We start from the raw sequence: 72089 nt of genomic DNA, 5'->3' as shown, positions 1-72089 counted from the left end.
CTATGGTGAGCCAACATTCTTCAAAATAAAGTTTTATTGGAAAACATTGAAAATGAAAAACCAGTCTTCTGAAGTCAGAAAAGATAATTTCATATACATGATTAGGGCCTACATTTTGATTATAACCTTAAAGTCCTTCATGGCATGGGACCAGGTCACTTGAGGAACCATCTTGTCCCATTTACATTGACCCATCCTACCCAGGCAGGCAGGGAGGCAGGTATGTTATGGACCCTATTGGTTAAAGAATTTTGACTGACAAGAGTCTAGAAAGAGACCTGGTTGTGCCAACTAACAGGAAGATTGAAAAGCAGCATGTAAAACCTGGGGTTGGTTGGTGGCTTGAGGGCACTCCCTCTGCCTTCCAATTTGCATTTTTAACTTATTTTATTCTTCACTTTGTTTTAATTCTACTTTAAATTATACCTCTTTTTATGATGTTGTGGTTTATATCTGTAAACCGCTCAGACTCCCTTGAAGCATCCTGTCATGCCCTTGATGCAGACTGACTATGAGAAAGAGCAAGAATAGTCAACAGGGAATGGAAGTTGTGGCTCCGGAGGTGGTGGAGGAGGCTGGGGAAGGGCAGAGGCCAGCTGAGCAGTCAGAGGACTCAGGCCCATGCCCTCTCCATCCTAGGGCACGTAGGAAGGAGAGGATCAGGGTAAAACATGGTCTACTCGGGAGGAGAGGGCCATGATCCTCTTCATGGGTTGCAGGTGTGAGATTTGCATAAGAGTTTGGAGCTGCGTGCTAACAGACGCTGGAGACAAATTAGTGTTTTATTCCTAAAGAAGGTTTATCTTGGTTGGCATTCTTCCAACGGACTGTACCTGGTTATCTTCCTGAAGTTGGCAATTATCTATCCTGGTCTGTCGTGGAACTTTATTCAGTGTGGCTTGTTTTCGGTTTTTGCTTCGTTATTGGCTCTTTGAATTTGAACTGTTTTTTCCCTTTGAAATGTTATTTTGAAAATAGTTTACTCCTACACTGTGAACAATTAAACAATGAAGCCAAGTTGAAGGCATTAAAGGATTTTTAGTTATGTTTTGGGTTTTGTTATATTTCTGATATACTCTGGGTCATCACACATCCCTTGGGCATGTTTAAATTTGATAAATGGTTTTCTTTTGCAGTTTATTAGTATAATTTTTGTTGCAGATGTGAAGAAACAGTCAGCATGTCCCCCTTTTCTTCCTATTTGTCCTCCGTGTGGTTGTGTATAGATACATGTCATCTATGATGTTTATTCTTATGAATATGCAATCACCTTGGGAGACCATTTTAATTAACTCTATTTGTGTTTACAGACCTTCTCCTTTTAAACGTGAAGTAGGTCTGAGCAACTTATTTGGGGGAGCGGGGGGTTAAGGAAGTTTGAGTAAAATATTTACTCCCGTTTGCTATTTTTAATTGATTAACTTAGTTTCAGCTTGACTGGAGAAATAGAATTAAGTGACCAGAAGATTTATTTCTATCATGAGAATGTGTTGGGAAACACCCAGTCTGGCAGGAGGTAAGCCTCAAGAGCGGAATTAGTCTTGTGTCTTTGCACAGTTACAAGAGGACCGGAACTGACACACCCACACACCCTGATGCCTTAAGCTCTATCTATACATCCTTATCTATCTGTTTCCTGGCTAAGGCTGGTGCTCTGGGGAGATTTCTGCATAATAAGCAGAATATAATAATGAATAATGAATTGAATCTTCTACATTAGGTCTGGTTACTTGTGTCTAACAGAAAGTTCTAGAAGGCTTTCCAGTGTCAGCTGCTTTGAGACATTCTTTGCTTATTCAGAGAGACTTACAAAAGGGTGTGAGGAACTAATCACAACTGGCTTATTTTCTAGGATAAAATTTTGTAACTTTTAGAGCAGTGGCCCCCAACCTTTTTTGTGCCACGGCCCGGTACCGGCATCACAAAATGATCCGCGGCCCTGGGTTGCAAGGCTTCGGCGGCAGCAGGAATCCGCTTCTCTGCGGGTCCCTGCTGCGCTCGCCGTTGAGGTACCCCCGATCCAACTGGATTTGGGGGTTGTCGCTGCCCTGAAGGGGCAGCGGAAGACAGAGGAGATCCGGGCAGGGGTCTGGGGATATCGCACCCCCCTTCCCCAGCCGGCTAGACTCCTTTTTCCTGAGACGGTGGAGCGGCTGTCAGTATGGCAGCCACAAAGAAATCTTCAACTGGATAAGATTGTGCAGGAGGAAGAGCCAGAAGGAGAAGTTTTCTTGGCTGAACCAGGACATTATGTTACTTTTTAAAACACCCTGGAAACCTGACTTTGGATTGATACATTTGTTTCCAAAAGAATTTGTTACATCAGCGAAAGTGCTCAAGGAAAGCTTACTCCCCCTCCTCACGGAGAAAGCAAAGGAGCACAGAAAACCCTGCTTTTTAAAGGTAAAAATAAGCTCTTTGTTATAAGTGGGAAGGAGAGGACTAAAAAAAATTTTTTTTAAACTTTGTTGGAGGAGACGCCTTGAAGATTACAAGACCATTAATTAATGGTGATATGGCTTTTAAAATACATTTGGGATTTTGCCTCTGGAGGAAAAACTGTAAAGAGAAGAAGAGGAAATAATTTTTGTTTGTTTGGATTGTTTGATAACTCTGACATTTGGAAATTACTTTAAGATTGAAAGCATCTGGGTTGTTTTTAAAAACCTATAATGGTACCATCTGTTGATGAACTGAAAATGGAATATGAAAAATTAAAAGAAAGACAACAAAGTGGCAAGGACTCCTTGGGAGCTGCCTTTCATTTTTTAGAAATGGTGGTTTCTACATACCAGCAAATACTGGAGGAAGGAGAAGGAGAAGAAGAAGAAAAGGAAGAAGCCATCTTTAATGGACTAAAAAGTTTGACTAAGAAAGAAAATAGGAAGAGAGGAAGGAAAAATGAGAATTTAAGATTTAATAAAACAACCAAGAAAAAGAAAAAGAGGGTGAAAAGAGGGTACAATGTTAGAAAGCAATTGAAAAGAGAATTACAACAGAGAGGGAAACTTAAAAAGGGGGAGAGGAGAGTGGGGGGCAAAAAGACCAGATTGGAGAAGAAAGGGAGGGAAAAAGAAAAAAAAAGCCACGGGCTAGAACAAGATTTTAAAAAGAAAGTTTTTTTTAGAGACGAAGGATGATGGATAGTGTATAATTAAAGAAGATTCTGCAAGAGTGCATAAGATAGTATTGTAGTATTTGCATTTGAAATAGTTTATTGGAATATTTAATAAAATATTAATGTTTAATAATGATAGATGTTGATATTTAATAAAATATTAGGAGAATGTGCTAAATGATTAATGCTTAGTTAAAGTTTAATTTGTTACTGTTTTAATGTTATTATAACCTTAGTATTTTATTATTTTTTATTCTAAAACAATGTACTTATCAGAATTAGAATTAGAATAGAAATTATACATTTAACTATACTATAAGTTTACTATTCTTTTATTTTAAGATTTAATATGTAGAATGTACTAAGCAGAATCAGGATGGAAATTATGTATTATTTTAAGCTTTATTTTAGGAGAAGGCGTCATACTTCAAAAGTGATTACAGGGGAAAATTTTGGTTAAAGAGAAGAGATAAATAGATGTTTGGTAAAGAACGGACAAAAGATATAAGTATAATGACTTTGAAATAAGATGAAATAAATAAAATATAATTAAGAGAGTGAAAAGATGGGAGAAGTTATATAGAAAATACAAAGTGGTTAATAAGATATGAAGGGTATATAAGGTGGACATGAATTTGATTTAGGTCTGTCAAAAAAGATGTAACCTGGGGCCAAGTCACTTTTCAAAAGAAGTTTTATGTTTTATGTTTTGTGTGTGGATTATTTATGTTTGATTGTAAATTAATAAAATCTTGGAGAAATGAAATCAAAGGGAGAGAAATTGGGAAAAGACATGTATAAATGATAACTAAGGAGGGGTTTTTTTGTTGTTGTTTTGCTTTAGGTTATGTATTTTGTGTGCTTATGACTGATTGAGAATTACTAAAACTTTGATAGAAAGAAATATAATTGAATAAAAGTGAAGGGAGAAATAATGAGAAATTTGGAAAAGATATATATGTGTAAATGGAAATGTGATAATGTGGAACTATGTTTTAAAAAAATAATGCTTTATTTGCCTTGTTAAAATTTATAAGTAATTCTTAGAAAGGAGGTTTTATACTTTGATGTGTTATGTTTTGTTTGTCTTCAAAATCAATAAAACTTGTTCTTAAAAAAAAAAAAAGATCCACGGCCTGGTACCAGCACGCATGACAACGCAAGGCGAGCTGAGCGACCGGCCAGCCAGTCGTCCCCCGCTTCTCCCCGCCACCTTCAACTCCTCCTTTGTACCTTTGTCGATGGGCCTTGCTTCGGGACGGCTTCGGGACGGTCTCTCAGCTCGCCTTGCCTTGGGTGCTGAAAGAATCCTCGTGCCTTAGTTTTGTTCGAAGCCCCCCCCTTCGATGAAACTAAGGCGCGAGGATTCCTTCAGGACCCAAACGCCGCTTTCCAACTGGAAAAGCTCACCCGGAAGCATTTTCTCGTCAAACAAGATGGCGGCGCCCAGCAAACCGGCGGCCTGTTAGGAAATGTTCCACGGCCCAGTACCGGTCCATGGCCTGGTGGTTGGGGGCCCCTGTTTTAGAGGACAATCTCCCAATCAAATTGCTGAGCATACGTGAATTTCAGCTTCATTGATAGCTCCTTGGTCCTAGAATTTTAAGAGAAGGGGGGGGGAATCCTGTCTACCAGCTGTAGGTAGCACACCCCTTGGTCACATTCCCCCTGTCCCCATGCTAGTCTAAAACAGTTTTAAGCTCTGCAGCTGTAAGATGTATGGACTTCAATTCCCAATTCTAGGAACTGAAGTCCACACATCTTAAGGATGGCAACGCTGAAAATTCTGGTTTAAAGCATCCCAAACAGTTTACTTTTTCTTCTAAGAAAGCTGCTTGCCTTCATGATTATGCTAGCATTATTGAGCATTTTCTGTTATATCCAAAATGGTACAACTATACACCATACTGTACTTTTTGTATAAGGGCTTTACTATGTTGGCGTTTTAATTTTCAATTTCTTTTCTAATGGTAAGATGGAATTCTTTTTCACTGCTGCCTTATGAATAGTGGAATAATCCACCATGAACCCTCATTCTTTTTCCAGCTCAGACCACAACAGCAAAGACATGGTGCTGGAATTTTGCTCACACTGCTTCTTATCATTGTTGTTGAAGTTCATTCCTTCAGTTACTTCCAACTTTTTCTCACCAGAACAACATTGTTTTTGCTAGGATTATCAGTAGATGGCACTGTGTAACTACTGATCTCAAATCAGACAGCACATGCAAGTAAATTAAGACTTTAAACACAAGAGATTATTATAATTTAAGTATACTGAAATAAATGGGATTTAATTATTACATATTAAATATATTAAAATAAATTGGCCTAGACTGCTCTATGATAGAGTTCACACTTGTTGCTAATTCCTTAATTATGATTTGTTGAATAAATTGTAATTGGCTGAATTCATAGAAGAAACTAGCCAAAACAACAAAATACAGCTTATTGCAATGTGTAAAAGAAATCATACAATGGCTGCCACAAACACTGAATTAGCAAATACTGAAATCTCAGCTGGGAATATCTGCATTGCGTGACTCAATTTTTTATCACTCTTCCATATGCATGATTGAGTGTGAAAGCATCATGAGTACTGACTTTATGGTAATAAATAAATATTAGCTAATAAGTGAATTTACAAATACAGAATCTGCAAATAGCAAGAATTAACTGTAACTTGGTTTGTGTGAATCTGTACTTATAAAATACACATTCTTTCTAAGCATATCCATACTCTGCATGAAGAACTGATAAAGGCTTCATTTCTTATCTAAATCAGGCATATTTATAGATTTTTCCAATTTTGCATAATATAATCTGCATTTCTTACTGTTGGCATTTTTTCCTGCCTCTCTTATAACAAGCAAGAATGGTATCATGTCACTGGATCTGTACTGGAGCATTTAGGACAGTGTTTCTCAACTTTAGTAACTTTAAGGTATGTGGACTACAACTCCCCAAATCCCCCAGCTAGCATATCTTAAAAGTTGTCAAGGTAGAGAAACACTGATTTAGGGGAATGAGCTGATGAGAAGGCGAGGTAGGAATTCTCAAAACTCTCCAGCAACAAAGTTCATTTTTGACAAACTGTATCATTTGGCTGAGTCTTTATGTCTAAAAATGGATTGTCAAAAGACAAAAATTAATGCAAAAGAAGTAACACATGAGTGGAGACACAAAGAAACCCAATAGTTCGCACCCCATAAAACTGTTGCAGTTAAGACACAGGTTGCACCTAAAGACAGCAGTGTCATGCTCTGCCCACAGCATTCTAGGATATAGGAGCTGCAGACCAAATGAAAAAAGCAGGAAACTACAGGTAGTGTTTGCTGTTCTTCTTAGGTGGATGTTGGCCAAAAAAAGAAATCTTTTCCATTTTGAGTGTGGTGAGAGAATAAAATCTATTCAATGTCAGGATTTAGCAGTTTTTCCAAGCAGTTGGAAGACTATATAACATCAACCCTTCTCACAATACAGGTGATGATTTCCTAATTTCAAGAAGGGGTGGACTTGAAAAACAAGCAGAGGTGTAGAATTTCCCTCCTTCCAAACCTGAAATTTCCTCCCAATTACAGAGATGAGAAGAAAATCTGATATATCTTATTACCCTTTGTGGCAGGAGCCACAGAATTATGCCCTTAAGAGGAACTTCTGGCAGCAGCCAAAACAAAGTTGAAAGTCAGCACTGACTGGTTCAAACTGCAACTAACACAGGCTGAACCAGTTGTGTTTGTTGAGTAAATCATTACAGAACAGAATTGTGGCTATATTTTGTTTAGTCAGCTATGTGAAAGATAGAGTGGGCCATCTTACAATTGCAAGGTAGATGCCTAACTAATCAATCATGGGGCAGACTGAGGAAATAGCATGTGGATAAGTGAAGAGATTAAAGAATTCAGGAGCAAAATATTAATTATAATTAATTATGACATTATTTTAAAATTTTAAATATTGTCATCTATACACTATAAAAAATTATATTTTTTGAAATTTTTGTTGCTTCTTCATCTTCTTTGCAGATCAACTTACTTATTTAGCCAAATACCACCAAGCTTTGTTGCTTCAGAGCAAACGAAGGGTAGACTTGGTCCGCCAGTTGAAAACTGCTCTTGCAAATTGGTTTTTCCCCTCTATCCAGTGATCCACGCTATTAGAACCATTTGCTTGCTTTAAAAGATCTTAGTAACATCATAATCATGCCAGTTCCATTCAAGATTTGTTAACAAGAACTCTGTGTGTATGTGACACACATAGAAACACACATAGAAACACACATGAATTGCGTGCACATGAGTTTTCTACAATTCCTTGCTGGAGTTCCAATGTGATCAGCATACCTACAGATCACTTCTTTGCTTGCAAATGCTCCCTTCTTGTCCAGGAAAAAAAAGCTGAAATGGTAGATTAGCATGCTGAAAGGCCACAGGGGGCAATAACAGTTTTTTTTTCATGGTTAATGTGTAATGTCATTCTGTGATAGCACATATCATATGCTCTCAGAATTGCAAATGTGTCCAAAGATTGGAGATGCTTGGACTCAAGTAAAAAGAAAGGGGAAAACAATCTACAGTAGAAGAAATCTCTTTGTCCTATAGCGAAATGGGTTTCAGACTGACATTTTTTTTCTTTATATATTAAAATTCCCTCTTGCAGATTTGAGAGCAACTGCACTGATTGAAACATCTTGGTTAGAGAGGTAAAGTAAATTACTCTTTACTTGACAGGAACAAAAAAAAGAGAGAGAGAGAAGAAAAAAGGAGTGCCTGTAAAGTCATTAAAATGACAAAATGTATCAGAAATGCGGGGGGGGGATTTTTGGAGTTTTAAAATTTGTATTGGCGTTTTTCTTAAAATAAAATTAAAATTAAACTAAAGACAATAGGAAAATGGGGAAGGAGAAAGGGGGGAAGAGAAAGGGGGGAAGCAGTGGCTTCCTTTTTTGATGTCATAAATTACATAGTAAACTTACAATCTCTACTTTTTACTTTTATATAATTAGTAAGTACTAGAAATCCATTTTCTTGTTAAAACTATATGAGTTTCATACTGTAGTTTCCAAATCTGCTACTCTGCTAATATTCTTCCTAAAATCTAGGCAAGAATCCTTGTCTGAACGATTTAGTAGGTTTTTTATTATTTTAATTACAAAATTACACTTGCCCCATACAGCTGGAGTTTAAACACTAATGTTTCAGAGTTTTTCAAATTCATATCAATAATGTTCAGGAAATATTGGAAATCTAGCAAAATATGTGAACTATTTAGAAACACAAAACTGGGGGTTTGCAAAAGGCCAGAGTCTGCCTTTGAGGTGTTTTTTTTTTTAAACATATTTAATGTGGTCAGCATCCTTTTCTCCTGTGTCCCTGGAATGTAATTTTCATCTTGTCCTTATCTCTGAAGAAGGCAAACTTATTAGTGATAAAGCAGAACACAACAGAGCTATACTGATGATCTTCCAGAATTGTGCAATAGGGCATGATTGCTCAGTCATCAGTCAAGTAAGTGCTTTCAGTTGATGGATTGCCTCTGATTTAGGACAAGGGTGAAAGCGTAACAGTGAAAATGTGGGTTCTCACCCCACCCCATCCCACCCCAATTGTCTCCCTCATACAACCTGGAGGAATCTGGATGCATTCCTTGTCACTACAAAGAAGAGGAGAAAAATTCTAAATAAAAGTAATGCTTGTAGTGGCACCAGCAAAATTCATTCTGGCGTATTTTTCTGCTGACTCAAGGAGGGGTGTGTTGGGTATATGGATACACCAACTAGGTTTGGGTGACTAAATATATAAACTTAGGTTTAAGTGTTTGTAGCTTTAAGCACCAAACTGCAATGTAATTAGATAATTAAGGGTGCGGTTGCAAGCTGCAATAAAAAGGCAGTGAGAGTAACGTAACACTTCCTGGTTACTGATCCTGGTTACTGGTCACTGGTCTCTCTGCTGCCTGCTGTTTACTCCTGTTTGAGACATCTGTTTGTCAATGCTTGTTGGCTACTGTGCTTGATACCGTTTCTACTGAACAAAAGGACTGTTTACTTGGTGAGCTGATATCCTGTGTATACTCAGCGTTGTCTTCGAGAGAAAGGTATCGGAAGGAGAAGATAAAGACATTGTACTGACTAGTTAATGGACTAGGTTACTGGATGGATATATTGGATAATGACATATGGACTGAATGACACTGCTTAAATTCTAAATGAATTAAATAACTATTTAAAACTACAAACAGTGTTTTTGTCTCCAGTGTGTGTATACTCTTGGGCCCAGCCTCTCTCTCATTTGGCTGCCTGGCTTGACTGCTGCTGTGCACTCTGCTTGGGGGTTTATCCCCAAACACTAACAGGGTGGATGTCACTTTAAGTCAGCAGTAGGGGGAGGCCCTTTCTCTTTCAGCTGCACCAGTCTTAAGTATTCATTCAAGAAACCAATTAGTTCCTTCAAGCTGTGCCTGCTTCTTATATTGTAACAGTAGACATACAGTTACGAAAGCTCAGCTAACATTGACTCAATTCCACTATACCACCAGCACAAAGCAAACTACTATTTCAGGGATAGCCCAAAACATTGTCAACAAGGTCTGGTTTTCATTGTCAGAAATGTTTATGTGGGAATGGGAGTTTCACTGAGGGTCACCCATTCCTGAGTCAGCAAAAACTATTGATTAAGTGCCAGGAACTCCTGATAATGATATGTACCGGTACATAGATTTTTTCCTCCAAGATTATTTGTCTCTTAGCTTATCCTTCAGATCCTCCATCAATGTACCCATTGCCTCTATAATTGCAACTGTAACCTTGCTGCTGGTTGTCCTCTTCTCTTTCCTTTCCCCTGGCTTAGACTTCCTCAGGCAGCTAGTTCTTGGTGCTCTGCGAGCTCAGTTATTTTCTTGCACATTTCATTACCAAACAAGGTAACATCATACCTAGTTTGGTAATGAAATGGCTGCAAAAAACAACAACAGCCAAGCTCAGAAAGTACCAAGGATCCCACAGTTCAACCTTGAGCTACATATTTGCTTCCATTGGTAGTTAGTTCTTTGCATGATTTGTCCAAAGTATGATAAATTGAGCATGATTATTTAAGATGTAAATGGATTGTTTAAGATGTATTTGATTACCCCTTTGTTAATTTTTTTTGAGGGGGGTTACCCATGATATTCTCAAAAATCTCCTCCAACACTATAGTTCAAAAGTGTCAATACTCTGTTCTATCTTGTTTCTTTAAAGCATATTTTTAAAGTCTATATTTCCAAAAATGTTACAGGGCATTATTATTCTGATCTTCTTAGGTATAAACAAATCACAGCACCTGAATGTATCTTCTAAGCCTATCACTGCTACTCAAGTACTAATCTACATGTCTTGGCTCCTGATTCTTCTTGTTGATTGATCCCAAAAAGCAAAAACTATCCACCCCTTCAGTATTTTCATTGTTTATTCTTAACTGCTTAGTTAGTTACTTAGTTTACTTTATTGTTATTGCACCTCGTACAACAAAATCAAACACCATCTTCAGTGCACATCATGACCGTGAAAATAAACACAAACACACATCCTTCACCCTTCACACATTGAACCAGAAACCCCCAACACCACACCAACACTGCACTATACAGCAGAATTCAAAAGAGCTACTGCCCTGGCATAGAAGCTGTTTTTCAGCCTATTTGTCCTTGTTTTTATTATTATTAGTCTGCCTGTTATTAGTTTGGTATTCTTTATATTTAATCTTAGACCCATTTTTTTCACTGTGCTCCTTGAATTTCAGGGTTAAAATCTGCAAAGCATTTGCATTTTCAGCAACAAGAGTGGTGTCATCAACACAGCACAGCATTTGAGATTTCTTCCTCCAGTTTTAAAGTCACACTCATCTTCTTTCAGTCTAATTTCCTTCAATATACATTCCATACAGAGTCTGAATAAATAAGAGAGTTCACAGCCTTGCCTTACTTCTTTGCTGATCTAAGCCAGGCTGTTTCATCATCTTCTGTTCATACTATGGTTTCCCAGATTGTATATAGAACAATGAGATGTTCAGGGATTGATATATTTCACATTCTGAGGCCTTTCTAGAATTAATGAAATACATATTGACATCTTGGGCATCCTTTGGCTTTTTAAATTATCCACTGTGAGTCAGCATTAATGACTCTTGTTGCTCAGCCTTTTCTAAAGTCATCTTGAACATCTAGTATTCCCTTTCCCATGTGGGGTTCTAATCTATGTTGGATGATCCTAAGTATTATTTTGATAGCAGGTAAAATTCTGGATATTCTCTAATAGTTGCACATGCTGATATATCTCCTTTTCTGGGTATATATTGATACATACTATAAATGTATCTTCCAATCTGTTTGCCACTATGTCACTCTACAGATTTGCTGGCTTAGTGAGACCCTTCACTGATTCTTCTTTGTTGCTTGACATATTTCTGTGAATGTGGCATCAATTCCTGTAGCCTTTTAACTTGGGAATGACCAGAGTGCTATTCTATCTTCATCTTTTCATACTAGAAACTTTTGTAAAGTAGGGAATATATTGTGAGATATCTTAGATGTTGATATCTTTACCGTCCAGAGCATCTCTATACTTCTTCCATTTTTTATTTTTTTTTAAAAAACCCAGTTATGATCTGTTTATTGATATGCTCTAGCAGACCTATTTAAAGTTAGATCCTCCTTTTTAGTTTGGGGGCTTTGGGGGGAAGATTTTCTTTGTTTTTCCATGCCTGTTTCTATCTTCAATACCTTCAGAGAGATTGCAATACTTGTACTGCCCAGCCAGTGTATGAGAATTGGATAGTCAGGTAGCAATTGTGAGCTGTTCCCTTAAGGGAATGCATTATGGTAAATGTAGTTAAGGTAGCCTGGCAAATGTAGTCCATGTCATGTGACATCTCTAATCCTAATTGGTCACTAAATTGACCCTCGATGGCTTGGGGGAGTTTTCCTCACTCTTGGCTGAACTCATGGACTCATGGTAACTGTTCTACTTCTATCGTTACAAGATGGGAGAAAAAGGATAGGAGATAAACTATCTTTTAACCTACAAGACAGATATGCAAAGGATTGGTCATTAAAGAAGAACTTTGTCACAAATGTGAGTTATGAGGATACCTGATGAACCAATAAAAGTACTTTGTTATGGATGTCTTGTTGAGTTTATCTATCTGCATCTGTACAGGATACAGAACAGTAAAAAGATGGTTAATTTGAAGTCCATCAGTTTAAAGACAATTAATTTGGATTTGTGATAAAGCAAAGTAATGTTGAAGCCAGGAGTGAATGTGGAATGCTAAGCTCTGTGCCTCAGTTTGAATTGCAGGGAGGGGCAAGAATCCCCCCCTTCCCCTTTTATGTAAGAGACTTTTTAAATATCCTATGCTCTGGCTTTCAAAGGCAATCAAATTTGCCTCCTTCAATCCTTTTTTTCCCCTCTTCCTTTACTGAGGCAGGATTCCTTTGTCTTCATATCAAGCCAGGAAGGGGCAAATTCCCCCTCCTTTTCTCTTCAGTGAAAGAAGTGCTGTGTCTCAAATTACAACTCCTAACTCAGAAAGAACCAATTTGTAAAAGAAAGGGAGGGGCCAAGTATCTCTCATCCATCCCTGTATTCATCCAATTACAAACCCTTTCCAAATGCAATGAGAAAGTTTCAGAAATCTTGCTGGCATTTCTAGAAAGGAAAACTAACTTTTCCCTGCTCATTCCAGCTGAAAGGTTGCATTTTTCCAGCTCAGAGGCAATAAAAGAAGCCTCTCCAGCTATTTTTACAACTACTCTGGCTGTTTTATTGGGGGTCATAATTCATTACTGACAGACCATCTTCAAAGCAAAGAAGGCTAAACATAGCGACGTTTTAAAAAGGAACAATTTCTCTTTCTGTTCAAAACCTTAAAATTTCTTCATGTTCCTCTATTTTTATTAAACAATTAAAAAAACATATAACACTGCAAACAAACCTTTGGAGTGTTGCATTTGATTGATTGGTTTTTCTTCCAGCAAGGAAACAATAAATTCCTCTGGGATTTACCCACCCCCCTACAAATTCAAGCAAAGCATCCCACATCACCATCTGGTGGCCAAGGAGTAATTTCCCAGAGTTTACCAATATGTGCTTGCAATGATAATCCCTTTTGTGCAATTATTGTGGACAATTTAATCAATTTAATTCAAGGTCCCAAGTGTAACTGCAACCTAGCATGGGTGTAGCAACAGCGTCTTCCAGGCATATTTCTGCATTTAGCCCTCAAGTCTTCAGACTTTGCTACGCATATTTCTGTGTTTAGCCCTCCAAGTCTTCAGACTTCACTATGCAACCTCTACTGCCACCTTGTGGAGCAAGCAACACTAACAGGCATATTCCTGCGTTCAGCCCTCAAGTCTTCAGACTTCGCTATACAACCTCTAGTGCCCCCTTGTGTTGCAAGCTCACAATGCACCCTAGAAACAGCCATACTGCGTGCTGTGCTAGCATCACCCAGACTCTGCAGCACCACCTACTTGCTCAACTGTTAAATCCAGCAGCAATTCTACTTTCTGCTTGCAGAAAGCACCCTAGTACAAAAAAGGGAACTGCACGGAAAATCCCTATTTTTTTCCAAAGTCACCTTTTACCAATTTGAAACATGACAACTGCTTCAGCCATGACGGATGTCCCTGAAGTACCAGAGGACTTACTCCACCCACCCTTGATGTAAACATGGAGTCTGGTTCCCGAAACCCAGTTTCAGATGTCCAAATCTCTACAGAATTGACAATACCTCCGAAAGCCTATGACCTCAGAAAGAGTAAGAAGCTTACTGAACCCATGGAAGAACACTTGAGGAACGATTGGAAGAAGCAATATCGCTGCTATGCAGACTCATGGGTGGAGCTTGAGAAGATCTGTGATGCCCCAAAACACAAGCTGCCCCCCGAGAAACTCCGTACATTGCTAGTTGATCTAGATGCCCTTCTTGCACGGTTGAGATGCAGCGAAGGCAACCTCAAGTCCATCCAGTCAAGACTGGATGACCCCAAACTCCTAACGCACATCCAATGCTTCGAGGAGTTTCACAAGGAATACAAAGACTGTGTTGAGGCAAGCAAAACAGTCCTCCAGGCAGCGCTCCTTCAGCAGGAAGTAGCGTCAAGGGAGCAGGCCACATCCAACATGGCTCCTCGATCGCATGTGTCTTCTTTCCACCATTCTAAGAAACCCTCCTCCCTCCATCTCAAACTGGCTAGATCGCAAGCAGGTTCCAGTGTCTCACGCCAATTCTCTGTTGCCAGCTCTTACCATCCTTCCAGAGCATCCTCCCATTGTAGCGATGCATCTAAGGCCTCCAAAGTGGCAAGTTATGCCAAATGGGCTGCAGAAGCTGAAGTAGAAGCTGCAGTAGCAGATGCAGAACTACGCACCACAGAGGAGGTAACATGGCAGAAGGCAGCAATAGCAGCTCAACAGGCTCAAATAGCGGCTCAATAGGCTCAAATAGCGGCTCAACAGGCCAAAGCCCAGGCCAGTCAACAGGCAGAAATGGCCAAAGTGCAGGCCAAATCAGAGTTGGCTGAACAGCAAAGAGACGCCGCAACAAAGATGGCACGTGCCACAGCATGGCAGAAAATGGCCGACAACACCTCCCTCCAATTAAACTTTGGAGTCTCTCTCCAAACTCTTTGGAGTTGGGAGAAGAGACCCCAGATACATGGGTCAAGGCCTATGTGGACAAGTAGCACTCACTATAAAACGAGCAGATGGAACCACCTCAGTTGCCTAGCAGTCTCCCACAACCAGGGAAGCACAGGGATGAATCTCAACCACAGACTTTACACATCAGTCATGCAACTGACATTGTATGACCTAAAGTATGAGATTCATTTCCCACAAACAGCAAACCTTCCCCAACTGATGTTGTATGTACTAAGGTCCGAGATTCTCTTCCCGACACTAGCATCCCTACTCCAACATCTCATGGCCTACCAGGTGAGAAAATTAGCCCACCAGTGCTCACAACAACTTCTCAACAAGTTGACCTGCAACCAATCACAATTGCCACTCTCAATCCCCAGGCTAAAGAGTTCTCACCACAACCACTAAACAACTCTGACGCACAGCATGGAACCCACACCCCACCTCAAAAGGTACTACCTACATATGTGGGGGCAGATACCGACCTCCTTATAAAGTACTCTCTGGTGAACCATGTACCGTCCACAATACATGCCTTCGAGTCAGAACACCACGCCTACGAGGACATCATACGAAGAGATGACTTGCCCTCACAGAGAAGTAACAGAACCGTCACTAAGGTGTGGAAGGTTAGACTTAGCAACCAGCAGTGTGTACAAATTCAATGACAAGCCAGACAGAGAATACCTACTATGGAAGACCATTTTCACAAGTACCGCCCAACGCAAACAGCTGCTTCCTGGTGAAGAACTTAAATTTCTGTTGGCATGGGTAGGATCACAGTCTAGCTACATGGTGAAACACATTTACACAGGCTTACTTAATGACTCAGACACCGCTCTAAAACGAGCATGGGATGCTTTGAACCGGAAATATGGTGAAGACACATTGATGGAATACTCACTCCTAGAATGACTTTACAGTTTCCCGTGTATCGCCATCCACAAAATCTGAAAACTAGAGGACTTTTTCAACATCCTTACGGAGCTGCGAACAGCCAAAGAATGTTCTGACTTACCAGGAATCATTGCCAAACTCCCAAAAGAAATATTAGAACAATTGATTGTTTTGTCTGACGCCTTTCTTGCCGCAAACCGCAGATGAGACCCACCCTTTGCCTTTCTCCAAGAATTTGTCTTCCTGCAAAGGCTTCAGAAAACTTCGCCTAAGATGCAGAGTTTACCAACCTAACAGAGACCGCTACCACAACTCTGGACCTCTCCATCCTCTACTGCACATCTCTACAGATATCACCAAATGTCAACACATAACACAGGAGTTGTGACCTCCTCCGTACACAGTGTGGGAGACACTTCATCAGATACAACTCAATTTAGATCTACTACTTCAAAGAGAAACTAGTTTTGTCCTATGCACCACACTCGTCACTCGCTGAACAGCTGCACTGGGTTTGCAGCGAAATCACTGCCCCAACTAAAAGAGTTACTAAGGGAGTACCAATACTGCTATAAGTGTTGCGAATCCAAACATTCACCCAAATACTGCACAGCCAAAGTGCAATGTCACATCTGCAAAAGTGACCAGCACCCGACCGTGCTGCATCCAGACGCCGAGCCACCACGGCAGATATCTCACAACCCTCCTTCGAACAAGGAACCTTACCGTACCATAGAAGCACACAGGGCTCCTCAGCAGGCTGCCAAACCCCAACCTAAACTGGCGATGAGTGCCAACTGCATAGCACTGAGGGCTGACTCACCATGCCCTCATTCGTGTCTTCCCATCTGTTTAGCCAAAGTGTACCCTGAAGGATGCCCTGAAGATGCCATGAAAATGTACATGCTGATAGACACTCAAAGCACATGCACCCTGGCCAGACCCGCATTCTTCAACCTCTTTGAGGTTCAACAGGAAGAACTTCACTTCACTGTATCAATGTGACATGGACCAAGAAGCACGGCGGGGAGGAGAGCTACTGGACTCTGCATAGAGTCATTGGATGGAAGTTCCGGATTCCCACTGCCCCCCATGTTTGAATGCAATGGGGTACCAAATGACCACAGTCAGATCGCAATTCCTGAAGTCATAAGTAGCATGCCTCACCTACAGCACCTGGCTCATCACTTCCCCACTCTAGATCCGGAGGCTGAGATCCTACTCTTGCTGGGAAATAACACCCCACATGCCTTTCTCTTCTCCAAATCAGTCGGCAGCCCTGTCGACAGCCCAGTGGCCATCAAATCTCCACTAGGATGGGGGATTGCAGAAGTAGTCTGTATCAATCGCCTACAGGCCCCAACCCAGTCAACTACCTTAGCTACCTCCGTTCTCAAGAATGGCAGACCATCTCACCTGACACCATGCCAAGCACACTTCATGCTTTTGACAGTCAAACCTGTCTTGGGAGAGGCACTATTTCAGACTACCAGAGAAGACAATGACTTAGTTCTGTCTATTGAGGACAAAAGATTCCTTCAGCTAATGGACAAAGAGTTTCAACAGGACACAACCAGTAGTTGGGTTGTGCCACTACCCTTTCGCACTCCCAGACAATGCTTGCCAAACAACCAGAAATATGCGCTCTCCCGCCTCTTCAGTCTGAGATGGATCATGACCCAGAACCCAGAGATGAAAGCTCATATGGTGGAGTTCTTGGACAAAACGATACAGAACGGACATGCTGAGCTGGCCCCACCCCTGGAAACTGACGAAGAATGTTGGTACCTGCCATTCTTTGGAGTGTACCATCCACAGAAACCAGGTCTCCTCCATTATTGGAAAGGCTTCAAGTCATACTTCCCAGACCACTGCACTCATGCTGAGAGACAAATATTGAGAAGTGTGCAACAAGATGCATATCCATCAGAATACAGATGCCTGAGTGCAGGGAAGCCCATACCACAATCCAGCCCACTTCTGAGACTGAACCCATGCCTCGATGAACAGGAGGTGCTGCGAGTAGGAGGTCGCCTACACAAAGCAGAAATGGACTCACCCAGCAAGCACCCCATCATCCTTCTGGCTAACCATCATGTAATGAGGCTGTTAGTACACCACCACCATGAAATAATCCATCATCAAGCTCACCACTTCACAGAAGGTGCCCTCAGAGCGAGTGGACTCTGGATCGTAGGCAACAAAAGATATATTACAACTGTTCTGCAGTCTTGCTTCCATTGTCGCAAGCAACGAGGCCAGACTCGACACCAGATGATGGCTGACCTACCACTCGAGCGTCTGAGCTCTGAACCACCGTTCACCAATGTAGGCCTTGATGTATTCGGCCCTTGGTCTGTGTATGCCCGATGGACCAGTGGCAGTCAATGTCAATGTGTGCTCCCTTCAAAATCCAAGAAAGAAATACCCAGACTCCATAGATCAGAGCAAAGTTATTCTTTTACTGGAAATTAAAGTGGAAGCTACAGATAGAATTCCGAATCTGAGAATTTGGTGCGCAGATCACATATACAAAGGAATGGAATTGTTCCCACCCCCCAAAGTCCAGAAGTCTCTTCCAATTAAAAGTTCTGAATATGATCATGTGGGCATCTTCAGGTGGTGATGAGGCCTCTGTCCGTTGACCTTGGCATATTTTGATAAAACTTCACAGCTGCGCAAAAAGGGATAGAAGCTAGCAAGGAAATGGAAAGTTGAAAAGAAGAAATCATACACCCCCTCCTTTTGCTTACCCACAGTAAAGGAATGCAAAACACCTCCAGCTCTCTTCCCCCCACAATTACCCCTCCCCCCGTTGCTAATGACAGCCGAAAAAATTAAGCGTAGCAGTAGAGAAGATATAGTAGATAGGATATGAGAGAGATAAATGAGATAGATAGCAGTTAGGGTAGCCGAAGAGATCTTGAGGCTGACAGTCAAGCTAACAGCAAACGATGGGCAGTATTCTTCACATGCCTCAGTATTCGAGTGATCCATATCGAAGTCATCAAATCTATGGACGCCTCTTGCTTCATCACCACTCTGAGAAGGTTTCAAGCCCACAGAGGCCCAGTCAAGGTATTTAGATCTGACTTTGGAATGAACTTTGTAGGCACTTGTAAAGAACTACAAATTGAAGATGGCATTCGCCCTGACTCGCCACTCAATGGCTACCTTAAAGCCAACAAATGCACATGGATATTTAATCCTTCCCATGCATCTCACATGGGAGGAGCATGGGAACGCATGATTGGAATAGCTTATCGGAACCTTGATTCGATGCTGGTGAAAGCACCTAAACTGACACATGAGACTCTATCTACCCTTATGGCAGAAGTTGCGGCCACCATAAATGGTCAACCTTTAGTTCCGGTTTCTTCAGATCCTAAGAATCCGACCAGTCTCACTCCAACTGCCTTGCTAACTCGAAAGACACCCGGGGTGATTGGCCCACACCGTTAGGGAACTTTTATTCTAAGGACTTGTACAAACAACAATGGAGACAAGTTCAACAGCTTGCCGACACCTTTTGGAACTGTTGGAAGCAAGAGTACCTGTCTACCCCACAAGACCACTGTAAATAACCAAACCTCGAGGAGGGAGACCTTGTCATGCTGAAAGACAAGGATGTGCATCGCAACACGTGGCCTATGGGACTTGTGTCTCAAACCATGCCCAGCTCTGATGGACTTATCCGCAAAGTCAAGGTCCTGATGGCAAGGTCACTAGATTCCTCCTGCGACCATCAGACCTTTACCAAGAAGCTCTACACCAGGCCGGTCACCGACCTTGTGCTACTGCGGAGAAGGGCCGAATTTGAAGATTGAACCTCAAGCTTTGCATGCTTTGCTTTGTTTGATGCTTTATTAATGGCTACTGTTTATCTTAGTTATATAGTTATCTGCTATTCAGTTAGTATTACTGTCTACTGATTATCTTAGTTTATAGGGAATTATTTTTTCTTTTAATAGTGGAATTTACAATTCCAGGCCAATTCCTTCCCAAGATCTTTGTCTTTCTTGAATAACAGAATTGGAAGGAACCTTGGAGCAGGACATCCTATATTGTTCTGGACAAATGGCTGTCCAGTCTCTTCTTAAAAACCTCCAGTGATGGGGCACTCATCATTTCTGAAACCACCCCTTGTTTAATTGTTCTCTAGGTTGCTTTCCTCCTTGATTAGTTTCTATCCATTGTCTTGCTTCTGGTGCTTTGGAAAATAGGTTGACCTCCTCTTTGTGGCAGCCCCTCAAATATTGGAACACTGCTATCATGTCACCCCAGTCCTTCTTTTCAGCACACATACCCAATTCTTGCAACTGTTCATGTTTTAGCCTTCAGCCCCCTAATCATTTTTGTTGCTCTTTTCTGCGCTCTTTCCAGCATCTCTACATAATAATATGGTGACCAAAACTGGATACAGTATTCTAAGTGTGCTCTTACTAAGGCTTTATAGAGTGGTACTAACACTTCACTCATCTTGATTTTATTCCTGCGTTAATGCAGCCTAGGGTTGCAATGGCATTTTGGCTGTTGCCACACACTTCTGGTTCATATTTAACTGGTTGTCCATTAGGAGATTCCAAGATTCCTCTCACGATTACTACTATTGAGCCAGGTTTCACCTAATCTGTATCTGTACATCTGTTTTTTCTTGCCTAAGTGTAAAACCTTACTTTTGTCTACACTGAATTTCATTTTGTTAAATAGATCCCACATTTGCTCTGGCTTTTCTTCTTTTTTTGGCAATCCCATTTGTATATTGAACAGTCCCATTCAAGTCAAAAATGGATTTCCCCCACAACTGAAAAACCAGTAGTCCAGGGATGGGGAACCTTTTATGGCTCACTCAGGAATTCTTGGAGCTGAAGTCCATAAGTGATAGAAGAGCAAAGTTTCCCTACCCCTGTCTTAGGTCATAAGGTCCAAATATTTTTTCCTCCTTAATATTTCCAAATTTGTCATTGCAGTCTCCAACCACAAGCAACACATTTTGCCTACATGTTCTGTCAATTTCAATTGAATTTAATCACAAAACTCATTTTCCTTGTCTTCTGTATTAGTACTAGGTGGGAGAACAAAGTTGTGTTAGACATCCTGACTATGAAAACAATGTCATTTCTTATTTTCCATTCTTAAATAGTACACAGCGTGACGTTTTGACTGAAAGAGTCCAATTCAATCCATCTCAGTACAAATTTCAATACAAATCCATCAATCAATACAATGATGCCTAAGATGTCAATGTACAGTTGATGTCAGGCACAAAAAACCAGGTCCACATGTGTTTTGTTGCTAAAAGTCTATGCACAGGTATCTTCTCAACTAATGATCAGCACCTGGTTAGTGTCAGATAAGGGTCAACAGCAATCAAAGAGGGTTGGACTTAGTTAATTTGTAGCTACTAAGGATTCTAAACTAATCCCTCTTTTTCTTTTTTTAGTGCTTCCCTGGCTCTGACAATTTATTTATTTAGCACATGCCAATGTTACATTAACCAGGAGACTACAATGCTAACACAGAGTAGTGCTTTGGCTGCCTAACATGCTAGTCCAATTGGTTCATGCTTGTGCACTTTCCAAGATGCACCACAGGGACAAGCTAGCTCCACCAGAAAGCAGGACAAACAGCATCTGGCAGTGTCATCCAGGGCCTCCTCTCACCTTCGAAGTCACCTCCCAAATGGGCATCACATCTGGGAAGATCCAGCATTGGCAGGATTCTGATTATAGGTAAGAAGCACTGGCTTGTCTTCCCACTGAAGTGGTATGTATTTATCTATTTGCATATAATGTGCTTTCAAAGTGCTGGGTGGACAAAATGCCCACCAGTCTCTTTGTCAAACAGTGCATTCATTTCATGTTTCACTGTGTAATTTTACTATGTTCATATTTCTTACATATCATGTTCCAATTGTAATTCCATCTTCGCAGTTTCAGATTTTCTTTTCCTGCATGGCAACATCAGCAACTAGATGTCTCCACATCTAACCACAACAAAAACATTATTAATACTCCAAATGGTGTTTAGGTCTTTCTCAGTAGTATATTGAATACCATTCAAATTTGGGGGCCATCATCTGGTACCATATTGTCAATTGTTTTATACTTTCTATCCACATGGTTTTGTTGAAGTACAAAAGTGGTTTACCCTTGCCTCCTCCTGTGCAATATGAAATTATATCTTTACTATCATCACAAAATTGATCATCTGCCTCTGGCAACTCCTATGCCACTGCCGCCTAATAATAAATGTTGGGTGACCCTATATTCCCAACTTATACCTTCCAAACCCCACCACCATCACCACAATAGCATGTGGAAGTTTTATAGTACATTTCTGATGATACCATTGGTAAGTCTGGAATTAAGTTGCCCAGAAGTCCTTTTCAGTTGTGGAAAGGGAACTTCACGAAGACAGTAGTGTCACAAAAACAGGAAAAGCCCAAGGGGAGCATCAGGTCAGTCATAAAACAAACTTACATAGGAAAAGGAATCAAATAAAAAAGGTATTAAAGAATTCCTATAGACAAAAGCCTAAGTAATTAAGAAAACTAGACAAATAAGAAAAGGAAACAAAAAGATAATTTAGAAAACCCTTACAAACACAGGACATACCAAATAAGCAAAACAAACAGACAAAAGACACAAAATATAAATTACAAAAGGGACAGATAGGAGATTGCCACAGAACAAATATGAAAAACTATCTTAAAGCTAAAAGAGATTAGAGAAAACCAATAATACAATCTGGCCACCCCGCAGAGTTTGCCTTTCGCACCCCGCAGAGTTTGCCCTCTGGCGGGAATAAAGACAAACTCAAACAGGATTTGAAACATTAAGCAAATATTAAACAAATACAAACATTCACACAAAATCAACTTACAAAGGGAGAAAAGGGTATAAAAACCAGGGACTTACCATAATAAGCTAGCTAGCCCAGGAACGCAGGCTTCTTGCTGTTCCCTGCCTTCCTGAAAAATAAAAAGATCCAGCTTTCAAGCAGTTGTCCATATCCTTGCGGCGGAGCTCTCCAAGCAGGAAAATTGAATCCTCAAAAGAAAGGCATTTTGACACCTTTCAACACAGTTATAAAATAATGCATTTCGATAATAAATTCAATGAACTTTTCCTTTGGTGAATAATTGAACTACAGATTGGGAACCTTATTGAAATTAACCCATTCTTAGGGGTCAAAATTTCCCTCATGTTTTGTTTTATCCCACTTCAGCCCTGAACTGCTTAACTGCAATAAAGGCTCTTTCCTCCCATTTGCTGAAATGAACCTCACTCATCTCTGCATACTATGGCCATTCTCAGCCCCATCTGTTTCAAATCACTGTAGTCATCTAACAACTAAGAGGTAATGAGGCAACAATGTCTAACAAATTTTAAATACCTTGAGGTTGTCAAAATTGAGAAAAATACTGTTTAAACCATAAAGACGTGTTAAGTCACCTCACTCATGGGCTGGAAGCAAACTAAAACGATCATCAGACGGGGGTGGGGGGGTGGGGGTGTTGCCAGATCAGGACTGTGCTTTGATTAGATACAAGTGAGGAAGACCCATGAGTTTTTCCTCCGTGGTGCCCTTTATGGGTTAAACTACAATTCCTTTACTCCTCAGATAATTTGATTGGATTAGCCTGATCTTTGCTCAGGTGGAGCAAAGTTGCTCGGATAGCAGAACGCAAACTTGGCTCCCACGCAGGCCAAGTGGTGAAGCAAGAATATGAGGTTTTGAGAAGGGGAGGGGGAAGAAAGAGTTGAGTAACGTCGGTGAAGATTGGGACTATTCTGCGATTTTAATGTCCCAGAACTGCCACCTGACTGTGCCTCATGACAGGGACCGCCCTCGGATCTGGGCGTGAGGAGCGCGTCTGCTGCCAAAGGCTGGCCGGTGCGGTTTCTCCCATCCCGGGAACTCTCGGCGGCTCTGGGCACGGGTCGCTTCCGACGATGGCCCATAGCGACGAGGGGCAGAGGGTTGGCTCGGGGACCCACCGCGCGCCACCCTGATCTCTCGTCCTTCGCCCCTCCCTGTTGATTTCTGCTGCTTCCCAAGAGTTCAGCGGCAGCTCGGCTCGGAAGTAAGCCGAGGGGCTTACGCGCAAGTGCACGTGCGATCCAATTCGATGGTTCTATGACGTGAATTGGATCGCAGCCGCTTCGCGACTTCCTTTCCCGCTCGGACGCTCCGGCAACTCAGCCGAGGAGAAGGGAGGGTAGAGCGGACGCGTCAGGAAGGGAAAGGAAAGAAACCGAGGAAAGACCAGCGGAGACGGAGTTGAGCTGAGCTGAGCCGGGATTCAGCCCCGCCGGGAAAGAATCGCCCTCCTCCTTCCCGTCCTAGCTCTGCAGTCGCCAACCCGGAGGCGCGTGGTTTGAAGGAGAAAGCGAAGGCGCCAGGTGGGTCTCTGTCCCGAAGCAGCTGCTTCCTCAGAAGTTGTCCCATTCCCCCACAAAGTTTGGGTAGCTCCATTACTCCGGATCTGCCACCTCGTGGCTCCTTCGCGACGGGGCGCGCTGGGCTAATAACTTGCAGAGAAAAGTTACTGGTTGTAGTTTAACCTCGCCCTAGCCCGGCCCACCCCGCCGCAGGCCCCTTTTGGAAGGTGGGACAGAATCGCCCGAAGACTCTCAGAAGCCAGGTTTGCTTTCTTTGCCGAGCCCGACATCGTTTTCCTTCTTTTGCTGCCAAGGGCTACTGACTTGGATCCTAGTTAATCATCTCTCCACCTGAAATCAAAGCTCTGGATTTTTGTTGTCCTTGCAGGGGCTAAGGAATTGGATCCAACTTGATCCTGCAGAAGGCAAGCTGACCTGAACAGATCATGCAAAACAATCGCGCTGAACTCCTTCATAATCAGGCCCTGCAGCCCTTACAGTGGCAGAGAGATCATCATCGAGAGGTCCGAGTGACTGTGCGGAGCTCAGCAATTCAACCCACTACCTATGCTCCTCGACGACCATTGCTGAGGAAGACCTTGGTGGCCGTGGATATTGTGTGTTTACTTGTGGGTGAGTGAAGGATGGGGGCTCTGCAATTTCTACCTACTAGTACATGACAATTGTTTTATCAAGAGACGTTTGCCACAGAGGAATGAGAAATGAGAAGGGATTAAATAGTCAATTTCTCTCTGCAATAGAGATGATGGACCAGCTTATTTTGCGCTCCTTATGCATATAACTGGGCATTGTTGCATCTATCGTGTTTCTTATCTGGACCAAGGGGAACTGGGAATCTCCAGCTTCCCACACTCCGGTATCATTCCCTGAGTAAAACCATATCATCTAGAGTCCCCACCATCCTGTGCTTGGCTAGAAATAACTAGAAATAGCTAGACGGTTGCAGCCCAACATATCTGGTGCCTAATGGAGTATGGAAGGATTCTTGCAGTTGAATTGGTCTTTATCTGAAAATCTAGAAAACAAAGTTGAATCATTTCTGTTTTCACCTCTGGTAATTGTACATGCTTAATTTATGTGGCAGTCCATTTTATATTGGGTTTGGATAACTGAAGATCTGGTAATGCAGGACCAAACTTCTTATCATATGGAAGAATCAGAGTAATCAGTATTGGGTGCTCCAACTGGGCATATCCAGCTGTCTACATCAGTCCAAGGCTGTTCTGAGTTGGATCATGCAGCTGAAACCACTGCTCAGATATTCATTTAATCCTCCACAGAGGACTTTAGCATCTGCTGTGGAAATTACGTCACCATGAATCATAGTGGTCCACGGCTGGGATGGAGCAGACAGCTCTTGAGCAAAATCAAGTCTTCAGAAATAGCTTTCTGATAGGGTGTTAAGTTTATGACACTCGGTTATCAGGTTTACTTCCACTTTCTTGCTCTGCAAGTGCTCTGCTCTAGAGGTTGCTGTTGGGAAAGCAGCAACAGTGAGCCAGTGCCACTTCTTACAAGATATGTGGAGACCACATGGCAGTATCAGGAGAGATTGCAGTGGATGCCACTTTGCCCACTCTCCCCTCCAATGAGATAAACATCCAATAAACAGCTGCTTTCTCACTACACAGAAAGTGCCTACAGAATGGCTCCCTGAAGGTTGAGAAGGTCTGTCAAAGAGGCCAGCTGGGTAGCCATAGGTAAGTGTCCCACTTTGAGGAGTACTAAGAACCCTCAGGCGCTTTTGCCTTCAAGGGGAGGTGGCCATTTGGAAGTCAGAACCACACATATTTCTGCACATTTGTGCTTCCTGGTTAATGATCTTCTGCTCGTTGGTTAATAATTGTATAGAGATGAGAACAAATTCTTCAGAACAATGGGCAATCACAGCAACCAGGACTTTTTAATTCTTCACTATACCCACTGATTTGCTTCTCTCCTGGGCATTTCCCCCACCTCCTGCTGGACTCTTATAGTTAATCCTAGCTGTCAGGCAGGAAAAATACCTAGGGAAGAAGTTTGAAACCCTTTTCCACAGGTCACTCTCTGCAACTATCCTCAAACCAACATGGATATTAATAACAAGAGGGCCAGGCCCCTTTTGGTAATGCCTGATTCTGCCCTGTGGAAGTAAATCTTGGTTATATAACTGGAATACCTGGAGAAGTTTTGGGTCAAAATAAAGGGCTATTTGCACCAAGTCTTTGCCTTCTCTGAATCCCTTCAGAATTAAGCCTAGGATCTGGGTTGGATGAGATGTTTTGGGGCCACTGTTGCAGGAGACAGGGTCCTTTTAAAAAAAGGAACTGGACTTCTTCTTCTCCTTGAAGATATTTCGCTTCTCATCCCAAGAAGCTTCTGAAGAAAGCTTCCAAATGACCACCACCTCTTGAAGTCCAGTTTTTGAAAAAGCACCTTTGGGGCAACCATGGCCTGGATGAGTAAGAGTCTCCATAGACTAAAAAGGGGGAGTTGCTGGAGCCCAAGTGATAGTTTAAGATAACCCACTTTTGCGGATCGTGGCAGCAAAGATCAGGTTTCTACTTCTGCTAACCATATGGTACCACTCCAGTCCAGACTCCAGTGAGCTCAGTTTGGTCATATTTCTGCCTTCTGACATCTCCTAAGGCTCTACCCATGCAAATGCAAACTTTATTATTGCCTCCAACCCTAGAGGCCGCTTTTTAAAATGAATGTGGCGTTTTCCAAGAAGCTAAATTCTATACCCTTGTACCAGGTTTTGTGCTTACAAACAGCTTCCATTTTATGCTAGATGGTTCAGAATAATAAGGAAACTTTCAGGCAGAACTGATGAGGGAAAGCTCAGTTTAAATCCAGCCTATCAGGAAATTTTGGCTTCTTCCTCTTTCAGTCACCTTCTGGCAGGATTTCAGCAGTGAGAAGTACAAGAGTATGCTTGCTCGGTACAAAGACAAGTGTTTGGTGTTTGGAGACAGATGTATGGCCATCAGAAAGGGCATTCATCAGAATGGCACAAGGGGATTATAGAAATAGAAATAGACAGAATCCTGGGGCTGGGAGGGATCTTGGAGGCCTTGGTCAGCCCCCTGCCTAAGGCAGGAGACCTTATTTAAATCATTATGTCCTCATTCCAGGGAGATATTCCATTTTTACATTTCAATAAGCCACTTTTTTCTTTCCGAACTGTGTTGTACATTTTTGAAGGCTAAAGAGTTGTGTTTCAAAACACAAAAGCTGAGGCAGACCACAGTCGAGAAGAGGATGAGGTGTGTGTGTGTGTGTGCTCTGATGTTACTGAAGTCCTTGACAAAATTCCTAAGGGGCTTAGAAAGTCACCTGGTTGGTGTCCAAAGAAGCCGTATCTTATTTTATTTTTTAAGTAAAAAGTTTTGATATGAAAACATAGCCCAAACTAGATGGTCTGTTGTGTTCCAAGTTGACATGGAGCCTGAGAATGCAAAGGGGAAAGACAAGACAGACAGGCTGGAGCAAAGGGAAAGAATTATTTTCACTGTTTGCTGCCACTGTACTGATATCAGTTTTCACTGACTTGAAGGAAGCCTGTCTTGGGGGACTTTAACCCCTTCAAGGCAGTCTGTATTTAATAATAATCAGAAGCAAGTATAGAATGTTGTCCAGATAAGGCAACTCTCGTGTTCCCCAAACAGCATGTCCACCCATGCTAAACCACACTTTAAGTAAGGGGATGATGTTCCAAGCCATCATGGAGGCAGCAGGTTGGCAGGCTGCTTTGAAGTATTCAAAGACCTTCAGATCTTTTATCTTGTAGTTCTTAGAACAATCTTGTTATTCCCATCATGCGGATAAGGCTAAGAGAAGACATTGCCTGAGGTCACCTAATGAGTTCCTGGCAGATATGAATTTTTAGTGGCTGGCTGTAGATCTGGGAGATCAAAGGTATCACTTCAGTTCACAACTGCAGCAGAACAAGCTATAAAATATGTGACCGCATTTGAAATGTGATTCTTTCTTTATAAGTGAAGCAGAAAACATTGAACGCTAGGAAAGTACCCATTTTGTTCTCCCACAGAATTAGCTGTGAACAGGATCAGGTCTTTGAATGAGAGAACTGCATACTCTATAGCCTTGTTTTTCAATATAGTTTAATAGGAATTCTATGTGGGAATTCTGGAAGTATTGTAACAATATTGGATTGCAGTCTAATGAGATTCATTAGGAAAAATACCTTTTTAATAGGTGCACGACAAATCTCAAGCAGCCTAGAAGAGAATGCAGAAATGAAATAAAGTAACATTAACTGATTCTAGGCATATTTAATCACAGCTTGAGGAGTAGGGAAATCTGATTCCCTAGGCAGAGTGGCTATTGTCTTTGTAACAACTTTGAATTAGGTGCTTGCAGATGAATTTCCCAGAAGACTATACTTGTTCATAAATTGTAGGAGATGGGATCTAGACTTTCTATCTCAGACACCAAAATATGTTTAATCTCTGTAGAAATTAGTCTTAAGTGTCAATGCTTCCTTAATGCTTCCTTCCCTGTCCCCAATATATAGCCCAGTTTTTTTGTACTAAAGGTGTTCACCATGCTGGTTCTCTTTGTTGTAGGAGTTAGGAATAGAACCTTCATAAACATCACAGAGATAGAAAATGATACACTGTCTACCATATGCCAGGTGGAAATAGGCACACCGGTTTTAGATTTCATTCAGAAATAGTTCTCCTGCGTGGTACGTATAATAAACTATTAGCATGTGCAAACATTTATTTTAAAAAATTGGAAATTGTTCAGGAATGGTTGCTTTAGAAAAACCACAAGACAACTGCAGCCCTCGCGTTTCTGAAATGTCAAGGAACACTTTGAATGAGGAGGATTCATTTTTAGCTATTGCTACTAACCTCTGTGATGGATAGTTGTTCTGTCTCGGGTGGCCATTATCAAATAATAAAGCAGGAGTTCTACATAATAATAACGTGCACCATCTGATATAGTATTTGTAGAAGCTACTCCTGAATCTTTTTGATACATTTCATTGGTTCTAGAATTTTGATGTTTGAAAAGAATATTATAAAATTTTCATCCAATTTCTTCATAGTTCATAATTTTATAAATGTCTTATCATTCCCAGGCAAGTGTGTATCTGTAGTCAGAGGCAGGTAAGACAACGCCTTTGGGACAGACAGAATTAAACTGTCTATAAAGCAGGTCAGTTTGAAAGTTTGGGTGATCTTTCCTATAATGCTGGAATACTGGGAAATTGGGGGTCTTTTCATCCATCATGTTGTATCAATAATCCTCTTTTGACACTACTATTTTAGCCCAACATTAGGCATATGCTAGAGCCAGGTTGTTGGGAAATTTGGCCAGACCCCAAGAAGGAAATTTGTACCAAGGTTGCCTAGGTGGACTGACATGGATGGCTAGTAAGGAGCTGGCTTGTTCAGGCCACTGCTACTTCTACAGAAATTGACAGAGATCTGGAAGGAGCAAGAGTTTGGGTTGCAGGCAATTTGGCAGACTGGCACTGGTAACAGTGGTGGTGGGTTGGCTGCTAGGAAGGAAGAGGCATTCAGAAAGTATCTCGGATAAGAATTGGATTGTCCTTCAGATGCTGACCCAGAAGTACTTGTAGCTAGCAAACTCAGGTTGACTTGGGATAAAGGGAGTTCAAGGGTTGTAGGTAGGTAAAACTTATTCCTAGAGAAGAAAAATTCTGGTTTTATCCTCAGCTGGAACACCAGACTGCTTCAGTTTCTGCAGCTGATCCCAGTGCAGTTTTGTGAGCATCCTCCAGCCTCCCTCCACTGTTTTCCTATTTTCAGTTCTTCATGAACCTTCTCCTCCTTCCTTAAACTGGGGAGACATCACAGGCTGAGTCTTGCTCTCCTGGGTATTGCTGTGAGAGGGGGCCGGACAGGCTGCTGCCTGTTTCAGAGACCAGGAATAACACCCTGCCAAATAATGTCAGAAGAGTGTCACTTAAGGCTCAGAGCAGGCAGCCTCTCTTTGTCAAGCGGTTGAACTGTAGGAGATAAATTGCTTTGCAGTTGAAGGCTGGTTTCATGCATCGTGTTAAGGCTCAGATTTCTTTCATGGCTTGTTGAAGAAGCTAGAATCTGTCTTGCAAAGAAGCAAAGCGGTTGTGGCTTGTTTGCCTTTGTTTCCCCACTTTTTTTAGCTGCTCTTGTTTTGTACTTCTAGTGCAGGGATCTTCAACCTTGATAACTTTAAGACTTGTGGACTTCAACTCCCAGAATTCCTCAGCCAGCTTTGCTGACTGAGGGTTTCTGGGAGTTGAAGTCTACAAGTCTTCAAGTTGCCAAGGTTGGAGATCCTGGCCCTAGTGAGTCTATTAGAGGAGAGTGAAACACACAAACAAAAAGGCAAACCATGTGTCTTCCCCCCAATCTGCCTTACTCTCAGCAGAAAATGGAATACATTGTGCCTTAGATTAATGTGTGAATCCAATCAGTTCTTCCGACGGGGACTTTCAACCTGGTGGAACTGCTTGGCCAGTCTCACTGCTTGTTAGGGCTGCACCTGGGCAGTTGGCCAAGAGAGGCAATGGGAATACCTCGGAGCACCAAGAGAAGTGGATATTAATAGCTCCCTCCAAGTGCCAGGGAAGATCTACATGCATGGCAGGACTGGGGCACCATATAAGGTGAGCTGGCAGGGAGTGGGGAGAGATGATTGCACGAGATGACTATTGTGGGAACCTGGAAAAGTTATTGTGAGCTAGCAAGCAAGACCTTCAAAAAATTAGGAAAGGGGGTAGGAGGAAAATTTGGATAAGGCGTAGGAATATGCAACTTCTTAGAAATACTGGTCAAATAAAATAAGATTGAAAAGACACATATTAGCATAACTGAAACATGTGAAGCAGGCTTGTGTATGGCCTCAAAGGATGAGGGGCTGTTACTAACGTTGCCCCAGATAATCAATGTCATCCCTGAAACCCTATTGCTAGCTATCCCACCTCAATCAGCAGCTGTGATGGGGGGAGTAAATTACATATGCTCAGGAGCTCTCAAGGGGGCAGGACAGGCCTTGCCTTATTTTTCTAGTACCTAATTCTAGGCCTGTGGTTGCGGTCTCTTGAGTTTTTTGTTTGGTTCACTTCCATCATGGTCCACATACTGTGGTCTTCCTTTTCCTTCTTCTGCTATTTGCTACTCCCAAGAAAGACAAGAGTTGGATTCCCAGAGGAATCCAGTTGGCAAACTGGAGCCTTATCTAGGCATGCTAGAGAAAGGGAGATTACTTGGAGGGAAGGGGAGTGCATAGATTCATATGCCCAGCTCAGCTGTCCCTTCAAAGCTTAGATGTTTGTCAGAGAAACTCTGATTGTCATCCTGTGGCATTCTCTGCCTTGATGACTGTTCTGTCCCAGCTGTCTGTAACTTAAGCCTAGTTGGATTGCAAAAGGTATTTCTACTCCTGCACAAACCTCATTTGCTTAGTCTACCTGAATCCCATTCTCACTCTTAGGAGGCTCCAGTTCTATTAGGTAAAGAAACACAGTTCAGTCATGTCACGATGCATTTGATTTGACTTTGTTTTTGAGCATTGAGCAAACCGAACCTTTTGGTTTGTAAATGGTTGTTTTTTCCCCTGAGATACCAAATGAATGTAGTCTCAATACTGTAGTTCATTCAGTAATCCCAATGGTGCCTTAGTGCATTGTGTCAACTCAACCAATGACTTGCATCTACTGTCCATCTATTAAATATTGTGGTAAAACCATAAATTTGGGAAACTGTTTCCCAAGTTCAAGTCTAGAGGCAGTTCTGCACTACTGTTTGGTCCCGTGCTGATGCCAGCTGAACTCTAAGCTAATTTAAAGAAATTCTATGCAGGTTGGGACACTTCAGCAGCAACTTGCCAGGAATTTAGACTGGACTGCTGGCTGCTGTGCACACTCTCTCCCCTGTTGCTTGCCCTCCCAACTTCCCATGCCAGGAAAGTCATTGCCAATCACTTTATTTTCCGTGGGAGGGAAACCAAACAAAAGCTGAGAAAAATGCAAGAGAGAAACTATTGTTTTACCAAATCCCTGGATAGGTGTGCTTTCTGATACTTTAACTTTGAAAAGAGTTTTGCAAAAATTATATAATTGAACAAAAGCAAAAAGTTGTTTTAAAAATGGGGGGGAAGGAAATTACACTGGTGAGAATGGCATGCAGATCCAAAATAGTACCCCAGCATTCCTGCCACTACACACAGCAACCAATAAAAATTCAAGGGCTTGCTTAAGAAGAAATTAAAGTGGAGCAAGCAACCTGGACCTCATCAGTCCAACAGACACAAGCCAGGGGGAAAAATTATGTTTGATGTGTAGCCAGGAAACACCAAGAAGAGTTGCATTAGAAGGTATCATCTGTTTCTGCCCTCGAGAAAGGGTGGATGGACAGGTAGCTTATGGTTATGACAAGACAATATGGCTGTACAAATGCTGTGTGTCCTTGTGGCTGCCTCACATGCCCTGCCTTTGCTGATTTTCCAATTCTCCCTGCTGAAATATCAATACAATGGTTTAGAACAATAAGTTTCAACTTTGGTGACTAAGATGTGTGGATTTCAACTCCCAAATTTCCCAACTAGCATGACTGCCTGGGCAATTCTAGGAATTGAAGTCCAATTATCATAAAGGTCCAAGATTGAGAAATGCTAGTTTTGAAGATATTGCTGTGTATGTATCCATCACACTGAAAGCCAGTGGTTTAGATAGATGATGGTCCTGTTCTACTTATGTGATTGGTGGCAGCAGAAGAAAGTTTGATCCGCTGTCTCCAAATAAGAACTTTACCATGTGCTTAACCACATGTTGGAACCAAGTTGAGCCATGTTGAGTGTCTAGGAATAGCCCTAATTTATCTGGAGAATCCAAAGTTGTAGAAATCTCAGCAGTAGCATTTTCATGAAAAACCCTGTTAATATGTTCATTATTCAAAATGCAATACTATTCCTTGTTATATTGATCTATAAGTCCAATCAATTACAAAATTGTCAAGATAACCAGACTCTGGGCTACACGATCCTTTTTAAGTGTGGTTCAGTGATTAGAGAAATATGTTCTTAGCAACATTAACCAAGACAATATGGCTCCAAATACCCAATAGGAACAGCAATTGACAAACGATGTGTTCCAACTTTTGTTTGTATTGGGGGGCAGTCAATTTGGGGCTTTATATGCCCCGGCTTCCCAAAATCCTACTCTGATTGTTAAATGTGATAAGAGTGTTACAGAAATTGATCTCTGGTGTGGTAGCTAGCATATCCTTCAGTTTGGGATGGAAATTCTTTGTGTCAGGGGCCCAGAGTTGGGATTAGTGATACCTATCCCAAGGTTCCTGAGCATAAAGAGTCACAAGACATCTTGGCTCATGTCTCAAGGCTTACCTGCTTGGTTTCACATTCCAGTTCCTTCTGCGTGGCAGGCAGAATTCATTAGGCCTTCCCAGGGGATCTGATGACAGTAGAAAGAAGAAGCAGGGAGGGGAGAATGGAGGCTGAGGTAGCAGCAGTTGGTTCTCTGTGGCCATTTCAGTTCAGAGATATTACAGTGGCTTTGAGGAACATAATCCTTCTCCCTTCAACTCTGTCCATTCCCGTTGCTGATGCTCAGAGACCACCTTAATGTTAAGCACACTTTCCCTGTTCTTCCCCATTTCTCCTCAGCCAAATCACCGTGACAAGACTGCCGTAAGATTATTCTCAAGGTAGCTGCTGATGGAAGAGGAGCCTTGCATGCTAAAGTCTATGCTCTATGACAGCATTTCTCAACCTTGGCGAATTACAAGTTATGTGGGCTTCAACTCCCAGAATTCTGGAGTTGAAGTCCACATATATTCCAATTCACCAAGGTTGAGAAGCACTGGTCGGCTGTATGAAAAGGGTGTGTTCAAGAGAGAAAAAAGCTCATATAAGTTTTGTAATGCTTGGGATAGCCAATTAATTATAAAACAAAAACACTGGTTAGTTTAACATCTCATGAGGGTTGTTTATGCATAACATATTGGGCAAGCCTTATTTGACAAATCAAGATTTTTAAAAAATGGCTTACTACAAGGTATGAACCAGGACAGAGACTGGTGGTTTTATAATCACATTATAAAACCACCATCATTTCAGGAAATTTTGCTTCTGTCATCATTCTTATTTTTTTTCCCATTGTTGGGTTAGCTTCCCACCTACCTAATTTTGTTTTCAATATATCCAATCACTTATTTGTTCCTTTTTTAAAAATGAGGTTTGGAATTGTGGGTAGGCTTCTTGGTAATATTATGTCTCCACTCAGACAATACACTTAATTACATTACTAAATATGGCCATTTTCTTGGTTTGTACATACAATCCCTTGAATCATGTTCAAGATTCAGTGCTAATGGAAAGTTAAGGAGAAAAAAAATTGCAGCATGTTAGGCTTGTATCTGACTTAGCTAACCTAAACATAACCCGTGGATGTTAACCAATGGGCATCAATTAGAGCTACTTGTTCCTTCAAATGTAAGCCATTCCTCAAATTCACTTTGTTTTTGTTCAGCATTAAACTTGAAAGCAATAAGATTATTTTGGCTGAATGAGGCAGAAATGCATTCACCACCTTGTTTAGTTAGCTGCAAGTGAGGAAAAACGTATGAGACCTAGAGAGAAGAAATACAGCTACAATGTGGTTGGGTTGATTTGGTCTTACATACCATGTAAATCCAGTTTCTGTGGTTCAGCAAACTGGAACTTCATTTCATTCCCTTGCTCTAATAATAATAGCCTACCTTGTGTACACTTAATTACTGAGATGAAAAGTACATTTGCATTTTATGATGGTGAACCACAAACTTATTGCTCCCTTTTTTCCAATGCAGCTCAGGAAAAAATTCAGAAGTTTTGCTTTTCTTAAACTACTGTTGTTAGTCTTAAGCTGTGGTTTGTTGAAATAAACCACGGTAAAATACATACATTGAGATTTGTCTCAGATTCATATCAGATGACACCTTAAGTCAAAACTCTAGCTTTTTAATTCCTTTGCAGCTGCATTCAGGAAGGGAGGAGAACTTAAGTTGCAGAAGTGCTTGTCTTCAGATCTAATCCAGGTTTAGATAGTAGGTGGGTCTCAACAGAAGGAATAGGACAGAAATGAGTAAACTACAACACAACTTATAGGGAGAGACTTACATTAAAGTTCCAAAGGAAAATCTTGCTTAAGCAAGGTGCTGGACTAGAAGACATCCCATGTCCTTTCTCAGTCTGCTATGCTTATTCTGTATTCTACAACTCTTACATGTATTACCAAAATGCCCATAATGGCTACAGGTGCTGCATACTTGGAAGGAAGGTCCTGTGAGTTGCAAGAACACTGTTGGATATATATTTCATACCCATGTAGACACTGTGTATCTCCCTCCCCCATTTTGCATTTCTCAGAGCAAGGAATACATGCTAGCTGTTCCTTTCTACAGAATAAATTAACCTAGACAGGGACTATATCTGCCTGCTTACTGGGAATTAGCTAGGCCCCCAAGAATTAGGCCAATTTTGTATTTATATGGATCCCTGTCTTATTCTTGTCGTAAGAAAGTATACCTTAATAAAATGTAAAGACTAGAATTTCCCTCAATACACGACAGCTAATAATACTTCTGGAAGGCACCAAATTAGGAAGTGCATGTGTGTTGTTTTCTTTTTCCACTTGTGAGGGGTCCTTGGTGCTCTCCGAGCTTGGTTGTTTTCTTGCAGATGTTTCATTACTAAAGTAGGTAACATGTCCTATTAAGTTAGGTAACAAAGTCCTAGTTAACTGAAGTAGGTAACAAGTCCTAGTAAGTTATCAGTAAATGGCCCAACCAAAGAACCCTACAAGACAACTCTCACCCTCACGGAGAGGGCAAGTCACTAGAATTTAAATTGAGAACAAACCCAACGCCGATGAGGTTAGCTAGTTTGGTATTCTATATTTACAGCATTGCTTACATTTTTCTATACATTGCATTATGATGTTTATATGATATGATTAGAGATTATTAACATTGTAATTCACCTGGCATATAAAGAAAGGAAAAGGAAAAATATATCAGTTAATTATCATTTAGGATGTCAATATTACAAGCATAACATTCTTTTGTTTTTTCCATCCAATTGTAAATATAACACTAAAAAACTCCTGCAGCGCATATCAAATTATCAAATAGATGCTAATGGTTTCAGTCTTAAGCTAATTACTTAATATTAAAACCTCCTTTGAATTGTTACTCTGTGTTGTGTGTGTGTGTTTATATGCTGATAAAAGAAAAAAAGATGAAGCAAATTTAAAAATAAATACGTAATAAGTAACAAAGAAAGGGAAAAAAAATAAAAATTTGTCTTGTTTCTGTAGCCTCCATCCCATTCTTCATCTGCGAATTCGGCCTCGTTTCTCCAATGCGTCGTGGCTTCTTCTGCAATGACAGTAGCATCAGCTACCCCCTGCAGCATCCTGAGACCATCACCGACACTATGCTCATTTCATCAGGCACCCTCATCTCCTTCCTAGCAGTGAGTCGGGAGGGAGGCAAGAGGTGGGGGAGGAATGCTGGGCCTTTTTCTACAGCTCGTGACTACGGAATCCCCAGAGCCAAATGATCAAAGAATGAACTGTATAATTGGACGCATTTCCTTCACCAGGATCTAAGCACAATGGCCTCTGGAGGTTTTCAAGAAGAGATTGGACAGCTAAATATCTGGAATAGCGTAGGGTCTGCTGCTTGAGTAGGACATTGGGCTAAAAGACCTCCAAGGTCCTTCCAACCCTGTTATTCTTTGTTCTCTGGTCTAAGAGTCTTTATACCAATGCTCCCTACTTATTTTCATTAAGGATGAGTCCTCCTGTTCTCTTTCCCAGTGCAAATCCCATATCTCATTACTTAAGAAATGTTTATTCTCCTATCTCTACTCCCAGATTTCAGAATTGCTTATAGACCAACATCTCTTTTCTTTCTTGCAGATCACTGTAGGTGAAATCTTCCATGTGCATCATCTACCTCAGAGATCACGCTCTACAATCCCCAATCCATATGTGACTGCCCTCTATAAAGAAATTGGGACCTTCCTTTTTGGCTGCTGTGTGGGTCAGTCACTCACTAACATGGCAAAAGTTGCTGTAGGTCGCCTCCGGCCACATTTTCTGGCTGTCTGTCAACCTAATTTCACTCACATGGCCTGCTCTGCTGGATACCTGGAGGACTATGTTTGCACTAGTAGCCACTCTAAGGAAAAGGAGGCCAGGTATGTTTCATGACAATCTTCTGATGCCCAACCCCGCCCCCCCTCAATGGCATATTGACAATGAATCACAGAAAAGTGATTGTGTATTTTTTATTCCTGTTATTTCACATGCATCATAGCCAAATTGCATGCTATGGAAAAGGACTGGATCTTCCTCTCCCATTTTCCTTCTGACGCTTCATGCAACAAGCTGCCTTGATCTGATGGTCTCCAGCTAAGTTAGTTTACCATCCAGGCACTACCCAGAAAAGATAAGAATTGTGTAAGTCTAGCTCAAAGGTGTGCAAAGTGAGAGCAACCTGCGGGTCCCAAGTACCTTTTAAAAGGCCCTGGAGCCACCAAAAAGTTCCCCAACAGAAAAAAAAAGTATCCATGAATGTGTGCAATAGTATGAACTGCAGCCTCAAAAGCTTTAAAAAAGCATGATTTTCAGCCACAAAAATATGTCCAAGCTTGATCTGGACTGTGAAAGAGAACAAATAGGCTCCAACTTCCAAAGAGATGCCAAGAAGTAGTCTAACTATAGATATCAGGTATCATCCTGAATTCAACTTCTGCCACTCAGGTTGCCCGTTCATCTCCCAAGCTGGAATAGGTATGGAAGGTCCCATTAGCTTTTATTATTTTATCACAGACCATAAAAGAGAAATCTCAAAAATGAGAAAGTGAATCCATTATATTAGGGCACATCTCCAAACCCAAGAAAGAGAACAATTTTGGTGTAATAAATAGGAGTTGTGTTTTAAGTTTGCCCACAAGGAACATTTGAAGCGAAATATAAAAGAGAGGCAGCCATTTTCTTGCCCCAGTGGCAAGTTTTGTTCAGTCAGACAACTGGATTGGATGGACAGTCTCAAGGAGTTGCAAAATGTTTGTCCATGCCCTTGGAGAAGGATGTAAGTGGTATATCCCTTGCAAGAGAGACAAATCCAAGGGAGCAGATAGAAAAAAAACATTGGATTTCCCATTCTGCCATATTCAGTCCTGCAACTCCAGCCAACAAGGTAGAAGGCAATTCTTGGCAATTCCAAGGCTTGTATTATCTTTGGGGAGCAGGAAATCTCTTTTTCCCTTTGTTTTACCATTATATGTTTCAACCTACTCCTGTGCCATTTCCATTCATCTCTTCTGGTTCTTCCTGCTGAAACTCACTCCAGCAAATGTGTTTCATGTAAGTTCTGGAGGGTATCTGGATTGAGGAGATACAAATTGGAATGATGATGAGCAGTTAATCCAGTCAGAACTAGAGGGAAAAGTGGGGAGGTCTATGGAGTTCAGTCTGTCATTATCCCAGCCTCAAAGGAGGAATGCGATCAGATTTCATTTTCAAAGCAAACAAAACATATGCAGAATCTGTTTTCTACCTGCAGCTTACCTCTTTCCAACTTTTCTGTTCTATCCCTATCTGGCTTTATCTCTGCTTTGAATAAGTTTGCTGTCAGCATAATGATGATGGTAGTTGAGGAGACAATGCTTTTTAAAAAAACAGGGAGGACTGATAAATGGATCAAGTGAGGCTTCTGTTAGAGAACAGTGCATTTATTGTATTGCAGTCTTATTGTTAGCTTGACCCAAAAGCTTCAGTCAAAACTGACCTCAGCCTTCACTGGGTATCAAGCCTTGCAAGGCTGATAAACTCAAGAATCTCTTGGATTTCTGGAAAAACTTTTAGTGCTAAAGGGGTAATGCATCAAATTTTCAGAAGCCTGTCAAATCACTTCTCTAGACCAACTAAAACCTAGCATAATTAAGATGCAGTTACTCTGAGACTCTTTCTCGTATTTCCCCCTTTCTCTGTATGTTCCCAGGGACTGTTAGATATTCCAGCACACTAAAGCTAACACACTATCTGGACTACAGAAATCTGGATGCCCACTAGATGGCAGCCAAGACAACTTTCTGAAGCCTTTGCTGTGTAATCAGATAATCTTTTCTCTGTAGAATCAAGTTAATCTGTTCTCCAAACTTTCAGCCCAAAGAAACTGTATGGGCATGTAAGTCTCCCTAAAATAATGGATTTTAACAAAATAGTTAACTGCAATGAATCCTGGGGTACCTATGGTTAATGTTGGTGGGACTGGAGCCTTTCAGGATAGCTATCAATGAAAAAGGACATCAGAAGAAAATGGTTTAGTGTAGTCAGTGTAAGGTTGTGTAATGATCAATTTGCATTTGTGGCTGGAATCAGTAGACCAAACTAAGCAGTACATATTATGTCCTCTTCAGAGAAATATCTTATTTTCTCTTCCAGAAAATCCTTTTACTCTGGCCATGCCTCCTTTGCTATGTATTCCATGATGTACTTAGTGGTAAGTTCCTCTCTTCAGGTTTACAGAAGTGAAGTTTGGGAAGAGGGCAGATCATCTACTAGATGGACTAGATCAGTGGTCACCAACCAGTGGGCCAGGAACCACTGGTAGTCCGTGAGAAAATTTGGTGGTCCACAGAGAAAAGCACCCCCCCCCAAAAAAAAACAATTAATCTAGGCTGCATGGGAACACAAGGCTGCGCCGCCCAAATGGCCCCCGCGAACACAAGGCTTGCGTCACTTGCATTGTGAACAACACGAGGCAGTGAGGGAAGGGGGAAAGGGCGGAGCGGGGGAACTTGCCCCACACGCCTCGCCTGACCACCCGGCTGCTTCTTTCCACTTCTTCTGCTTTTGGCTGTATGCAAGGAAAGCAGCAAAAGTCTTTCTTTCCCTCCCCCACACTCCACCAGACATGAGTCTTTGGGACCCTGCAAGGCATCCTGCTCCAAGAGGCTGGGCCAGCATGACAAGTCTCACAAAAACTCATTTCTGGCAGAGTTTGGGGGAGAGAAAGAAAGACTTCTGCTGCTTTCCTTGCATGAAGCCAAAAGTCTCTCTCTCCCTCTCCCTGAGAATGGAGCTGGAGACAGTATCCTGCAATCCCAAATAAAGAATGATCGATCGGTAGGAAAATGGGGTGGGGAATTTTCCTGCAGAGTTTTTGGGGGTTTTTCCAGGGTCTCTGGTCTGCAGGATTTAAAATTATGGTTTTGGTGGTCCCTGAGGTCTAAAAGGTTGACGACCCCTGTCCTAGATGACTTACAAGGTCCCCTTCAACTCTGTTAATATGTATCATCACAATACATGAACCACAGTTTAAACAAGAAAAAGAGACAGACTCATGCAGGCAGCAGCCCTATGTGGTAGCTGCTTAGGCATAACTTAGTGGAGGGACAGCCTTGTGACATGGGTGCAAGGTCCTCTCTTCAAAATTATTAATTAAAACAAACATCCTCTTTATACTGGTGTGCGAAATACAACTGGAAGATATATCATATGAAGAGTTTGCTTTATGGAGTAATCTCCACAGAGCTTGTTTCGTTTTTGCCTGTGTGAATGGCAGCCTTCATAGCAACACAACCCTTCTAGATAGCAGAAAATTCTAGTAGGAAAAAAATGTTTGGTACTGAGTTAGCAGGCATTCTGAAGTGTATTTTTGTCTGCTCTCTTCTTGCTTCACAGTCTGACTTTAGCTTCTTAACTTTCACTGTCTAAGTACATTAAAAGCATATTTTCATTCCTCTTCCAGAGAAGGGAGATAGGTAGTGGGTGGCAAAGAGGTGCTCGTTTGGGATGCCCCATCTCTGCTGTTGGAAAAGAATCTTCCCAATAAATCCAGCATGCTGTTTTCTGAAATCTGTTACTGTCATTGTTGTCATCCTGTTCGGGCTGTATAAAATGTAGGACCCTTATGTAGGAAAGAGGGCAAGCAAGAACAAGCATCTACTCTCTCTCCATTCCCCTCACATCTGTGTTGTGAACAACTAATAGCACTTAGACTTACATACCGCTTCACCAGTGGTGGGATTCAATTTTTTTTTACTACCGGTTCTGTGGGGGTGGCTTGGTGGGCGTGGCAGGGGAAGGATACTGTAAAATCTCCAGTCAGAGGTGGTTATTTGCCGGTTCTCCGAACTACTCAAAATTTCTGCTACCGGTTCTCCAGAACTGTTCAGAATACCACCTCTGTGCTTTACAGGGCTTTACAACCCTCCCTAAGTGGTTTACAGAGTCAGCAAATTGTTCCCAACAATCTGGGTCCTCATTTTATCTGCCTCGGAAGGGTGAAAGGCTTGAGCCTGGTGAGATTTGAACTGCCCAACTTCAGCCTAGCAGTCAGCAGAAGTGGCCTGCAGGACTGCACTCTAACCACTGCGCCATCATGGCTCATAATTTTCAAGGCAAAATCTGGAAAATTTTCAATTCTGCATAAATGGTCTAACTTTCTTTTTAAAATGTTGCCATTAGTCATTGAAAAATATAGAAGGTGAAAAGGATTAAAGCTGTTGCTGTCATCCCTGCTTTCCTTTCTCCTAATAGAATCTGAAAGATTTCCAGTTGCCAGCATAAGGCATGTTTAATGTATTGTGCTAAGCGAAAAGCTCCAATTATTTGCATTTCCATGCTGAATCTAGCCAGCCTCTTCCTTTAATTCTCCAATTTCTCTGGAGTATTGCTCTGAGATTCCTGGATCATTGTCATTGCTTCTGCCAGAGTGCAGATTTAAACAGATTGAAAAAAAAAACTTTCTGTGGAGCTACTGTTTGCTATATACTCGGTTTCCACTGCTTGTTCCCCAGTTCTACCTGCAGGCCCGATTCACCTGGCGAGGCGCTCGACTGCTACGCCCACTGGTCCAATTTGTGCTACTGATGCTAGCCCTGTACACCGGACTGACTCGCATTTCGGACTATCAACACCATCCATCTGATGTAATTGTGGGACTGCTGCAAGGAGCACTTGTAGCCTATTGGGTGGTAAGTTACAACCTGTGTTTGTCAGTCTGTCTGACCCTCTTTTGCCTCTGCCTGTTTTTCAGAGAGCAAGAAGGAGTTAGTTGATCAATACCTCACATTAATACCTGGGAAAATCCTAGAAAATATGATCAAGCAGGAGATTTGCAAGCACCTAGAAATGAGCAAAGCTATTACTAGAAGCCAACAGGAGTGTGTTAAAACAGAGTATACCAGAGAAAACTTACTGCCTTCTTTGACAAAGTGACTAAATTAGTGGATAAAGGAAATAATGTGAACATAGTTTTCTTCATTAAGACATTTGGCAAAGTAGTCTACATCCTACTCTTTGGTAAAGTAGAAAAATGTGGAATAGACACCATCACCACCAGATGGATTTGCAAATGGCTGGCCAACTACAGTCAACATGTAGTCTTCAATAAGTAAATCTAAATGGAAGGAATCATGAGATGCAATAGCACTTAGACTTATATAGCACTTTATAGCACTTTACAACCCTCTCTAAGCAGTTTACAGAGTCAGCATATTGCCCCCAACAATTTGGGTCCTCATTTTACCCACCTCGGAAGGATGGAAGGCTGAGTCAACCTTGAGCCTGGTGAGATTTGATCTGCCAAATTGCAGGCAGCCGTCTGTCAGCAGAAGTAGCCTGCAATGCTGCACTCTAACCACTGCGTCACCGAGGCTCTCAGGGGTACCTCAATCTTCTGTAGTAGGCCCAGTACCCTGCAACATCTTCATAAATGATTTAGGTGAGAGGATAGAAGGGAAACTCATATAATTTGCAGGCAACAATAAGCTGGGGGTAATAGTCAACTTTGGAAGATAGACTCAAGATACAGAAAGATAGACTTGACAGATTTGAACACTGGGCCCTATCCAGCAAAGAGCAATTCAGTGGTGGGAAAAGTAAGGTCTTACACTTAAGAAGGAAAAATCAAATGCACAGGTATGGAATAGGTGGTACCTGGCTCAACAATAGTGACTATGAAAGGAACCTATGTGTCCTAGTAAACAACCACTTAAGAATGAGCCAGCAGTATGCTGCAACTACCAAAAAAAGCCAATGTAGTAAAAGATTATCAGTAGAGGGATAGTTTCAAGATCATGTGAAGGACTGATTTATACTGCTATAGTATTATAGTACTAGTGCAGTAGTATTGAAATAGTGTCCAGTTCTTGTCACCATGATATAAAAAAATAAGTTGAGACTGTAGAAAGATTGCAGAGAAGACCAACAAAGATAATAAGGAGTGTAGAGGCTAAACTGTATGATGAACAGTTACAGGAGGTATGTCTAGTCTAGTCTAACAACAGAAGGATTAGAAGTAACATGATAGCAGTCTTCCAATATCTGAGGGCCTGTCATAGAGAGAAGGGGGATAACCTATTCTCCAAAGCACCTGAGGGATAGGACAAGAAGTAATAGGTGAAAGGTTACTAAAGAGAGATCCAACTTAAAACTAAGGAGAAATTTCCTGACAGTGAGAACAATCACTCAGTAGAATGGCTTCCCTCCAGAGTTGTAGGTGCTCCTTCATTGGAGGTTTTCAAGATATTCAACAACCATTTGTCTGGAATGGTATAGTCTTCTGATCAAGTAGAAGGTTGGACTAGACGACCTCCAGGGCCTTGTCCAACCCTGTTATTCTATGCTCTTTCTGTCATGCAGGCAGAGAGTAATCTCAAATGAATTGAGGTACATTATCCAGAAAGTCCTGTTTATTAGTACTTTTTCCTCTTATGGTTCTCATAATTCACCATCGAGCATGAGTCTTTGGGGAATTGAATTTCATTTGTGTGATGGAGAGCAACCCAACTTTGAAAGGCTGGTTTACCTGTTCCTCCCTTAACATAAACTCCGGCCTTGTTTGCCCAATATGTTTAATGGTGGAGAGTGCAGGGAAGCGTGTCATGCAAACAGCTAAGCCTAATCAGCATTGGTTTTAAGAGGTTTAGTTTTTAAGCATCTTTAGGTCCTATGTTTGATATCCAGATTGAAGGCTGCTGAGGGCCCTCTGATCTGGCTGTTGAAACAAAGGTGTAGAATAGTCCCCCACCCCAAAGGGGACTTCTGTAGGAATGGTGTATTATTATGTTTCACACTCCCACAGTCAAACAAAAGAAAAGAGTGACAGTCTTCCAGCCATTTCTGCAGCAACTGTGAGAATAGTGAAAAATTGGTCATTCCTATTTGACTAAATATTGTTGACTGTGCTACTGGAAAAGAAGAGGGGACCAGGTTAGCCGTATTGGGCAATAGGGTCCTAGTATGGTGATGATGCTTAAGAACAACTTCCCTTAACTTCAACTGGAGCTATTGCCAAAATAAAGCAGGAGATAAGGGCTTCCAAGGTGGGTCAGGACAAAAAACCCAGCAAATAATAGGCCATGATGGGTTGGGTATAATGGAAGATGTAGCCCCGCAGATTTGAAAATGAACAGATGGGAAAGCGGCTCTCTAACTTCCATTGTTTTATGTTCTGATATGCAGAGACTGGCCTTACTTATTTTAATTCTGTACTAAATTCTATAATGTTCTATACTATTCAATCGAAAATAAAATGAAATTCTATGCAGATTGTGCAAGTTAAATAAGTGCTATAATTTCTTTTTTATTTGCATGATCTAGTTTTCTAGAGAATCCAAGTGTTATAGGATACTAGACTAAGATCAGAAACCCAGGATTAACTCTCTATTTGTCTATGAAGCTATCCGGAAGATTTGGGGAGAGTCACTTTTTCCCCTTTCCTAATTCATCTTCCGGTGTTCTTGGAGGGATGCACTTGGTGGAGGAAAGGCAGATTAAGAAAAACCTATCTGTAGGGTGTATACCCACTCTAAAATAAAGGGCAACAGCATGATAGCGATAATTAAAAAAAACAATATTGAAGATAGAGACCCAATATTTTAACGTTTAATGTTTAATTATATAAATAAATGGTGCAGCCATATCTAGAATATCTAGGAAGTTCAGAGGAGGGCAACTAAAATAATGAAGGAGATGGAGCAGTTTCCCTATGAGCAAAGGTTGCAGTATTTGTGGCTTTTTAACTTAGAAAGGAAGCGACTGTGGGGGGGACATGATTGGAGTTTAAAAGATTATGCTGGGAAAAAAGAAGACAAGACGTTTCCCCCTTACTATAACCAGAGGTCCCCCAATTAAACTGAATCCTGAAAGATTTGAGGCAGACAAAGGTAGGAGAATTACATTACATGTATTTAAACTTTGGTATTCACTATTACAGAGTGTGGTGCTGATTACCAGTTTGGCTAGCTTCCAAACAGGGTTGGACCAGTTAATGGGGATCAATGGCTACTAGGCTCCAAAGCTGTGGGGTTGCCTCTGAAGGCCATCTGCTGGGAGACTCGTGGGCTTGTTTCTGCAGGTGCTTGGCTGCCATGAGAACAGGCTGCTGGACGATTCAACAGGGCACTGCTTATGCCAAAGGTCTCCAAACTTGGCAACTTTAAGACTTGTGGACTTCAACTCCCAGAATTCCTCAGCCAGTTATGCTGGCTGAGGAACTCTGGGAGTTGATGTCCACAAGTCTTAAAGTTGCCAAGTTTGGGGACTCTGGCTTATGCTCTTACGTACACAAACCTATTTGATCCAGCAAGCCTGACATTATTTCAAGTAAGGCTGTTGGTATTTGGGTTACAAATATCTGGATGACCACAAAACTACAGCAAAGTTTCTCAGAGACTTCTAAGCTTTTCCTGCCATTTTAATAGTTACTGGATGTTTGCAGCCCACATATGGTAACTCCTAATTTGCAGTTGAACTGATTTTTCAACCAATTGCTGTTCATGCGTTAGTTCTGCTCTCATAGGAAAGCCCACAGACATGCTTCTGGTTTGCAGAGTTGTGCAACAGATAGTCCTATATTTTGGACTAGCTAATAAATACTTTTACGCACTAAATACATAATTGCATGTTGATTGGGCAACAATGTACTACAGCAAAGGCTCATCCGGTTTTGTATCCTGTTTCAAAGGTCAGACATCTGTCTAGTATTTCTAGACACTCACAAGCTCGGCTCAAAGGCCACTGACCTATGTTCCCGTTTGTCCACCAACAGATTGTCAGTGTGCAGATTTCATTTGGCTATTATAGAGAATTGCTATTGTTGTCTTTTTTTGAACTTTCAGTGCTAGTGGACATTGTGGCAGTGAGTCTTTAGCTATTAAATATAAAGAAAAACAAGCTTCTTCTGCCTGACCTATTTGTAGTACCAGTAACATTGTTTGAATATAATCTACACAAAGTCTGCTCTAAACATCGTGAGAGAGAGGACTGAATATTTAACCTATATCAGATAGGTATCAGTTCATAAAATTTGATCATGCCCCCTCTTTTATTATCCATTTTCCCCTCCGGCTCATATATCCCCCAATGCCTTCACTGTCCTTTGTAAGAGAGGACTTCCAATTCTTTAATTCTTTCACTTGCCCTTTTTCATTACCCTTTTCCTGCTTTTTAAAATCCATAAGGATTCTGTTGCTGTGATGTGGAGGAAATTGATGAGGGTTAGCGCAGTTAAAAGGAGCTGGTCTGGGAAGTGAGCAAAAACACAGGGCTTAGCACAAGCTGCCAGGAAACACACACCCTTGTAAGCATTGTCTGTAGACAGCCTGGAGGAACTCATTCCATTTCCTAGCCAGGTTGTGTAATTCCAGGCCCTCCCATCTGCCTCCAGCACAACGAAGGGAGCCTAAGGATGAGATGTACTAAAATTCAGAAAATTATATGTTTTAGGAAGACACAAGCTGAAAGCAAATTTATGGGAATTTGAAATTTATAACATTTTGATCAGTGTCTTCTATTTCTGATATTAATAGTCTAGCCTGTAAATCAGAAAATGGGTATACTTAATAGCTGTATCTGAAAGTTGGAAGGGGCCATTTTGTCCGAAGATTTAAACTGTAGATGCAGTACAATAATAGTGGGGTTGGATGTTGTCTCTTAACTATGCTGACTTCTTAGTTGTTACTGTTCAAATTAGCTCTCTTACGCCATTTTTCTCATCTTTTCCTTTGCAGGCTTTCTATATTTCCAACATGTTTCACTGCAAGCAGCAGCCTCACTCTGTGCCCTCAAGCATCTTGGACAGTCCCAGCTCAGACCATCAGACAGATTGCTAGGAAAGACTCAAAGACAGGCAGAGACTACTTCTGTTTTATATTAGTTGCAGGACCTCAACCAACTGAGCCACTGGCTGGACATTCACTGCTATACAAACTGCATTGGCACAATGGCACAGTCACAGCCAGCTTGGGGCTCCTTGGAAGCATTTTATCACTGTTGTATCAACAGCCACTAATACATCAATTGCTGGAAACACCAGTAGGAACAGCAAGCGTTGCACTGAAGATCTCCCCTTCCTCCAAGTGTTATGTAGGGCAGCCTTGTTTTCATTGGGATGGGAAAACATTAGACCACTCCATGCTTCTTCTTGAGCCTCTCTCCTTCTGGAAAATACCATATCCACATTGTTGTTCCTCTTGGACTTTCCTTCGGAACACAAAAATTCACTTTTTACAAACCGGTATTATTCAGGAAAACTCGCCCTTCCTCTTCACTGATATTGAGATGATCTCATCCCTGAAGTATTATGCAGTCAGATGATGTTGCTTGGAGAAGGATGACAATTGTGGAATATTTAGTACCTGTGTTGTTTTAATGGGGCATTTCTACTGCTTTGAAAATCAGTTGAGTGTCTTGCAGAAACATACTGCTATCGAGAAGGCATTAATCACAATTCTGAAAATATAGGATGGGAAGAAAGTACCTAACAACCTAGCTGTTTTAGGCATCTTCCAGTTATATTGGGATAAGACCTCCCAACTGTGTGGTCAAATTTTAAAAATTCAACGCGTTACTGACCTAACCTAACCTATCTCCAGGGTGCTAGATTGCAGAAAACTGGTGTAGAAAAAGTCATGAAAGACCTTCCTCTCTTCTAAACCTGATCTCTTCCACCCCTTATAATGTGAAAGGTGTGTGTGGGTTTTTTTGGTAATAAATGGTACTGACGATCACATAATTTAATGGTTGCAACTGAGTAAAAGTTAGTTTATAAACCTGAAATAACCTTTTCTGGACTTCAGAGTATTCCTGTCAGCCAAGTATGTGGAGTGCTAAAAATGAGCAAATATTTTTGTTTAATACTGATATATGCAGGATTCTGGTATCTGACACAGGATATATTCCTAACATACTTAGCTTTCATTGAAAACAACTTTCTGGTTCTAAAGATATATATAATCTCTTTCCAGCCATGATTCCCTCTAATCACACTTTTCTCTGAAAACAGCGGCAGTGCTGGCCAAACAAGACCCTGGGTCTCAGAAGATATTTTTATGAACAGAATCTTACCAATTATTAGCAATTTCAATGAAGCAAGCAGGAAAGCATAGAAGTAGCCTGTGGGCACAAGAGAACAGTGTTTACAGATTCAGGGAATCTTTGCACAAGGACTCACAAATTTAAAGTCCAAATTTAGAAAAGGAGAAGAAAAAGAAGGATGGGTTCATACCTTTGCCTAGCAATGATTGAGTAGGCTCACTAATTATTAGTAGACAAGGGTGGATGGCAGAGAAACCAAAAAATGATTGGGAGATAGAATTGAAAGACTTCAATGATGCTTCAACATTTTGTTGGTGTTAGCTATTATAAAATAAAATGACTGCTTCAGAGTAAGCAAAAAAAAAGAGGAAACAATGTTTATATCCATTAAATTCTTATTCTGGGTGCCTATAGTTCGCTTTTGAACTACACTTAAAACTGGGAGATTATTACAACCTACCAAAGTACATTTACAAAATACCTCTTTAGTTGCACTACTCAACCTCCTTGAAAGTAAGTATTTTTAGATGCACTGAATGCAGTCCAGGTATGACTGGTTTGCGTCTGCTTGTATACATCACAAAAGGGAAAATGCATCACCAAACACTCAAAAGAATCCAGATTTCTTTAACAGCCACCAATTTTTGAACTCGGAGGCATGAGGAAAGGAAGTGCACAAAAATATATTTTTCATTAAAACAAATACCCCAAAATAACCCTTGAAAAATCTTGGATCCCCAATATTTATCCTACCAAACTCCACCACTGTTGCTGTTTGTTTGCTTCTATTTTGAGAAAATAAACCCTAACCTGCTATATATGTCTACTCAAAAACAAGCACCACTGATTCCAGTGGATTACTCAGGAAGGTCCTGTACAATATTACCTTGAGCCTGACTCCAAGCAGGCAAAATATTACTGGAACCACACATTGTGGAGGGGAGCAGAGATTAGTACAACCATTTTTTAGTGACTGTTCAAAGTTAAAATTGCACCGAAAGAAGTGACTTGTGACTGTATTCACATGTGGCAAATGTCACAGCAGTCACGTGATGACAATCTAGGCGCTTGGCAACTAGTTCATATTTACAAGGATTACAGCATCCAAGGATCACATAATCACCATTTGTGACTGTCCAAGCCAGCTTCCAAAAAGCCAAGTCAATGGAGAAACTGTCAGGGAAGATCACAGAAATTTGTTTAATGATCATAGCAAAACAGATCATATAACCTGGTGCAGTTATGGGTTTGCTTGTTTAATGATTGAACACTTAACAATTTTTCCAGGCCCATTTGTTCTCATAAATTGAGGACTACCTGTAATTCTTCCCTGTGCAGCCATTTACCTGGCGGGTAAACACTGGACACTGGAGAAACCCATGTTGAGAAGGGCTGTTCTTTGCCTACGTGAAAAGGAGAGCAAGGAGAAGCTACTGTGGAACTGCTGAATGATGGGACCTTGAGTTAGCCTTGTGTTTCTGTGTACTTAGCTTAATTATTGATCAAGCCCTGAGTGGAAGCAAACTCTGGAACAGAGTAAGGAAGGTGAAGCAATTCAAGTGGGGATGCGGAAAATATGAAATGGAATCACACTTTATGATGTGAACCCATTAAAACAAATGCAGTCCAGCTGAGGGTCAATTGGGCCCTAATTGAATGTCTGTTTCTTACTTAATAAACCAGCACAAAGGAAAAGGCGTGTCCAATCACTGGGAGATTGTGGTCTGTAACAGATGGATTGCAGGTTGTGCTGCCTGAGTTGGAGACCACAGGCTGTTGGAAAAAAGATTCTGGAGATATGTGTAGCCAACATATCACAAGATGCACTGCTATGGAACTTTGAAAAACAAATGAAGTCACAGTTCTTGTTTTTTCACTGATGTGCTTAGTTTGTTATAGACTTTCTCATGCTAACTTCTGGACAAAAATTTGAATGAGAAACATTCTGAGTTGAAAAGAGTTTCAGCTTGGACATAAGCTATTTATTCCAGTGTTAAACCATCTGCTGCCCTCCAAATATGAATTGTAATTCAATACTTCAGATTGAGAGCAGCAATTCTGCTCTGAAATTGGATGTTTCAAAATATACTCAATGTTTTCAAGCCTCAGACCTTGATTTAAAATGATCTTATCCTAACCTAAATGTGAATTGGCTAAATGGGAAGTGATGTTTTTACCCTGACATTTGAGAGAGCTTTGTCATTCCTGATCTGTGGACTTCTGAGCTTGAGAAGTAGCTGGAAGAAACCAATGCCAGTTTAAAACATACAAATCCACTGTCCAGGGAGAAGGAGCTATGCTGGAAAAAGCTAACATGATAGGAAAGGCAGACTCAGGTTGGTTTGGGGGCTGACTTTATTGTGGTTTAGAAGAACAAGTTCCCCAGATATCCTTGGAGAGGCCAGCCAGCATGGGGAATTCTGGGAGTTAAAGTCCCGAGGTCTTAAACTTGCCAAAGTTGAACACCCCTGGTCTAGAATATCTCAATTTTCACTGAGTGTAAACAGATCAGTTCAAAAATACTCCTATTGTTTTGGCTGGCAACTATAGAAACAGACAGGCCACTACAGTGGCAAAGATAGACACAATTACTTGTAATTTACAGCACACCTACTCATTACCTGGATGAGAATGAAATGAGGCTAATTATTCTCTGCCTGAAGCCAAACTATGGTTAGAAATCCTTTGTAGCATGAAGCATGCTACAAAAATCATACTGTGCCTGATTTTTTTTTTTCATTGTGGTAGGATGTTTAAATTTGTAAGGCACGTTAATTACAGGTAATCCTCGATTTATGACAGTTCATTTAGCCACCGTTCAAAGTTGAGACATACCCCCACCAAGTACTTACAACACCGTCCCCAGATTACAAATGTTGCAGCACCATGGCGAACACCCTTACGAACGACCACAGAGGCACTGCAAAATTCGCCCTATTTCCCTCTTCCCTCAACATTGGGCCTGTGGAGACTCACCTTGCGAAGATCTAGTGAGCTTTTGGTTTCTTTGCTTGCTTTGGTGCCTTCACAGAGAACCGAGGCCTAAAGTACCACGAGATCATGCAAAGATCAGTAGCTGATGTTGCGAGATCTCACAGTGCTTCAACCCCTGGTTCTCTGCTAGCAGAGGTCTGGATGAGATCCACGGCAAAAGGCTTTGCAGAGAGACAGAAGGCTCCGTTTGCAAAGTCGTTTGCATGGATCTCATCCAGGCCTCCATTCGCAGAGAACTGCAGTAAAAGGCTTTGCAAGTCAATGGGAGGCTTTGAGACAGCAAAATCACACTGCCTCAAAGCATCCTGTCGGCTGGCAGCCTGGTGATTCAGTGAAGCCGAGCAAAGTGCACTCATCCTGCTCTCCCTCTGCTCTCACCGCTCTGCATTTTAAGTGTCAGGAACAGGCAAAGAAACTGAGAGGAGACAGCTCGCTAGATCTTTGCAAGATAGGTGAGTCTTCTGTGAAGACGGGGCGTGGTAGGGTGGGGGGAAGCAATTGTGGGGAGCATGAGGTATTTCAGTGGATCGGGTGTTGGGTTGTCAGAGTACTACCCTCCCCCCCCCCCACCCTAAGGTGCTGCATGTGCACTTAACAACCCACTCATTCAATTAGCGAGTGCATCGGCAAAAGCAAGGAATTTTAACATTCATGTTATGTGATTCACTCCAACAAATCCTCGGGTTACAAATATAATTGGCAGGCTCTATTACATTTCTGACTTGAGGACTATCTGTGTTTGTTTGTTTTTAATAAAAGGTTATTCAATATTATGAGCTTCCTTGGGAAGGCAGAGCACAGAAAAGTACTGCCTTTTTCAACAATAATTATTACTTTTTTACAGAACATACACAAACAAAAGGCAAAAGGATACACACACACACACACACACATATATATATATATACACACACACACACACACACACACACACACATATATATATATATATATATATATATATATACACACACACACACACACACAAATACATAAAACAAAAATATATACAAAGAACATTTTGTTATTTCTTTTTCTGAAGATATAACAACTTCTTCCTGCTGACTTCTGAAATATCCTTGTCCATATGAAACTGCAACAAAGCCAGCATTTTCTTTTTAATTTGTCTGGTTCTACACAACCTATGGGTTATCCATGTTTCTCCTGATCTGATATTTTCACCTCATCCTGCCCCCCCTCTCTGAGCCACCTTTACCTGTCTCCTCTTTCCACAGGGTTCCAGTATGCTGTTTCCGAAGCTTGTCTCGGTTTCTAACATATCCCTTCTCTCCCAATCTAACCAACCCAGCAATAGGCAACTCTGATCACAGTAAATGGAGAAGGCACCCTTGTTGCACAATGGCTGACTTGCTCTCCTTTCACCACAGATCACAGGAGCTTTAAAAGGGAACAAAACAAAAGGAAGGCAGCAAGTCAGTCAAGAATTTTTCAGAAACAGTCAGTTTTTTGTTCACTTTTTTTTTAACGTAACTGACCTTCCCCCATTTTTCCACCCTTCCTACAAATAGATTGGACCAAGTCACTAACCCTTTGGCCAGTTTGCTGGATGACTAAGAGAGTTATCCAACATTTGGAAGACATCAGACTCAGGAATCTTAATCTTTGCCCTCTACAATATATAAGTGTGGAAATCAATAATCAGCTGTTGTTTTCCACATTTGTATAATTTGGGCAAAGTGCCATTTCCATGACCTCTCTATATATCAGCCATTCAGATAATATCCACAGCAAGTCCTGGCAGAGCACAAGCCAGCCTGTGCCTCCCTCACAAGGGAATTGAATAACATAGCCAAGATGCCTGCCTTTGGCAGCCCGACTCTCCCTCAACCCCCAGTTTGTCATTCTGCATCACAATCTTTTCTTCTGGGAGAACTTTGGCCTCCATTTAAGATCATGCTGAATAGTTTCTTTATCTACAGATTGAGGCTGTTGTGGGGAGGAGAGGCATGGGATCTCTGGGGCTAAGATGGGAGTGGAAATAGACCCAAGCTGGCACTGCCAAGTCCATCTGAGCATTGAGTACAGCTACTGTTTCATTGTAAGGACAAACACTGGTGTTTGATTTTGTTATAGTCATCTACATAGGCCTTTTCATAGGCAAAGCACAGAGTCCAGCCCAAAAGCACCAGAAAGAAGAGAACTGCAAAGATTTGGAAAAAAAGTTTTCCAACAGGTATTATTGACTTTTTGTTTTTTGTCCTCTTGAAAAGGCTAAAAAAAAAAACCTCTGGAATCCTGGATGGCAGCAAAGAAGAGTTCTGCTGGATTCCTTGCCTTTTTCATATAATGCTTTTCCCAGTTTCTAAAATAAGGGAAACAAGGTCTTGCCCTCTCCAGTTCATTTCCATTCTAAGAAAAGCAGATTCCCCCCCCCCGCCCCCCCACCAATCCCAGTGTCTTGGTAATGTAGGGTTTTGATGTCCCTTCAACTAGTCTCATACAGCCAACCTATCAGTCTAATGCAGTTCTAATACTGTAAACCGAAAACTGAGCTAGAAATGGAAACTATAAGCGGGGAAAAGAATTGGCTATAAAATCCAGGAGCTTGCCACAGGAAGTAAATTGGAAGTAGATTCAGGATGAGTACTGAAGCACACAATAGCGGAGGTGGAAGAGGAAATATATAACGGATGAGGCACTTTTGTTCTTGGAATTGGCAACACAAAGAGCAACTAGTCAGGAATTGTAGAAAAGCCACTGACAATTACAATTCTCAGACATGGTGGAGAAGCCTGTAAATCCTGGCTGGCATAGCTCTAGCTTTGGTTTTTCTGCGGTAAATGAGTGGGGCCTGCTGTCTGAAGGGCAACAGAGATCCTCTGTATAGTCTATTGATGGCTACTGAGACTCAATCAATGGCAGGAAAGAAGCCAATGCCTTCAGATATAGGGCCTTTCCTGTCTAGAGAGTTAAAATGCCCTCCAGCCATCCTTGAGTAGGCAGAAAACATCTGTCTCTGTTGTCCCTCTTTCAAGTCAATGCAGTCCCTGCCTTCCCTTCAACATAACAAATGACAACAGATTTTACAGGCTTCCATTCAAGTCTTTCCTCAGTGACAAAAGCTTAGCTCTTTTTGGAGGATGGTTACAGTGGGGGGAATGGGAGAGGAGGAAGTGCAAAATATATCACCTTGAGCTTCTGGAGGAAAGGTGGGATAAAATCTCACAAATAGCAACAATGAAGAGGCGTAGCCTTTGGGAGAGGGGTTGCTCTGGATCTCCAGCTCATTTTCTCCATAAAGGCCCTGGCAAGGTTTGGAAATTCCTCTGCAGTTGGCTGGATTTCAAGATGGGCCTCAGCAGAGAAGGGCAGTGGAACCCAGAACAGTGTCAGCCTGCTTGGGTTAAAGTTAGTCACTGTTGGCCAAGTTCGGCTGTTTGTATCACATGCTAAAGCCATTCTTAAGCTTTTTGTGCAAACAAAGCTGATATGTACTTTGCTGACAACCTTTTTCTTGCATATAGTGTGGTCCCATTTCCCATTGAATTTGACAATGGTATAGTTTACTTGCATTTAAAAACTGCTTATGCCTCCTCTTATGCTGCCTTTTGGAACTGTAGATTCAGGACCCTGTTTCACCTTTCCCTTCAATTCAATAAGACTATCTGAAAAAAAGAAAGAAAGAAAGATCTTGGGGAAATGTTTTTAAAGGGTTTTGTTTTTTTCTGGCAGTCTGGACTATTTCTTTGTTCACCCTCCCAATCTGTGCTGATGGTTCCATCTTGGCTTCACAAGGCAGGTTTCAAGTAATACTGCTGAACAACTAATCTTTTGTATTCCTGCTGAATCCTGATGCCTCCCTCTCATTTCCTCCAGCGAAGAAGGCAGAAGGAAGTGCCTTCCTAATCAGCCCCTGGAGATTTGCTGAGCTTGTCAAAGCAATCCCAAAAAATGACAAAGAGGCTCGTCTTCCTAATCTGGATGGAACGCAGTCTCTTTTCCCAGTTTCTTTTTTCACAAAAGGGTAGGGCAACGCACAATTAACCAATGGAACTCATTGTCAGTGGCTGTTATAGAACAGGCAGTGGTGCCAGTAAACTTAGAAAGATTTCTATGAAATAAATAATATCCAGTTAGAGATGATTGCTGGAATCTTCAGTTATGAATACCATTTCTTATAAGCAAATAACACAGTCAAGTATTAAAGGGATACAAAATTTATACTGTACCACAAGAGGCTTTACAAACAAAGCAACTGGTATGTGTGGGGGGAAAGGGGGTTGGATTCTATGCCTCCATAGAATATGTGAGATGGGAAATTCAATGGAATGGATATCCAATAGGTCAAAAGCAGGTCTATGATTGTCATAAAGCCCTCTTTTAAATAATATTTATATCAAATCATAGACCAGTATTTCTTAAATTTTTTGCTCTCAAGATGACTCCCCACTTTTAGAAATCATGGAAGAATCTCAAAAGATTTTTGTTAGTATGAGTTATATTTACTGTTATTTTGATGTTGTTCAGTCTCTAAGTCATGTCTGATTCATGACCCCATGGACTATACCACATCAGTCCCCTCCCCACCATCCTCCACTGTCTCCCAGGCATGTCATCCTCTGCCACCCCCGTCTCCTTTGGCCTTTAATCTTTCCCAACATTAGAACCTCTTCCATTGAGTCCTCTCTTCTCATCATGTGACCATAGTATTGGAGCATCTGCTTCAGTATCTGTACTTATATTTACCACATTAAAAATTAATTTGATGCTTTCCTAATAACAATATTAAGTCCATTAGATATTAACATAAATATTTTTCATGATTAAAAACCTATATTTTAGAACAAATAAAAATAATAAGAGTGTTATTTTAAATTTTTGCAAATATCTTCCATATCTAGTTAAAAAAAAGATTTTTCAGATTGGAAAGGATCTTGGACAACTCATAGGGGTCCTCAGACCACATTTTTAAAAAACACAATTGTAGAGAATCTCCTGGTTTGTTTCTGGTAATTATATAGCCATAGTTGTATAACTACATGTCTGAGATCTTGATGGAAGGGAAGAAAGCATTCAATAGGTATTGAATAAGCAAATATTTAATTGAATGGCCAAGCAGCCTAAACAAAAGAGCTTTATAGACCTGGTGCTTACAATGCTGGGAGACTTTTCAGATGTGTGGATCTGCAATTGTCACAATTCTCAGCCAATCTGAAGCTTGGGAGGTTGAAAAAGGCTGGTGTAGGAGTTTAATGCAAATGAACATTGCAACTCTGAAGGCATTCTTCAGGGAGGATGCAACATGTGATTCCCAGAAATCATGTGGCTTAATGTTGATGACAGCATTAATTTCAGTGGTTGTACAGCAGGGTAAGAAGGATACCACATAACCCTTCATTTGGGATTTTACTGTAAACCAACCAACATGAAGTGTCCCTGTTTCTAACTCAAGGAAACCATGGTTGTGCCCACTTTAATGGCATCAATAGCCTTTAGACTCTTCCACACACAGTTTCTTTTAAATTGCTGCCTCTGATTCTTACTACCTGCACTTAAATTGTGCTATAATTGGCTGCTTAAAGACTTGACGTTATAGCTGCATAATTAACAGGGAGACCACAGCTACTACTGTTCAACTCACAAGATTTGTTCAAGTCAACAACTGTATTTTGTTTCATTGTGCAAGACTCCTTAAGTGCTTCTATGCTGATGTAAGCAGAAAGGTGAAGTATTTCTTTTATTATTATGGTTGGTCGCACAGTCAACCTTATTATTATCATCATCAACCCATAAAATCTGCTCCTTCTAGGATTGGCCTTCCATTCATTTACCTCTCGGGCACAGAGAGTTGTTTGGGATATATCCCTGTGGAAACAGGGAAGATATAACTGGGGTGAAGTTGTCGCCTTGGGAAAAAATTCTCTTTGATATCAATAATACAAGTTATTTGAGATGTCTGAGTAATCACCATTTTCCCAGAGCAATTTTAAGGACTTTCCCATTCATTTCCTTCTGCTGGGCAGCTTCCTGTGGGGCAGGGATGTAATCAGCTCTTGACCTTTCTACTTGGTTCTCATTTTTCCCACTGCAGTGGCAATGAATGAACATCCTCCCAAAAATGTCAAACACAAAACTGTTGAAATTAAGGTTAGAGAAAGTCTGCAATTTTTTTTCAAAAAAGTTTTTAATTTTTTAATTTTTACACAACTCTTTACTTGGGCAATGTGGTTCCAGATTGTAACATTTGTACATAATCATACTTTTATTTCCACCAATCTTATATAATATCATCTCATATCATCCATTTCACTCATCTTTAAATAAGTTTCCATTTCATATTTCAATTCATTAATTCAATATCAATATCATTTCATCCACATATAGATTCCCAGTTCTTTATCCCCTATTATTTCCATTTTTAGCTTACCACCTATTTTATTTAACATTACACATCATTATTATCCTTAATTTTTCCTAAGCCAATTATATAATAAACAATCTAAAAAGAGCAAAAATAAGACAAAACCAAAATATTTAGGATCCACATGGTATATCCCCTCAGTCTATCTAATTTAATAATTCATTCCCCAACTTTAAACATATTAACATTAAATAATCAACTGTATATTTTAAAACATATATATTTTAAGGTACCCACCCGAAATCGCTAAAATGACTTCTTAATATATCTCATTTCATCTTCACTTTTCTTTTAATCATTAACAATCATATTTTTTTCCTTTCTACTTAGCCAAAAATTATATATTTTAATACATTTCACTTTTCTTATAATCATTAATAATCAAATTTTTCTTCCTTACCATTTATCCACAATTTATCTATATATTTAATACATTTCCATTCCCCTGTTTTAATCCTCCAATGTAAGGGTTCATAACAGGATAATTTATATACAGTTATATATATAGTTATATATATAGTTATATATATATATGTAGTTATATATATGTAGTTATATATATGTAGTTATATATATATAGTTATAGTTACAGTTACAGTTATAGTTTATTTATAGTTAGTTACAGTTACAGTTACAGTTACAGTTATAGTTACAGTTACAGTTACAGTTACAGTTACAGTTATACAGATAGTTATATAGTTATAGTTATATAGTTATAGTTATATAGTTATAGATATATATAGTTTTCTTAAGTTTTCACAGGTACTTACATGTATGGTATTCAGCTTTGTTGAGTTTCATCGTCATTATAGTTGTGCTTTTAAAGTTGTAGCAAGTTGGCAGAATCTCATCTGCCATCATCAGATGAACACAATACAGAAGCCTGATGATGGCAGATGAGATTCTGCCGAAACGTTACTACAACTTTAAAAGCACAACTATAATGACGGGAAAATACCCAACAAAGCTGAATACCATATATATAGTTATGTACATAGTTATATATATATATATATATATATATATATATATATATATATATATATATAGAGAGAGAGAGAGAGAGAGAGAGAGAGAGAGAGAGAGAGAGAGAGAGAGAGAGAAGAGAGTTATATAGTTATATAGTTATATATATATAGTTATATATATAGTTATATAATCCTAGAATAATTTCCAGCAAGTTTGAAACTAAATACCAATATACATTCCCAGGTGGTATCTCCCTTGTACAATCCCTAACCCTTATCTCTAAAACTCATAACTTTATCATTCCTTTTAATTTTGGCTAGCTTTTCCTTTTCTAAGTTTCCGCAATCTTTCTTCTTTTTTCCTTCTAGTTTTATTTTTATTTCCCTCTGCCTGTCAGCCATGTTCCCCCCCCACACACACACACTTTTCAGTTCTCTTTTTTGGGGTTTCTTCTTACATATTCCCTTCTTCTTCTTCTTAGTCTTGGGTGTCTTATCTCTTTTATTTGCTGTCTCTGTTGTCGATGTCTCTGTTTTAAGTCATTTTATGTCTTTTGACAATGGTCCTTGTTCTTCATACTCATCAAGGCTGTTATTTTCCTCTTTTAATTCATCCTCTCTGAGCTTCCTTTGTTCTTCTGCAAGCTGTGATGCCATTACTTTACTCAGCATTATCTCCACCAGTCTCATTCTTTAAACATCTCTCTCACAGTTTGGAGCTCTGACTTAAATTCTTTGCTTATTTCTTCCATTTCTTTGGTTTTTATTAAAAGTCAAGTTTTTCTGTAATAGTCCTTGTCAAAAGTCTCTGTTTATCTCACTTTCTCTTTCTTCTGTTTTCTTGTCACAATCAACCTCCAACAGTCCCGAAGTATTGCATTCTTTTATATTTTACTGTAATCCCACTCTTCTTTTTTTTTATAAAGCTTCTGGGGATCTTGCTTATACGACCAATAATTTTCCATATAAACATAAAAGAAGGAAATCTTTAACCCTTAGGTGGTGGTCTATATTACTTTCTTAGAATTCTTTTATTTTTAATTCACTTTTCCATAGTATTAATATTAAATTTTATCAATTCCAAATAAGTCCAGCATTTTATCTAATGCCTGATTAATGTCCAATTCTGTATGTTGTTCAAAATTTAGTCTCTAATTACATATAATTCTTTTATTTCCATTTTTTTCTTTACCTTATATTTTCCTCTTCTTTCTCATTTGCCGCTACCACTCTTCCAAACAAGGGCTCCTTCTTCCCACTTTTTCAGGGTTATCAAAAAGAATATTCAAAGTCTTTTATCCAGTTACACACTGCTCACCACTTTCACTCTCCAGCACGAACTTGTGTCTTGGCAGCTTCCCGACTTCAGGGCAGCCATTAAAGACTGCTGCTTCTCCCTGTCTTCTAGGGGAGTTTACCAACCCAGGGAGGGGAGATGTGGCTCCCCTCAACCCAGCTGGCAGTCTCCCCCTCTTCCCCCAACCTCTACAAGGTGGGTCAGATGAATCCGGCCCTTTAAGGACCCCTCCAACAGGGTAAGCATGGATCAAAGCCACACACAGTCGCGGTCTTATGTATTATGTGACATCTACACAAGGCTTCTAAATATTTTGGTTAGTGGAACATACCATCTTTTTGTGTTAAAATTTGAGATATGCACCTCTCTAAAAAACTCTTTCCTACATTTTTCTTTGCACTCTATGGTAACTGGATTGCCCACCACCAGCTGTATCAATGAATTGATGCTTTAAGCGCTGCTATGGACTAAAAGTATTTTTGCCTATTGATTTTTTGCCAAGGCGCAAGAGACAAGGTGATCTCCTTCAACGGCAGGTAGCTCTAACTTACATCTGTCAGTCATTCCCAAGGTAGACATAGTAAAATTACTTGCCTCACAGAAGCCTGCCTAGAAGGAGCCAAGCCCAGAATTACACAGAAGCTTTTAATTAAATTAATTAGCTTCTCATAGCACTTTCATGATTCCCTCTGGAAGAATATCTGGTTTAAACTTTGGATAGAAGCTGTCTGCAAAGCCTTGGGTGCTGTCTTCTGCTACCATGCATGATATCCATTCGTTTTCCTTTAAAAGCATCTAAATTGCCTTTGTACTTTTGAATGTTCCATTTTTAACAATTAATTGAAAAATTGAGTTCCCTGTCATTTTATTTCATTTTATCATTGCATTTTATTTGGCAGAGGGGATGCTTTGTTTTTATTTTGGTGCTGTTGAGTCAGTGTTAACTCCTACAGCTGTCTGACCAGCAGTTTTTTTGGCAAGATTTTTCCCTTTCCTCCTTCCTTGGGTTGACAGAGAGTTACTAGCCCAAGACCACTGTGTTCTTTTTATGCCTCGGGCACAGTGGTGGGATTCAAAAAATTTTTTACTACCGGTTCTGTGGGCGTGGCTTGGTGGGCATGGCTTGGTGGGCATGGCAGGGGAAGGATACTGCAAAATCTCCATTCCTGCCCCCCACTAACCTGCTTTCCAGCTCCGTTCTGCTGTGCAGGGCAACAAAAGAAGACCCAGCCGATCAGCAGGGACTCAAGAGGCAGAGAAGAGATGGAGGCAGGGCCAGTCAGAGGTGGGATTTGCTGGTTTTCCAAACTACTCAAAATTTCCGCTACCGGTTCTCCAGAATTGGTCAGAATCTCCTGAATACCACCTCTGCTCAGGCAGGACTAGAACTCTTCATCTTCCCATTTAGCCTGATACCTTAATCACTATAGCAAACTGGTTCTCTCTTCTGATACATTTTTTTTTTAAATAGATTGTCGGGATTGTCAAATGCCACTGTCTTTCCTCATTAAACAGAGAATCCTTATAATGTCCAGGGCTGAACTTGCCATCCTAACTGTAATCCTTGCCCCTTACCTGAGAATCTACTTGTTGAAATTAAACCTTTTTTATGCCTATGGTTTTTCTACTTGCCTTACAACTGTAATGCAAAATAATAGCTGGGCTGTTAAAATTCCCAGTTCAAATTAGTCTTTTTTCATTTTAAAAAGATTATACATGCAATCAATTCAGTCCTTTTACAAAACCACCCGTCCCTTACCCAATGGCTCTTGCATGGGAAGGAAGGAAGGAGAAATAGGAGGTTGTCCTGATTGTCACTGGCTTCAGTTCTCTTCAGTAACCAATCCTCACCTTGCCGGGCAAGTCCAAGAAATTATCCACTGTTGCCTGAAGCCAGTGTTTTCTATCCTTAACAAGTTCTAAATGTGTTTGGCAGTATGAGATAGTGATTAAGGTCCTAGACTAGGAGCAGGAAGACCAAGATTCTAGTTCTCTCTTAGGCCTGGAAGCTGATGGGGTAATTTTGGGCCAATTGATCCCATTCAGACCTAGACTGGGAAGCAAAAAAAAACACCCCACCCATCTACAGTATCTGCCAACCCACACTGGACCAGGATGCTAGATTATAGTCCATAACCTTCAAACAAGAGACCTTCACCCTGCCGTGGAATTATTTGAATAGAATGAAATACAGAATTCAGAATAATAGAGTTGGAAGGGAATGGGCGTTGGTCTTACCTGACACGCCATTTCTAGTCGAGCTGCGAGGATCATCCAGAGAGTGGGAGGTGCTCCAGTCTGCCTCTGTGTAGGCTGGGCTTAATCATTAGGGAACGCTCCGCCCTCTGTCACATGGTCCCTTGTAGCCTCCCAGTTTATGCGAAGTCGAGAGAGGAGGAAAGTCGTCTAACTCTCATCTAACTAGACCTAAAGTATCATTGCCTGAAACAAGGTTCCCCCAGACGGAAAAAAATAAATAAATAAAAAGGGTGGGGCTGGATGATCCTCACAGCTCGACTAGAAATGGCGTGTCAGGTAAGACCAACGCCCATTCTCCCTCGAGCTGCTCGGATCATCCAGAGAGTGGGACATACCAAAGCTTGGCTGTCCTACGGGAGGGAATCCATCTGGGGTGGAAGCTCCCCTGGGTCCTCGATGACCCGCTGGAGGACTCGTCTACCAAACGAGGCCTCAGCTGACGCAAAGATGTCAATCTTATAGTGCCTAATGAAAGGGGAGGGGGAAGCCCAAGTGGCGGCCCGACAGATGTCTGAGATTGGAGCCTGGGTGGCCCAGGCCACAGAGGTGGCCGCACTCCTGGTGGAATGCACCGTAACCCCACTGGGAACTGGCAAGGCCTGAGACGAATAAGCCTTGGCGATGGTGGCTCTGATCCATCGCCCGATGGTGGAAGGGGACACCTTGTGGCCTAAGGACTTGGGCTGGAAGGAGAGAAATAAAGACTCTGACCTTCTAAAGGGTTGTGTGCGGTTAATGTATATGCGGAGGGCCCGCCTGACATCTAGGGTGTGCCATCGTTTCTCCCTTTCCCGCGAAGGATTGGGACAAAAGTTCGGGAGTGTAAGCTCCTGAGCCCTGTGGAAGGCTGAATTGACCTTGGGCAAGAAGATCGGGTCAGGGCGTAGAACCACCCGATCGGAATGGAAGATACAGAGGTCCTTTCTCACCGAAAAGGCAGCAATCTCTGAAATTCGGCGAGCCGAGGTAATTGCCACCAGGAATACTACCTTAAAGGTCAAAATTTGGAGAGAGGATTCTCTAATGGGTTCGAAAGGAGGTTTGGTGAGGGCCACCAGGACCTTGTTAAGGTCCCAAGTGGGGTACCGGTGCACAACAGGGGGACAGAGGTTAGTAGCCCCCCTTAGGAAGGCCCTGATATGGGGATGGTGAGAGAGGGGACCCAGATTGTCGCCGGAGACGACAGTTGAGAGGGCCGCTACCTGGCGTCTCAGGGTATTAGGTGAGAGACCTTTTTTGAGCCCATCCTGGAGAAAATTCAGAATCTGGGCCACCGAAGGCAAGAGCAGGTTGACCATGGATGAATGGCACCACCTGCAGAAGCTGACCCAGGTGGCATCATATATCCTATTGGTTGAAGGCCGTCTGGCGGCCAGGATCGTGTTAATGACCTGGTCAGATAAATTCTCCTTCCTCAACTTTTCCCGCTCAACCTCCACACGGTGTAGTTGGAGCCATTGGGGCTCCAGATGTTGAATGGGCCCCTGAGACAGGGAGATCCTGTCCGGAGGGATTCTCCACGAGGAGACACCGAGAGGTTGCGGAGGTCTGCAAACCATGGTCGCCTGGGCCAATAGGGGGCCACCAAAATCAGATCTGCCTTCTCCTGGATCAGTTTCTGAATGACCCTGGGAAGCAAAGCTAATGGGGGGAAGGCATACAGGAGTCCGGGGGGCCACGGACAGCGATGTGCGTCGTGATTCTCGGCCCCAGGGGAAGGGAATCTGGAGAAGAACCGAGGGAGCTGGGTGTTGCAGGGGGATGCAAAGAGGTCCACTAACGGGAGACCGAAGATCATGGTCGCTCCCTGAAAAGGGATGGATGAATGCGCCACTGGACTGGTCCACGGTGGCCCTGCTTAACCAGTCCGCCGGGTGTTTGAGGCCCCGAAATGTGTTCTGCTTTGATCGAGAGGAGGTGACGCTCTGCCCAACGGCAGAGTCTCTCGGCCTCTCTCATCAACCGAATAGACTGGGTCCCGCCTTGCCTGTTGACATGGGCCTTGGCGGTAACATTGTCCATGAGAATAAGGACGTGCTGCCCACCGTACCTGAGGCAGGAAGTGGCGCAGGGCCAGGTGGATGGCGTGGAGCTCCAGCCAGTTTATGCTGCAGGCCCGCTCTGCATGGGACCATTTGCCCTGTGTTGTAAGGGACTGGAAGTGAGCGCCCAGCCGCTCAGGCTGGCATCTGTGGTGATGACGAGACGCTGGGGATCTTTGAAGAGATGACCCCTGTTGATGGCAGGGTTGGTCCACCAGAGGAGAGACGAGAGGACCTTTGGAGGTACCTTGATGGAGGATTTTGAGTTGCTTCTGCCGGACCTTTGAAACGGAAGCAGGAGCCACTGCAGGGACCTGGTATGAAGACGGGCCCAAGGAATAATAGAGATGCATGAAACCATTTTTCCCAGTAATTTAGATAAATCTAACAGAGAAGCCCTCTTTGATCGGCGAATAACCTGAATTGAATTTCGAATACTCTGGAGCCTTTCCGGGGAAAGGAACACTTTTTCCTGCACCGTGTCAATGATGGCCCCCAAGTGGGCAATTCGGGTAGAAGGGACCAGTTGGCTCTTTTTTTGGTTGACCAGGAAACCATGGGCGTGGAGGGCGGAGAGAGTAGTCTTGGTGTCCAGCTCTGCTTGGGATTGTGAACGGGACAGGATGAGGATATCATCCAGATAGCAGTGGAGACGGACCGGGCAGTCCCTTGCCGAGCTGCCAGGGCCGCGAGGATCTTAGTGAAAACTCTGGGAGCGGAGGCTAACCCAAAGGGAAGGGCCACATACTGAAAATGGTGGTGATTGTAACAGAATCTAAGAAATTTAGAGTGTGAAGGCCGAATTGGGATGTGGAGGTATGCCTCAGAGAGGTCTATAGAAGATAGCCAATCTCCTTGCCTGGTACCCTCCAAAATGGATTGGAGGGTGTGCATTTTGAATTTGCGGGGTTTAGGAAGCGGTTGAGCCGTTTGAGGTCCAGGATAGCCTCCATCCCCCGAGGACTTGGGAACCACGAAGAGGTGGGAATAGAAACCCTGCCCTCGCTGAGAGGGGGGAACTGGCTGGATGGCCTGGATGGAGAGTAAGTGATGGATGGCCACATCCATTAATTTGCATTTGGAGGGGTCCCTAGAGGGGGGAGATGACATGAAGAACTCGGGAGGTTGAGAGTTGAACTCCAGAGCGAGTCCAAACCTGATGGAGTCCCTGACCCATTTGTTGGAAGTGGTAGAATCCCACAGGTCGGCAAAATGCCTCAGCCGACCACCAATGGGGGGAAAAAGACAGGATTCATTTGGAGCGCCGGAAGGGTCTCCCCGGAACCCCTGAAGGGACGCTTAAATCCTCCGCCCTCCTATTTCGATCGCTCGGGTCGGAACGATCCTGGGAATATGATGCTCTATACGAGGAGGTCTCGGGTACCTGGGGGGAAAGGGGACTGGTAGAAGGACCGGGAGGATCCTCTTCGAAAGGGCTGAGGGGCTCGGGAGTCAGGCCTCCGAAAAAGAGGAGGAAGGAATTTCTTCTTTCCCCTAGTTTCGGCCAAGAGAGGGTCCAGGGCAGGCCCAAAGAGCTTCTCCCCTTTAATGGGGGCGGAGGCCAGCTTGACCTTGTTCTTCATGTCCGCCTGCCATGGTTTGAGCCAGAGCAGGCGGCGTGCAGTGACCTGGGATGCTAACGCCCGGGAGGCGAATTTAACCGAATGGTACATGGCGTCAGCTGAGAACTCTGCTGCCGCTGTGATTTTGGCTATGTCCTGCAGCGCCCGTGTATTGGATGGAGGGATGTGGGCCTTCAGTTGACGGAGCCACCGGATAGAGGACCTGGTAAAGAAGGAGGCTGCGGTGGCCGATCTAATTGCCCAGGCGTCGGCTAGATGAGCCCGACGCAAGGCCAATTCAGACCTCCTATCCTCGGGTTTGAGGGCCTCCAGGGGGTCACTCGGGAGGAGGAAGAGGCGAGACCAACAATGGGCTCGTCCACCTCCGGGGTATTGAGGAGGGAGCAGAAACCCGGTTCGAGGTTAAAGAACCTCTTATCCTGTGTGGATGGGGCCGGAGGAGCCCCGTAAACCCAGTTGGTTGGAAACCAGATCGTGGAAAATGGGAGGAGCGGGAATCACATCCTCGGCCACCACGGGCTGTTTGAACATTGCGTCCTCCGGTTCCTCCCCAGAGGAGTGGGGGACAGGGGGAAGTTGAGTGGCCAGGCCCGAGGTGTTCTTGGCCTTAAACAAGATGGACTTAAACATGTGGGGCTTGAATAACCCCACAAAGGAAGGCTGGTCGGGGGTAAGGCCCTCGTCCTCCGACAACTCTGCTTCCATCGGGTCTAAATCTGAAAAGGGTTCCCCATGGAAGGTGGATCCCCATTCAAGGTGCTCCTCCTCCTCCCTGTATTGGTCTAAAATTTCCATTCCCTCCTCCGGTTCCCTTTCTGGAAGAGGGCTGGCCCCCCGGGAGGGTACCTGACCAGGAGCAGGGTCCAGGGTGGGCATGGACCTAGTTGGCACCGGTTCTTGCGCGGGAACCATCTGAGGAAGGCTTGATCCGGCCATCTGCTGCATGCCTTGAGCTATCCCCTGTCGAATAGCCTGCTCCATCCAAGTTCTCATGTACTCAGGCATCTCGATCGTGGGTGGGTCCTCCTGTCTCAGGCCAGCGGCCATGGGAGTGAAGGTTGCCTCAGGCATCCGGCTGGTAGCTGGTCCAGGGGCGTGAGACTCCTGGGATGAGCTGTGCCTGGAGAGAGGGGAACAAACTGGAGGGGGTGCCTGGAAGTAGAAGGGGCGGCTGGGGGTGATGGTTGAGTCACCCTAGAGCGCCTATCGAACTCCCTCTCTAGTGCCTTATGACGCCTTAAGGCGTCCCTTTGAGAGGCCTTAGAAGTCTCCTGGGAGGTTTCCTTAGCCTGTCTGCGCACATGATGGGACTTAGATTTTGCCTTCAAAGAATGGTGGGAGTTAGGGTTATCATCTGCCATGGTAAAACAACAGAAGTATCAAAATGAATATATAGAAATATATATATATGTGTGTGTGTACAGGCGGTTGGCACGCCTAGGATACGACCTGGGTAAGGCCGGGTATCCAGAAACTGGCCCGCACCCCCTTTTGGAATTTGCAATGAATAATCTGAAAATATGACCAAAAAAGGAAAAAAAAATTAAAAAAAACTGCCACAGATATCAACTTTTAATGTACAATTATATCCCACCAGGATAAGGATCCAGGAAAACACACTGCAGCGACAGTGATGGAAGCTAGGTCTCTCTAAGCAAATCTGAGAGAGAAAAAATGCCAATTGAATGAGATTGGATTACCAATGTAAGGAAATATGAAGATATTCTGTATTAGACTGAATAACAACCTGGCAGTTGGTAAAAGGAAGAGAAGCCAATCAGCCAAATCAACGCCAGCAATACAAGGCCTCAGGCAGCTTGCCCCCCCTCAGGGAGGGAGTGGCTGCTTTTCTAATTCCCCACCCTGAGATCTGCTGCGGAAGCCAACACTTACACCAACAATTAACAGAGTAAAGAGTAAAGAACAGCTTTCTTTTTCCCCTCTGGGAGAGGGAGATAGAGAGATCAGCCCTACTAGGCCTGGGAGCCTAAGCCTAGGGCCAGCAGAACGTCGCAGCAATAGGAGGCCTGCAAAACGTCGCCCGGCCACGAGGCGGCGCCCAAAATGGTGGTCCCCTGGAAATCGAAAGTGAAAGGCAAAGCGGGCGGCTCAGGGTGGGTGCGTCCTGCAAGCCACGAGGGCGAGGACGCTGAAATTGGCGTTAGTGGGGGGAAAACCAGAATAAAAAAGGCTCCAGACCTTAGAAAGGCACCAGGACAGCAAGGCAGGAAAGAAAGAAATAAACGGCAGAGAGCGGGGGGGTGGGGGGGGTGTTAGCGCTAAGTGCTGCTAAGCTGCCCACCCAGCCCCCTGGGGGCAAAAAATGCACACCCCTAAGTCTCAAGACACCCCCAGATGCGCAGAGGCTAAGGAAATAATAAGCTTAAATCAAACCTGAACTGAAATATTATCCTGCTTGAATCAGCCAAAGAGCGGGAAGCACAATCAAAACACACAGCCTAACTCTGCAAAGGCTGGGCATAAACTGGGAGGCTACAAGGGACCATGTGACAGAGGGCGGAGCATTCCCTAATGATTAAGCTCAGCCTACACAGAGGCAGACTGGAGCACCTCCCACTCTCTGGATGATCCGAGCAGCTCGAGGGAGAAGTTGGAGGTCACCGAGTCCAAATCTCTGCTCAAGTGGGGACCCTATACCATTTCCGACAAATGGCTGTCCAATCTCTTCTTGAAAGCCTCCAATATTGGGGCACCCACAATTTCTGAAAAGCCATTGCACTGGTTGTTCTATTAGGAAATTTCTCCTTAGTCCTAGGTTGCTTCTCTCCTCATTGTTTCTTGTCTTATCTCCAGGTGCTTTGGAAAATAGTCTGACCCCCTGATCTTTGTGACAGCTCCTCAAATATTGGACCACTGCTATCATATCTCCCCTAGTCCTTCTTTTCGATAGACTAGACATACCCAGTTCCTGCAGCCGTTCTTTACATTTGTTTTCAACTCCAGTCCCCTAATCATATTTGCTACTCTTCCCAATACTCTTTCCAGAGTCTCAACATCTTTTTTATATTGTGGTGACCAAAACTGCATGCAGTATTCCAAGTGTCATCTTACTATGGCTTTATAAAGTGATATTAAGGTAATAATTCACGTGATCTTGATTCCATCTCTCTGTTAATGCAGCCTAGGATTGTGTTGGCTTTTTTGGCTGTTGCAGCAGCATACCATTGGCTCATTTTTAAGTGATCATCCACTAGGACTCAAGATCCCTCTCACATTTACTGGCACTAAGCCAAGTTTCATCTAGTCTGTACCTGTACAGTTGATTTTTCTTACCTACATGTAAAACCTTACTTTTATCTACATTTGGGCTGATTTGAGTACATTTGTGTACATTTGGGCTGATAATACATGTGCACAATCATGGAAATAGGCAGTTAAATTTAAAGTGTTGTGAAGGAAGACAAGAAGTGAGTATAACTAGTTTCCTCCATGGTAGGAAACTAGTTATAATCCCAAAAGGGCTATTGAAATATTATTTGAAATTCACCAGAAGTACTTCATTATTCCCTCCCAGTGCGGGTAGTCTTCGACTTACAACACACTTATGACCACTTGCAAAATCCCCATGGTCATGTGATTTACAGGTTCATATTTGTGACAGTTACAGTGTCCTGGGGTCATGATGAGCAAAGTCAATAGGAAAACCAGATTTATTTAATAATAGTTTTACTAATTTAACAATTGCAGTGATTCACTTAACAAATGTGGCAAGACAAATCATAAAATGGGGTAAAACTCACTTAAGAAATTGATCTTAACAACTTAAATTTTGGGCTCAATTGTGGTCATAATTCAAGGATTACCTGTATATCTAAAGTAGGTCTAAAACCTGGCTGAGTTAAAGTGCTAGTTGTCTTTCCATAGACCTATCCAGACACTAAGATCTGTAAGAGAGGCTTGATGGGGGAGAACTCACTGAAGACTCTTTGCCCGACACCTGGGAAGGAGCTCTTCTCCTGTGTGCCTCTCTAGCTGTGGATTGTTCTCCCTTGAGAGCTGCAATTGGCGAGCCTTCCTTGGCTTTCATCAAAAGAATTTAAATATTTCCTCAAGTGTGTCTCATAAATTGTTTCTTTTTTAATTGTGGGTTGAATGTTTCAGAGTGATTTTTCTATTATTGCTACCAAGTGAAGGTTTTTATGTCTCATTAAGTGTTTCCCAACATAAGGGTGGTAGGGAAGTAAATTATATACCATAGATTAGAACAAGTTCCTCTCATTCATAAGATCTGTTGCCCAAGAGATAACATGTGGAAACGTATCTGTCATAGTTCATGGAGAAGTGCATTTGGCTAGACTTGGAACACTGATAGACCCACTGACACAATCAAACTGAATGCAGCCAAACAGCATGATAGATACTCCAGGCTCCAGATAGATACTCCAGATACTCCATGATAAACCTCCAGGCTGTTTTGACAACCTGCTATTGCAAAATAAAAGCTTATCAGGCATTTGCTTGATCAAACTAAAAACTTGTCTCTTATTGACTTAATGCTACAATGGGGAACCAGGCGTTTCACCTGGAAGATGGCACTGAGTAGAAAAAAACAGGAAAGAGACAACTGTTCAGTCTTTTAATTACTGGCTGAATATAAAGACAGACAGATTAAACTCTACAAAGGCTTCCATACAAAGTTTCTTTACTGGATCACAAGGCATTCTCAAGATGTGATTCACAGTTACATCAAGACTCATCTAATGTCCAATTCTTTGCACAGCTGACTTCATAGTGTAAAAAGACAGTTCTCTTCAACCAATAACGATGGAGCAGAGAGATCCAGCGTGCTGCTTGATCCAGGCAAGGAAAGGGAACAAAGGGCTTCCCCCAACCCAACCAAGGGTCAATTCAGTGACCAATCAGGATTACAGATGTGACCACATGACATGGACTACATTTCCCATGATGCCTTAACTACATTTCCCATGATGCATTCCCTTAAGGGGACAGCTCCCAATTCTAACTTAACTATCTTAATTCTCAATTAACTATATACTGTCTGGACAGCATACTTCTCCCCACCCCCCGGAATTATAAGTTCCACTACCAACTAAAGATCAACTAAAGTAAACAACTAAGATAAACAGTAATATATCATCAAACAATGCAATGAGGTAGATACAAAGCATGCAAAGCTTGACGTTCAATCTTCAAATTCAGCCTTTCTCTGCAGCAACACTAGGTTGGTAACCAGTCTGGTGTAGAGCTTCTTGGTGAAAGTTTGCTGGTCGCTTCTGGCAGCCTTGTAGGGTGGACAGATACTCTTGCTTCCAGTGGTTCCAAGGGGTGTTGGCAAGCTTTTGGGATAGATGTTGCAAAGACATTTGCCTGGGATGGGGCCTACAGCCGATCGATGCAAACTATCCCTGTGATTCCCTATCTTAGTGCTGTCTTGAAGGCAAATGGGGAGCCTTTGGGGCCTTTGACTACTTCAGTGTGAATGAAAGCATCAGGTACATCTCCTCCCAATAAGAACAGAATCTTGGCTACCGGATCTAGAGCAGGAAAGTGATGAGCCATGTGCTTCAGGTGAGGTATGTTGCTTGCTACCTCTGATGTTGCAATCTGGCTGCAGTCATCTGGTATCCCATCCCATTCCGACACAGGTGGCAGTGGGAACCAGGAACTCCCATCTAATGACTCTATACAGAGTCCAGTAACTCTCCTCTGTGCTTCGTGGTACGGTGCACGTTGATATCGTGAAGCCCACTTCTTCCTTTGGAACAGCGAAGAGGTCGAAGAATGTGGATCTGGCTAGCGAGCGAGTGCTCTGATTATTTACTATTACATACCTCTTCACTGCTTCTTCTGGGCGTCCATCAGGGTAGACATTGGCTAAGCAGATCTGATGCCACGAACGAGGGGATAGTGTGTTATCGCACACTGCCATGCAATTGTCACTCGTCACTGGTTCCAGGGATGCCTCTATAGCACACTGAGGCTGCTTGGCCGAGGGAGGGTTATGGGTTGTCTGCTGTGGTGGCTCAGAGTCTGGATGCAGAACGACTGGAGGCTTGTTGCTGTCAGCATCCTCGTAGGCATGGCGTTCTGGTTCAAGGGCATGTGTTGTAGACGGTTTG

At 42.0% G+C, this 72089-nt stretch overlaps 1 protein-coding gene and 1 long non-coding RNA gene across 3 annotated transcripts; one reads left to right on the top strand and one right to left on the bottom strand.

The window, feature by feature from the left end:
- Positions 1–20426: 20426 nt before the first annotated feature.
- LOC148127165 (uncharacterized) lies at positions 20427–22671 on the bottom strand. Its single transcript, XR_015742005.1, has 2 exons — positions 22618–22671; positions 20427–21683 (listed from the first exon to the last, which is right to left on the bottom strand). It is a non-coding gene; the product is annotated as an uncharacterized LOC148127165 (long non-coding RNA).
- Positions 22672–23321: 650 nt separating this feature from the next.
- On the top strand, positions 23322–48828 carry LOC113443286 (phospholipid phosphatase 3-like). 2 transcript variants are annotated; one of them, XM_026711400.2, is made up of 7 exons: positions 23322–24105; positions 24473–24717; positions 36443–36600; positions 37049–37329; positions 39581–39638; positions 41941–42117; positions 47158–48828. In XM_026711400.2, exons 2-7 carry the CDS (start codon positions 24531–24533, stop codon positions 47257–47259), a joined length of 963 nt encoding a protein of 320 aa, XP_026567185.1. In that variant the 5' UTR covers positions 23322–24105; positions 24473–24530; the 3' UTR covers positions 47260–48828. The 2 variants fall into 2 exon arrangements, with proteins under 2 accessions (XP_026567185.1, XP_087782036.1); XM_087925910.1 differs by lacking the exon at positions 23322–24105 and adding an exon at positions 24126–24347.
- Positions 48829–72089: the final 23261 nt, after the last annotated feature.

The sequence above is a fragment of the Pseudonaja textilis genome, chromosome 2 (assembly GCF_049901715.1).
Source record: "Pseudonaja textilis isolate UNSWEBS1 chromosome 2, rPseTex1.2, whole genome shotgun sequence".
Taxonomy (NCBI): Eukaryota; Metazoa; Chordata; class Lepidosauria; order Squamata; family Elapidae; genus Pseudonaja; species Pseudonaja textilis.
Note: the sequence above shows the minus strand (reverse complement) of the source record. Positions and strands in the feature narration are given on the sequence as shown.

Coding starts and splice junctions, on each gene's coding strand:
- LOC113443286 (XM_026711400.2), top strand. CDS start 24,531: ATGCAAAACAATCGCGCTGAACTCCTTCATAATCAGGCCCTGCAGCCC. Junction 36,601..37,048: donor CCCTCATCTCCTTCCTAGCA/GTGAGTCGGGAG, acceptor TCTTTCTTGCAG/ATCACTGTAGGTGAAATCTT. Junction 42,118..47,157: donor CACTTGTAGCCTATTGGGTG/GTAAGTTACAAC, acceptor TTTCCTTTGCAG/GCTTTCTATATTTCCAACAT.